The following is a 72089-nucleotide window of genomic DNA, read 5'->3' as shown; positions in this document are numbered from 1 at the left end:
TTATTTAATATTATAGTTATCTATAAATTTTTATAAAATTCAATATTCATTTATTACCATTTAAATAGTGTTATAACAGATAATTAACCTTCTCTATAAATGAATAAGAGACACAAGATACCTCTAAAAAACGGGAAACAATCCATTGATCGGTATTTCATGGTTTATAAAAAAAACAATCCACAATTACTTTATGTGGTATTAAAAAGGTGACTTTACTGCGGGTATAACCTTTTTTTTATGAAGCTATGTGATTCACGAAAGTTTTTTAAGAAGATTAAGACTTTTTTTGTAAAAGAAATGGCGCAGCCGATTTCTTCATTACGGAAATGAACAATTTTTAAAAAAGTTATAAAGTTGGAAAAGTCTTCAGGAAGAAGAGATAGTACCAGTTGATCACAATTTCTGGTAAAATGGTAAAGTCATGTTAATCAATGACAACTTTCATTAATTATTGAGTGATTAGAGAGATTAATTTATATTTTTTATTTTCTAAATTGAAGTCATGAGTGCTGTACAAGTTGTACAGAGTACCACTTCATATTTTACCAGTAATATTTCATCACTTCTAAGTTATAATAACACAACACAATAATCAATTACTTTTTTGACATAGCACATATTCCTTCTAATTTTATCCATACAACATATTGTTCATTATATTTATCCAAGTAGCATGATTTCGCACACAGATCAGAATTCGTTTTGGTCCATTTTCGCCGGATTATCTGCTAGAATTCGGTTTGTGGAAAACCAATCCTCGACTTGTTTTTTATATTTTTATATTTTTAAATTTCTTTAAAATTAATAATGAAAAAATAAAATAAAATTTCTTATAAGATAATGTAAAATACATTAAAATTAGTGTATGGTTAAATATTTTCTATGGTTTAATTTTTTTAATTTCTTTGATAGTGTAATAATTTTTTGTTTTGAGAACTAATAATAATTTAGGAGGATTAAAAACTTTTTAAAAGTGACCTTATGATTAAGTTCAACACAAAAAAATATTACAATATCAAAGATAATTATTATCTTAAATAATTTAATCACAAAATTATACATTTTTTATTCATTTTTTAAAAAATTACAACAATTACAACCATACTTTTACTTTATTTTATATGTTTCTATCTTATTTTTATTCTTTAAAATTAATATCCTATTTTTAATTAATTCGAAAAACAAAACAAAAAATTAAAAATTCCGTTGGATTAGTTTTTCGGCAGGATAAAAAAAAAGAAAAAAAGAAACAAAGGTTAGAGAATTCGGCTTCTCAAACATCGAATTCTGACCTATGTAGAAAACAATGATATTTGGATAAATATAAGAAAGAGTATGCTATATGAAAAAAAAAAAAAAAAAAGAAATTTGTGGTATGTCCGAGAAAAAATCGACAATAATAAAAAAAATGGTCATTGGTCAGCTCGACTTCATGATTATAAGTGTGGAGCTGGTACGAATTTTTGTTCCTTCCAAATCTAATATTTTCAAAAGTTACCCATTTCCATAATAATGAAATCGGATTGCACCATTCTCGTAAGAAAAAGGCGTAGATTACTTATAGTTGGACAATTATATGAATGCGAAATTATTATCTGATCTAGAAACATTAGGGGATGAACTGCTTCCAATTTAATTGCTGGCAATCTAAAACACTCTATTTTAAGGGGTAATCTGGTTGACCAGAACAGAGGTTTCTGACTGCCATAACCACTCTTCACTCAACAGCCCTAACTATACAGGCTATGGAATGATAGTTGCCTTAATAAAACTGAACCCCAAAGTTTTTCAAGGGTTTCAACAGTGGCAGGTCGCTTTATTTTCAAACGGAAGCTTCGATCGTCATCTCTTCAAAAATATGAACTGATGAATATTAAAACAGGTTGAAGAAAACATCTCTTGACTGTGTTTAATTCATATTATTTCTCTTGTTTCTGAGCAGGAACTCAGCCACTTCCATGGAACACCATGCTTAAAGTACTTATGGGTGCAGCTCGGGGATTAGCTTTCTTTCATGCCAACCAAAATAAAGTTATATTCAAATATTTCAAGGCCTCAAATATACTTCTCGACAAATTTAGAAAAGTAACTAGTTTATATGATGTTCAACTTTAATGATATTCGATGTGAGATTTAGCTTCGGACTCGAATTCCCAAGAGCGGCGTAACCACGGGTGCCATGATCCTGGTAGTTTCATAGGATTTATTTCCGTGAGGCAACAATTTAGCCGAGGTAAAATCTGATATTTTTGCATTGTAATTCTGTACGATGCAAAGCAATCGCTTATCAAAATTATATGAGGAATTTAACACTTAAATTTAAAAATATTATCCACTCATAACATCACCGGGTCTATAGAATTGAAAACACTAGAAAAAGACAATGAGAACCAAGATATTGCCTCTTTAAAGTTAAATGTTAACACATGGAGAAAATTTTTCAAAAAAGTTTAACTAATAAAACAAATGATGGGGTCGAAGTTAGAAACTCCCCATTCATCCCAACTTGATACTGTATTTGATTTGGATTCCAATACGACAAACAACATACGAACAAAAGCTAACTGACCCCGTCGAGAAGTACATTTGAGGCCTTGAAATATTTGAATATAACTTTATTTTGGTTGGCGTGCAAGACCCAACACGAATATATGGCAACAGGTAACTATATCTGCACATAATTGATAATTCTGTGTTTTTAATTTATTAATTGTATAACACTTAGCCAGTCCAACCAAATAATAATAATAATAAACAATCATCATATATATGCGGAACAAATAAAGTAACCGGGCTAAGCCGATCTAAGTCTAGCCAGCCTAAGTCGACAGAAGAATAATAGCGGCCTAAGCCGCTAAAAGAGTAGCCAGTCTAGATCGGTCACTCTGAAAAACTTAACGAAATCAAAGCACTTCTAAGATTCATCAAGCCCACAATAATCAAACTAAGGGCCTGAGCTAAGGCTCAGGCCCACCTACAGTCCAAACAAGGGTCCAACCCATGACATGGCCATACATAATTAATAATCTATAAATATTCATGGACCCCACGAATTAAAGGTATGCATTCATTACTTCCCTAATCACAGATTTGACTTTCTTAGAGATTTTGCCGATTTGAGCTTCGGAGGTCCTTCTGCAGGTAACCCCTCTTGGGTCCAAACCGACCATACTGAGATACCCATAAGCGATATGTATCAATCGGGAAGAAGCCTACTGAAAAGATGACGAACCAGGATAAGGTAATACTTATATCTAACATATCTTGTTTGTTCTCTGCAAGAACATTAATGTTTCGCAAAGCATAATATGAACCAAGATTTACATGCTATGCAAGAAGCAAACGGAAGAAAAATGTAGGGCTTTTTTGCAGGTTTATTGGGTTTGAGGAAGTATTATTTGTTTTTATTTCACATATCACATGGAAGACACTTAACAGAAAAAGAAAATTTAAAGCATTGTTTTGTGAAAGTGAGTCAAAGACAAGAAAACAGAAAGTTTCCTTAAAACAAGCAGCAATGAACGTTTTTCTGGAAGATGAAATTGGGAAGGTAGACTAAAAATAAGGAATAATGAAGTCTAATGCTTTGACCCAAACCGACCAAGAAGGCAGCGTAGCTTGGTTAAATGGACCAAGCCTTTTCTCTCTCCCAGAAAAAGTTGAAAACAGTTATGGATGCTAAGATAGAGGGTCAATTTACCCAAAGCTGCATTACAAGCAGCACAACTTACTCTAAAATACCTACAGCCATGATCCTAAACAACGTCCTTCAATGAAAGAAGTTCTTGAGGGATTGGAAGCTATTGAAACCATCCATGAAAAATCCAAGGAATCCAAAACCCGCAATTCTCACCACAAAACACTTCCAATTTAGTTGTTGGCTCCCAATAATACCAAATTTGAGGTACAAATAATCATCACTGTATACTTTGATCCTCTTAAAACTTTGAGAACCTATACTATAAAGAAAATAAGACCACTTGAGTTCATAATAAAGAATTTAGAAAAAAAAATTGATAAACACGATCAGTGTCATCATTAGAAAATTGTGTTGGTCTTAGAATAATATTTCATTGGATATCCTCATGTACAATAGGGATTGTAATATAGCTTTGTGCTTTTCAGATAGCTTTCTTTTCAACAGAAGTAAAAAAAGTCATGGCTTAGGCGTTTAGTTTGTGTTTGTATGAAATATTTTAAAAATCGAAATGCATTCTATTTGAATGATTTCAAGTTAATTTATTTTCATTTTCTAAATAACTTATTTAGATTAATTAAAATATTTTACATTTTAATTTTATATTTAGATAAAACAATTAAACTTCTTGTGTGATAAAGTTTCATTTTAAGAATATTTATTTTTGACTTAATTATATTTTGAGTACTTATTAAATTTGAAAACTTCCACTTAAGTGTCTAATAAATTTGTGCGCTTTAATGGTCCTTAACATTTTAAAACTTTTGGATCGAGACCCTACACTTAATTAAGTGTTGTTGTTAACTTTGTAATGTGACACTTACACGTTACTTTCTATAAATATTGTCACATAATATTTCGTTATAAGAGACTTCTGATTACGAGATCTTTTCCAAATATTTACTGCATATAAGGAAAATTGTTTTTAAATTTAATTAAAATTATAAATTATAACATTAAAAAAATAAAAAAAAATACAAATTTACAAAAATATAAAACTTGTAAAATTATGAAAACAAAATTATAACATTAAAAATTTAAAAATATTAAATTACAACAATTAACAAATTATAAAATTATAAAAATATATAATTTCATAATTACGAAATTATAAAAATATATAATTTTGTAATTTGTTATTTTTGGTAATTTTATATTTTTTAATTTTTAATTTTGATTTTATAATTTTTCAGTTACATGTTTTATATTTTTGTAATCTTTTATTTCTTTTAAATTTTTAAATTTTAATTAAATTTAAAAACTATTTAAATACAGTAAATAAATTTTAAAAGATCTCGTCATCACCATCTTTTTTAACAAGTGGCGACATTCATGGAAGGTGACAGTGCAAGATAATTGTCGTATCAGTCCTATACCAAAGTTAACACTCACACCGTAGGGACTTAATTGAAAAGTTTTAAAATTTTAAGGAAAGATCGACAAAAATTTATTAGAGACTCAATTGAAAGTTCCAAATTGATCAGAAAGGAACTTAAAACATAATCAAGCTTTTATTTTAAAATATAAATAATTTATACTGTTTAAGGTCTAGAGGGTCATAGTGTGAAGTCCTAAGTGAGAAGAATTTTAAATTCCACCTAGTTTGAGGGTATTTGAATTTCTACTAATATAGTTTATTAAAAAACTTTAAAAAGATGCTTGTATTTTGAATCTTTTTAATTTCTCTATCCAAACAAAGCATTTCATTACAAAAAAATAAATTAAATTCTTCAAAAAAATAAATTACTTAATTAAAATACTCTATCCAAACACACCATTGACTTTTGATTACCTAAACAGAAATAAAAAATGTTATAACAATCGGAAGGCACTCATTTAAAAGCTAAATATTTTAATGGTATAATTACTTATTTGGTCCCCTAATTTTTTTCGTTTAGTTCAATTTGATTCCCATATTTTTTGTTGGTTCAATTTAGTACCCAATTATTTAATAGGGTTCAATTTGATCATCTATGTTAAGTTGAAGTTAACATTGTATCTGTATAGGACATGTGTGAAGCCATGAAATTTTTTAATTTTTTTTAATTTTTTAATTTTTAATTTTTTTTCTAAAAAATTATAATCTGCCATGTGTCATGTTGTTGTCGTGCCACGTGACAGTTTACAGTCATGACACGTGATCATGATAATAGTTGTTTTCAATATAATCCTTTATTAAAATGTTTGGTTCAATTTAGTACTCCAATTCTTGAAAACGATCCAATTTTGCCTTTTCCAATTTGAGACCAAATTAGTAAATAAGTTTAATTACAATTTATATATATTTTACAATAATTATTTTGAATTTATGCATTAAATCATTTCACCTAAATATTCAAATTATTTTATTTTTACATCTTTACCTTTATAATTTTTTACACGTGAAATGTTTTACACTTCTAAAAAATAAAATAATTTGAATATTTGGGTGTAGTGATTTGATGTATAAATTCCAAAAAATTATTATAACATGTATATATAAGTTATAATTAAACTTATTTACTAATTTGGTCTCAAATTGAAAAAGACAAAATTGGATCATTTTAAACAATTGGAGTACTAAATTGAACCCAAAATTTTAATAGAGAATTAAATTGAAAACAATTATTACCACTACCACGTGTCATGACTGTAAACTGCCATGTGACACAACAGTAACATGACACGTGACAGATTATAAAATTTCAGAAAAAAAAATGTAAAAGAAATTAAAAAAAAATTAAAAATTTAAAAAATTAAAAAATTCTACGGCTTGACACGTGTTCTGTATGGACACAGTGTTAACTCAAACTTAACAGAAAAGACCAAATTGAACCCTTTTAAATAATTGGGGTACTAAACTGAACCAACAAAAAATATGGAGACCAAATTGAACTAAATCAAAAAATTAGGAGACCAAATCAATAATTATACCTATCTTAGCATCTCGAACAATAATGGTTTATGATAGATTTTTAAACAAACAATACAAAAATGAGGATCAAAAGGTATTTAGCCTACAAATTATACTATGGTGATATTTTAAATATTTTTTTAATATATTTTAAAATATCAAAATTAATGATAATAAGTATATTATAAAAACACGATAAAAACAAAAAAAGAAATCAATAAATAATCCAAATTGATCTCGTTTCTCCTTTCTATTTCACTGGCATAGACAAAAATATTTATTTCAAAAATTAATTTATAATGACACCTATGACAACTTGGAGTTAAAAAATGTTAGTCAACTTATCATTTTCCAATAATGATCTGATCTAAAACCAGTAGGGATGATCTGCTTTAAATTCAAGATTCAAGGGCTGGCAATCCAAAACACAATATGGTTAACCAAGTGACAACCAAAACCAGAGGTTCCTGACTGCCATAAGATGGGTCTCTGCTTCTCTGTTGCTCCATGGCTTCATTACTCCTCTCTCAACCGCCGTCACTCTCGAGGCAAGTTATCAAAATTTCCGCGCCATTTCTAAATTCATCCCAAAACAGGAAACGATTCGTTACTTTCCTCCGATTCGAATTTTCCCATTAGTGGTTCGGTTCCTCTGTTTTCAGGTTCATCAGACATTCACGGCAGCAACGTCGAGTCCTGCGGAACTATCACAACCACCAGGATAAGAAAGAGTCAGTTTTCCGTGAGAGAAAGCATTGAAAGCGAATGCTCTCCTCTTCCTTTTCCCGGTGGCCAAATTCTGAAATTGCCTGAGTTGAAGGTGTTCAGTTTTGAGGAGCTGAAATCTGCCACAGGGAATTTCAGGTCCGACAGATTTCTCGGTGAAGGTGGGTTTGGCAGCGTTTACAAGGGATGGTTGGATGAGAACAACCTCACCCCCGCCAAACCAGGCTCTGGAGTGGTAGTTGCCATCAAAATATTCGACCCGGAAGGTTGTCAAGGGTTTTCACAGTGGCAGGTCGCTTTGTTTTTAACTCTTTCATTTACATTTTTTAAACTTTGACTTTAAATTTTTAATGAACCGAAACACTTCCATCTTTATATTAAAGTTCTTGCTATCTTGTTATGCATGTTAGCAATTGAATACAAACTTTTCTTTACAATGTTGGTACAGTTAGATGAACTTGTCCTGTTCCATGTTCCGTGTTCCATGTTCCAGAGAACATGCCAAAACATGCCAAAACATAACTGGCTAAATGTTTATCATTCTATCATGTTGTAATTTTACTTGAGTTGTTATTTAAACGTGATTTTGTGTTGGTTGGAAAATGCAGTCTGAGGTAAACGTTTTAGGAAGGCTTTCTCACCCCAACGTGGTGAGGTTATTGGGGTACTGTTGGGATGAGGATCAGTTTCTTCTTGTGTATGAATTCATGCCAAAGGGAAGCTTAGAGAATCATCTATTCAGAAGTATGAATTGAAGACAATTAAAACAGGTTAAAGAAAACTTCTCTTGACAGAGTTTAATTCATATTACTTGTCTTGTTTCTGAGCAGGAAATCATAGCATGGAACCACTTTCTTGGAACACCCGGCTTAAAATAGTAATCGGTGCAGCTCGGGGATTAGCTTTCTTGCACGCCAACGAAAATTTAGTCATATTCAGAGATTTCAAGACCTCAAATGTACTTCTCGACGGGGTCAGTTGGTTTTTGTTCGTTGATGTTCGTATGTCATATGTTAACATATAACCTGAAAAAGGCAATATCTTGGATTCTCATTGTCCATTTCTTAGTGCTTTCAACACTATAGACCCGGAACAAGTTGAAGAATATTACATGATGTTATGAGGCATAATAGTTTTAATGTAAGTGCAAAATTCCTCATAATTTTGATAAGCAATTGCTTTTTATCGTACAGAATTACAATGCAAAATTATCAGATTTTGGGTTGGCTAAGGTGGGACTATCTGGGGGACAACCACAGGCAACTGCCAGGATCATGGGCACACATGGTTATGCCGCTCCAGAATATGTCGCAACAGGTAACTGTATCTGCACATAATTGACAATTCAAGCAGCTTTAAACTATGTTTTCAATTTATTAGTGTTTCGCAAAGCATAATATGAACAAGATTTGCATATGCAAGAAGGAAATGGAAACAAAATGTAGGGAGAATGAACGGTTTATTTGGTGTGAGGAAGTATTATTTGTTTTTATTTCACATGTAATTACTTAAACGACACCTGACTTCTTGATTTCAAAGACATTGTTTTGTGAAAATAAGCCAAAGACGAGAAAACAGAGAAAGTTTCCTTAAAAGGAACAGACCTTAATATTATAGTAGTAATGTAAAGCAATGAATGTATTTGTGGAAATGAAGTTAGGAAGGTAGTAAGGAATAATGGAGTCCAATGCTTTGACCCACCACAAACTAACATGTGTTTGAATTGTATGAATATTTGAACAGGGGAATTGTATGTGAATAGTGATGTGTATGGATTTGGTGTGGTGCTTCTTGAAATACTTACAGGCATGAGGGTAATTGACAAAAGAAGGCCAACAAAGCAGCAGAACCTGGTTGAATGGAGAAAACCATGTCTCTCTTCCAAAAAGAAGTTGAAAAGCATTATGGATGGTAGGATAGAGGGTCAATATTCAACCAAGGCTGCATTAGAAACAGCAAAACTTACTCTGAAATGCCTAAAGCCTGACCCTAGACAACGTCCTTCAATGAAACAAGTACTTGAGCGATTGGAAGCCATTGAAGATATCCATTGAAGATACCCAACTTTTATTTGTAATTTTTTCTTTCTTAATTTTTGCTTGATTGGTTTCAAGTTTAAAAGACAAAATAATCTTTATTTCTAAAATCAAATGACCTAAGGATTATATTCAAACAACCAAATTCAAAGAATTTTCATAATTCATTAGTTATCTTATAAAGAGTTTTACATGTGAAATAAATTGTCATCAATTCTTTCTAAATTTAATTTATAAGAGTAAGAGAATTTTGGATATCTGTTTAGATTTGTAATTAAATAATTTCGATATATACTTTTTAAACTTAAATCATTTTTTCCTTATCTGTGAATACAAAAACTATCCCATAACTATAGTCGAACTTTTAATTTTTTGGATGAACACATGTATGATGATGTATCTCTACCCGATTTATTTAAAAACTAGTTTCATTTACTTAATATATTTTTGTACTAAAATTAATTATCATACTATATTACCATTAATTAGTTTTATTGATTGTTTTAATGATTTACGTATTTGTTTTATCTTATTTTAACAATTAAAATTAATGTGTGTGTGAGTTCAGTAAAAAAATGGTACTATGGGTTGTTTAGTCATGGTCTGAATCATATTATGATAATGTTTGTCTTACACATTAATCTTCCTTTAAGAATCTAGATGTTTCTAGCGATCGATGGTGCGCTAATAGATTCTGATTCTTTTGCTAACATGTCTTTTGTAGAGGATGTCACTCCTATTTGTAATAATTTGTAGGGTTTACAACATTTCAATTTACCTTATAGTAATTTTGTGTTGAGAAAAAGAAGAAGATGAATATCTTTCTTCAATAAGGAGTTTTGATGATGATGATGATGATGACTTATGAACATATAAGGAAGACTTATGATGATCCATGAAAAAATGTTGAAGACTTTAAAGAATGTTTGGATTCAAAAGACACATTGAAGGCTTAAGAGTTTAGTTGTTTAGGTCTTGTAATCTATGTAAGTTATTTAAAATAGTTAAATTAGTATGTCAATAGTCAAATAGGCAAAACCCGAGCATTAGAGCACCAAGAAAATTTTACTTATTTGTAAAACTCACTTGAATAATCGATTATTCTTAGTGATAATTGATTATCTCAGTTAGAAGTGATTTTTAATAAAAGTCTTTATGATAATCGATTATCATCGGTTGATAATAGATTATTCCAATTGATAATAGATTATCACAGCGAGAAAAATATTGTTATAAAAGTTTTTATGATAATAGGTTATTACTTATGATAATTATTTGTGAGAGTTGTAATTTAACTTTTCATATTCTTAATCTAATTTCTAAATAGACTTCTATAAATAAAGTGGTACGCTTTCGTTTAGAAATACAGAAGTTAGAGAAGTCTGAGTACTTGAGAACTCTTTGTGGTAAGACTTTGAAAAATCTAATGTGGGTAGAACAATAATTTTCATCAAGCGAGATCTTGAGTAATTGAGTGATGTTATTGTTGCTAGGAGAAGCCGGTCATCCTTTTGTGTGATTCAAAGGAGATGTTCATTCCTTGTGTGATTCAAGGAAGGCGTCTTCATCTCTTATGTGATTCAAAAGAGATGTTTTCTAAATCTTAAACTTTCTTATCTAAGATTGTATTTGTGGTTTATTTTAATGATTGAGTTAATCTTGGTTTTTAGAGATTAACAACTGAATGTAGGGTCTTTTTGATCTGAACCAATATAAATACTTTGAAACAACCTAATTATTTGAAGTTTAAGAAAACTCATTTTGTGGAAGAATTGAAATTAGATTTTAAATTGATTAATATATTTGATGAAAGGGAATTTTAATACCAAAGAGGATGATGAGCTAGTTCAAATTATAAAAAACTTGATAAGGATAGGTAAAGTTGATATTAAACTTACCAAAGGACTTCTAAAAAGTAATAATGAATTTTAAAGATTTTATGAGATTTGATCTGTGAGTTATTAGGTGTTGCATTGCATTAGTTTCCTATTTTCCACCAACATATTTTTTGCCATAATAAATATTTTTGTATTTGTGTATAATGTAATTTTATTATGGATTTTGTATGGTTTTTACATGTTTTTCTTTTCTCTTTTTAATAAAATTTTCATAATAATGTCTAATATGAGTTTATTTAGAATTTAGAAAAAAAAATCTTAAAAATAATAAATATGATTTAAAATTGATGCAACTCTTACATCCCCTGACATTTCTTCCACACTTATTCAAACATAAGAACCCATATTGTAAACTAAATTTTACCCAAATTAATCAATTTTTCATAGTATTTGTTTCGGCAATCTTCCATTTCTAGAATATTTTTATAAACGTGTACATTTGCTTCTGAAGTCAAACAAAAATTTCTAACATTGCAAAACAATCTTCAAACTTCTTTTGCTCTACATAAATATCACTAAGAAAAGGGTTCAAAAAAGTTAACAAAAGACAGATGAAGAAAAGAAGTAAGAAAGGAATCAGTAACAGTGGAAAGAAGAGAAGTTCAAATTGAGAACTATAACCACTTAATAATGAATCTTTTTCGCATAAACTTTTTGCTTTGATTATTGATTGATTGATGCATATTAATTACAGTTCAAATTCAATATACATATATAGTACTTTGTATTTAAAGAATGTATAATTCAAGTACACCTCTTAGTCTAGTGTGAGTTCTAAATTAATATAAATAACAACATGGCATCTGTTTGAGACGTTGATTTTCTTATTAATTAACATAAAAAGTAAAGAAAATTAAGGTTGGACTGGGAGTACACTTTGACCCATTTTTTTATTTTATTTCTACCTTATCTTGAGAAGTTCACTTGGCATCATTTTGAGAAGTTCATTTTCTTATTAAATAACATAAAACGTGAAGATAATTAAGGTTTTTAACTTATTTCTACCTGAAAATCTGATTTGGATGAGGATGAAGGCTTAAATTTTAGTTTTTCAGTTATGCATGCTCATCTTTCTATATTTTTATGTATGCATGTACTGTGATGCGTGAACCATAGTTTTAAATATATATTTGGATGTATTGAGAATCATGTGGCACTGTTGCATTTATTTATCTGTGATGATTATTAAAGAATAAAATTTTTCTTGTGGTTGTAGAATGCAACCAAAGAGATAGTTGAACTCATTCACAGAACACACCTTCCACAAAGAGGCAGAAAACTCCACCTCTAACATAACAAACCCCTGCCTCAGCATTAGAGAGGCCTGAAGAGGATATACTCCAATATCTGGTTTTAGATAATATCTCACCCTAGGGTTCAAGTTCCTCACTAGGATTTACATAAATTTGATAATATCTGGGTTTATATATTGAGTTTGAAACCCATTTAGAACAAAAGACCCTGAATCCTTAAGCATTAGAGTGGAGAACATATAACTATCTCTATCTAAATAAAATAAACCTTTATGATATCATTGAGGGAGGGAGATACATTGAGTGTTCCTTACCAAGTCTATATACAGATCTACTTGAACAAAAAAAAAAAAAAAAATATATATATATATATATATATATATATATAATATTTTATATACTTAGTGTTTCTAAAATTTCTCTACGTTTATAAAAAATTTAATTTCTAAAACATTTTCTTATAAGATTTATTATAAAAGTTAAAAAAAAAAACTAGAAAAATAAGTGAAAATATCAATGTATTATGGTATGTGAATACTTTTTTAACTTGTGAACTTCTTGGAACGAATTTGTCGAGAACTATATGCAACTACATTTCTTTTATTAACAAAGAATATATAAAAATTAAATAAAATATTTAGGGGTACTCTAATCCTTCTATATAAAGATATATAATATTTACTTATAAATATAAAAGTTTCGCATCTGAACTTGACAAGACAAAAAACCAACAAAAGCAAATGATCCCAAACCTAAGCATCATAGATATATTACAAGAAACTCTGGTGTGATTCACTTGTTAAGGGAAATGCAACTACATTTACAAAAGACTATTCAAGCTTAAGGTAGCAAGAGTTAATAATAGTAAATAAATGAATAATAATTTAGTGAATAATTCTTTTTAAATGTATCTATAGATTTTTATGCCTTGATAATAAAGATAAATAGCGGAAAATATATCCACTTTATTCAATAATAATGGACTAGTGGTTTTGAGTTCTTGGTCTAGTACCTCTAAAGTTGAGCTATTAAGTAAGGAACAAATGTATTTAGTTTCAGTATTTGTAACAGTAAGAAACTATATAATAATAGAAAAAAAAAACAATAGGAGTAACTCTAACTATCTTGTATTTTGAATAAGTAGGTGAACAATTACTTCTTTGTTATAAACAAATTTTATGATTTTGATTCATTATGACCGTAAAGGTCACTTTTGTTTTTAAAATTTTTTGGCCCTTAGTTGATCCAAAGTCAGTCTACTTATTTTTTTCAGGACCAGTGGCTCACCTACTTTCCACTCTGTCTCTTCAACTCAAATGGTTCACTTTCTTTTTTCTCTTTCTAAAGCAGAAGCTGAGTTAGGACACTTGTGAAACCTTCCTCTGAGATATCCAAACACTCTTCCTCCACGTAAATTGAACTCTAAACTTTTGTTTTTCTCCTTTTTCTAACTCTATTGTGTTGGTTCAGTTTTAAGATCTTCCTTAGAGCCTCATTTCGTCAACCTGTGTTTCTGTTTTCGGCTCCAGGTCTTGATGCTTTTCCACTAAGGGCTTTCTCCTCCTCAAATTTAGCATCAGTCAAGGCAAGGGAAGCTAGGGTTTTTCACTTTTTGAAGTGTCATGCCTATTTTTGGTTCAGTTTCATGTTTAAAATGCTTGGATGATTCTTGTGTTTGTATGATAATGAATTATCTATGGCTTGATATGGATTTCTTGTTTGCATGCATGAGCGGAAATTTGTTGTTTTCTTCCAAGCGAGCAACCCTCACCTAAGCGAGAATAACAGAAAACCCACCCAGTTTATGCTTAAGTTGTCACTCAGGCGAGAAGCTCCAGTTTTGAGCAAAGAGCAATCTCACTCAAGTAAGATGGTCTCACTCAAGCAAGAGGACTTTTGTCACTTAAGCAAGACTGGTGCACGGACGTGTTTCATTACTTACTCTTTTCTACGATTGGTTGTTTTACTCCTTAAGGGTATGATGTATGATGTTGTGCATGTATGAGGTGGTATTTGAGATTGTATTTCATGTTTGGCATGAGATGATGAGGTTTTGAAATAATATGTGGATTATGTGTGGGAATTTCATGGAGAAATCCCTTTTGATGATAAAGTAATTTGTGTGATGATTTAAGAATTCAAGTAAGGCTACATCCTGATACTCTAATGAATTAGTCAGACTCACATAGAGTAGACCGGTTCATGTGGTGAGAATAATAAGAAGTCCTAGTCTTTTGCAGGATAATGACCTTAGATGATAATGGACTAATTAACCTTGTGTGTGGTAGGGCGAAATCCATTGACAATGGCTCTATAGAGTAATAGAGGCCACCACAAGTGGAAGCAACTAGTGAATTCGATCTTATTACATGTATCTGGATAATTGAGTTAGAGGGTTTTTGAATTGTTTGTCATCACATGTTGCTTGTGTTTAATAATTTGCTTGCTTATTTGTATGTTAAAATTATTTTCACTAGCTTATCCTTTTCCTGTTTGTGTTATGTTTCTTGTGGTGTTTTCCTTTTTGCAATGATCACCAATATTGGTCTGAGCAGATGTGGAGACTCCCGGTGATCGTGCGGATGGTAGAGATGCAGCTGTTTAGACTAGGCTTAATTGTTATCGCTCTTTAGTAGCACCTTTTGGAAACTATTTTCTTTGTAATTTTCTTGCTCTGTGAGCAATCATTGGCTAAACTGTTTTACATTATGAAATATGTTTATGACATTGTTATGTGTCATTGATCTCAGTATATTATATTTTGGATAACTATAATGGTTGATTGTTATATACTTTATGTCGCGTGCTCTATTATATTATGTTTTGTTTATTAAAGTTTTTCTATTAAATGGGATGCCACAATGATATTTTATCAAGAATTAATTTTTACCATCTTAATATCTACATGTAAATCTTAATTTATCCATGGATCCAGATATATGGATAATAATACGCATATAATTATCAAATCTCTTGTGGTATGTTAAGGTTGACCTTTAAAGGCTCAACTTCTTATGGCCATTTCAATGTTTGTCGTTCTGAATTTATGCATTTATATGTAATAATTGGATGTTATGCCTTTAATATTGTATTTATGAATAATCATTTGGATGAACGTGCCTTTAAAATTCATCGACGATGAGTTTTAAAACTTTTGAAATATCATGACATTCGAATGACAACTCTTTCTTTCACCCAACAAGTTATCCTTGGAAAGGTGTTTACAATGTAGTTTTGGTTAAAAATACATTTAAATCAATTATAAAAATCATGAGGTTTGATTTAAAGATAAAAAAAAAAATCTAAACCAAACTTTATGTCATTGATTGGAAGCCAAATCAATTTATATAGTTTGATTTGGATTGATTTTGCTATTTATCATATAGATTTTATATGGATATTGACTTTTTGTCCTAAATAAGGAGTAAAATGGGTGTTTTTATCCTCTCTCTCATCCTTTCTTCACACAATGGAGGAAACACTCGTTCCCTTCTCTGTTTTCAAGCTCCTCAACTCAAATCCTTACATCAATTCATGAATACTATTGATTCTTCTCTCACACACAATTCTTGATCCACAATACGTATATGATCCAATCGAAGTGTAAATGTGAAAGACTTACTCGTAAATAATCCTAGTAAAGAGAGTAACACATTTGAACAAGTACTTAAAAGGTAAGAAAATGTGTATTAATGTTAGTTGTGACTTCACATTACAATTTTCCCCTACTTGTCGGAAACTATTACAGCAGTTTCTAACTGTCATATCTTAGTAGATAAATCAACACAACACTAATATTTCTTAAAAACCCTGAGAAACCAATAACATATTTTACCCAAAATGTAAAAGAACAGGAGTAGAAAGAAAGCCTCTACCCATGACAGGGAAAATGCAAGGGGTGGATAGAACAGGGAAGTAAGATGAGAAAAAAGATACAAAAAGAAAATGCAAAAGAATTGAAAAGGAAAAGAAAAGAGGAATTGAAACCAGGGTCTCTTAAGAAGGAGATGCAATAGAAAGATAAAAGCTGCAACATAAAAGAACGGCACCCGATGACCCCCAACATCTGAGTTATCCAACTGGCTCACAGATATTCGTTCATAAAACCTTAAGCTGTCAAACAGAACGTGCAACTTAGGTTTTCCACTGTCTTGCCCCGTGCTCTTTTTAGAAAGCTTAAGATAATAAGTAGATCTCAGGCAAAGTAACCCATCAGGCAGAGTCTTAAATTGTTGATCAAGCATATCTGAGCATTCAAGATCCCTGAGAGAACCAATTGGTTCGTTCAATGACATCAATGCCAACGACAGTGTTTCCATTGCATGGTTTCCTAGCGTCGGTGTTACTGAAGATTTGTTCAGTCGAGAAGGATGTGAACAACCATCAATATAAAGGTACTCAACACATTTTATCTGAATCTCACACGCAACTTTCATTAGTTCTTTGCACCATGCAGATAAAAGCAACGGAAAGTGATGTTCTCCATACCATAAATTTCCATCCTGGTTTGGCGGCAGGAAAAGATTATCATGCAATGGGAGATAAAATTTCAGAAATCTCAGACGAGGCATCTTCTTAAAAGTTCCCAGTTTCAGAGGCAAATCTTTAATTCGAAACACATCTACTTGCATGGCCTCCACCTTATCGCTTCCCTGAAAAAAAATCAGCATATATAACACTAAGCCATAATTTGACACTGGTTGAAATTTGAAACACAAACACAAACACTTGTGAAGTATTAATATAGTTTATATATGTCTCTTACCAGCTTATACCTCAATACATTGTATACTTCCTCTTTATCCCTCAATCGGGTGCGTCTTCCTGGATGTATTATACATTCTTGACGAACTATTTCGCAACCCATTTGTCGTATCAGGTCATGCATTTGTATTATGTTGTCATTGGAAACTGTTATGAGAGCTTTTCGTTGGAGAACCTCCACTCCACTAGCTCCATGAAGTCCCCATGCATCTAGTTGCTTTATAACATACTCTTCGGTGTCTTCTCGGAAAAAGAATGCAATATCTAGGAAGGCCTTTTTCTCTACTTCATGCAGTCCATCATAACTGAATTTCAACACACTTTGAATTTTCTCATTGGGATACTTCTTGAATTTGCTTAATGCACACTTCCATGTGTTTATACTACTTCTGGAATGGAAATCTGCACCTAAAACTTTTAAGGCTAAGGGATTGCCCTGGGCGATTTTAAGCACCTCTTCAGTTAGTTTTTCATATCCCGTTTTGGGTTGGCTTTCATTGAAGGCATTCAAACAGAAGAGCTTGAGAGAATCAAGAGGGTCCATTTCCTTTACCTCATGAATTTGATGAAGTTCTCCACTTGTAAGCACGTTCTGATCTCTACTTGTTACTATCACTCTACTCCCCGCACCAAAGCAAACAGGTTTTGTGACCAGATACTGTAATTCTTCAGAAGTATTTACATCATCAATCACCACCATAACTTTTTTCCTACCCAGCATTCTTAGAGCAGAACTGAAGATTCTTGCTTTGCTTGTGCCGCTTCTATGGAGACCTTCTCCTTCAAGTAGTTCATAAATGAGCCTCTCCCGTAAATTGCTGAATCCATGCCGTTCCAATTCTTCTCTTACATTGAAGAAACAACAACCATCATACCGAAGAGAACATTTATCAAATATGGCACGGGCAATGGTTGTCTTACCTATGCCACCCATGCCCCAAATTCCAACAAAAACAACTTCATTTGATTCTACTCGCAGCAAGGACTGAATCTGTGTAATGTTTTGATCAATTCCAACAAGACCATTTGATTCACTTGGGTAAAACTCGCTCAACTTTACTGAAATGTCTTCCACAATTTTATCCACAAGATCAGATTCATTCCTAGCATATAGAAGAAAGTAAGAAATTATATAAAGAAACAACAATGATATTATGTTAACACCAATTGCATCTAGCATCAACTAAATTGTTATTGCACACAAATTTTGGTATACAAGTAAATGGTGAAAAAGATATACAGCAGTATATGTATGTAAAAGATAAAAGAAAAAAGAAAATGAACTTACTTATAATTTGTTGGATAATGAAATCCGGATGAACGACAAGCTTTTTTCAAAGCTGATCTCCAACTTTGTACCTTGAGCATGTTTTCCTTGAACTTTTCTTCATGTTGAGCTAAATCATCTCCATAATCTCCATGTTGGTGTCGCACGTGTGATGGATCTACATGGAAGAAAACAGGTAGAAGAATCTGGTTATTTGTTTCCATGCATTCAACCATTTTGGCAAGCTCTTCCAGGCACGACTGTGATGAAGCATAGTGTTTGGAGAATACGACCAAAAATATTTTTGACCCTTCAATTGCTCTGAGAAGCAAGGGTAATATTTCACCTCCTTTATCAAGTCTCTCATCCACATAGGCATCAATATGCTTGCGATGTAATTCTCTTTTCAAATGGCTAAGAAGACCACTGCGGACATCTGTGCCTCTAAAGCTGATGAACACATCATGTTTTATTTCACTAACACCACAAGAAGTTGACGATGCCATTTTGTATAATCAAGAGCAAAAATTTTCTTAATAAACTAAGGACAAAACAACACGCCCATCATATATATATTGAAAATATTGAAAGCTTTACTTTCCTATATATGCTTCAATGAGGCATGTTGGTTTGTTTGTGGTAATTTATGTTATTTCATTATGAACTGATCTGAGGAAATGTAAAGTAATGCGTACATCAGAATTGGATTCGCTTAAGATTTTTACGCGACAAAGTTATTCGGCATTTCCTGTTATGTGAATATGTTCCAAGTTTTATCCACTCAGTTCAAATAAATTGTACCAAATACATTTATAAGGAAAAATCTTAAAATTCATAATATAAGAATTGCAAAAAAAAATTAGATTTTACAGTAACTTATAGTTTGATATAAAATTTATTAAATACTTTTGTAAAATGAAAATGAATTATATATATTTTTTATTTATTTTTAACAGTAATTTGTTAAAGACTAATAATTATATACTATGTGTGAAAAATAGAATGAGATATAATATATTCTTTTATTCTTGACAAGGAAAATGAATTAGTTAATAATAAATAAATAAAATAAACATTACTACGATAAAACTATTTTATATTAGCTTCTATAATTGATTCTAAAATCGAAATAGAAAGAGTTGTCATTGAAATAAATTATTTTAATTTTAATTATGAACTGATGTACTTTCTACATTCGACATAACTTAGATTACATTTGATATTGAATACCTGCACATTCTATATTCAAGGACAAAACTGATGTTGAATTATTAATAACACTCACACTTTGAGTTACAAGATTGACCTAATAAAAGAAATGGGAAAGAAGGTTGAGAGAAATTGTGATTCAACTTCCTTACTAATAAAAGTAATAATTAAAATTTGTCAATAAAAAAAATACAATTGATAAATTTTATATTTGAATTACTCGATCAATAAAATGAGCCAATCTGGTTCACACGCATCACGAGTCGGGTTGGAAATGAGTAAATTGAATTTGGCTCACTTTATGATGAGCCAAACATTTTACAACTTGGCTCAACCCACCACGGGTTGGTAGGTTAAGTGAGTTGGCTCACCAACTCACATAAAAAAATTATTTATGTATTTATTTTTAAGTATTCAAATATTTAAATAATTTTTTAAGCAACCCATGACATGACAATCAAAGTAAAATCTAGAACCAATGTTTTCATCATGCTCACCACCAATATATGATGAATTCTTTCCAAAAAAGTGTCAACATAGTCCAAAAAAATATGGCTAATATTACACATTTTTTGTCATGCTATTCAACAAAATATAAATAAAAAAAACTACACATTTTTATCATGTTAATTTAGAAAAAAAAATGTTTATAAGATAGTTGCTTGAGTAATTTATATAAACATTATAGTTAAAAATTAAAGTATCAACATATATAACTTGACAATCAAATTAATTAAACATTCAAACTTTTCAAATATTATTGAACAACATTTTAGTATTTAAAAATATGAAATTGTGACCCTATATAATTGGGGTAGTAAATAATTATTAAAAAATTGTAAAAAATGTTGGTGGGTTAAGTGGGTCAACCTACCCTCAACCCAACTCGAACCCATTTAACCCCTGGATTAAGTTGATCGGGTTGAGTTCAACCCACTTTTGAAAAAATTGAATTTTTCTCAACCCAACCTAGCTCGAACCCGTGGTGAGCCAGGTTGGCTCACGAGTTGAAACTCATTTTGACATCTCTACAAATATATATTCTAAACAGGATAAATGAAAGCATAAAGTATATTTTTTAATGTGTTGTTACACTGCAAAAAAATTACTATTTAGTGGATGTTTTTCTTTTCAATCTGCGGGGCATTCACCCTCCGTAAATCAATTTGCGAGGGTTTTCTAAACCTCCACAATTAGAATCGCCACAAACTATTTGTGGAGGTTTTGAGTGACCCTTAGTATTGAAATTATATTGCAGAGGTTGTTTTATGGAGGGTTTTAACCTTTTCTATTGGTGACTATTATTTTGTGGAGATTTGAAATGTCCTTTATTTGTAATTATCTGTCTGCATTTATAATTTATTAATTTAATGAAATTATTTTCATAATAAAAAATAAACAAAATATCTAAATTCGTAAAGTACACAAAAATTAACCAAAATTGATTTTATTAATGATTTGATAAAGTATTAGCAATTACAATGTAAATATAAAAAAAATATAATGTTGAAAAAAGAAAATACATAATGTTCTAAATATAAAAAGCCTGAGTTTAGAGGTTAAAGCTACGCAGACAAATGTCACTGGTTCACAACCACATATGATGGAGTGTCAGAGTGCTGGAGAGGGCGTGACAAAGCTGAATTGTAGAGTCACTGATTTGCTACTCAGGCTACGACAAAGACAGCACGATAGAGAGGGTGCGACAAAAAGGGCTACGACGGAGACTACAACAAAGCTTAATCGCGGAAAGGAACTGATTTAAAGAAAAACTTAGGTTTTTTCATGTATGTCGCGACTAAGGAGGATAACTCACCTAGCTTTTCTGATTTGGGAGGGAACGCGTGAATTCACCAAGGGAAAAATGTATTGCAAAATGTATTGCAACCTGCAGATGTCATAAACCTCCTGGAAAAAATAAATAAAATAAAACTCGCTTTATTATCAACTTTTAGAGAATCCATCAAGATCAACCCATATGATATCTATGGAGGTTTTTTATAACCTCTATAAAATAACCCCGGTAAATATCTTTTTTTTAGTATTATGTGAGTGTTTCCTATTAAAACCCATGTAATATAATATTTATCGTTTAAAATAGGAATAAAAAATAAACATGTTTTTATGGGTAATGTTTAAATCCTATGTTTTCATGAGAATTCTCACATTAACTAATCTTCTTTTCGTTTTTGCTACACATTTGTATCATTTTCTTCTAATTGTTTGGCTTGTTCTGAATCCACAAAATTCACTTACATCTTCACATCCTATCACAACCTTGATTGTACACTTTTTTTCCTTTGTGCAATTATGTTAAAATGGTGTATTATCAATTTTCATAAATCAAATGATTTTTAGGTCTCACATGAGAATATTTAAACTTGTAATTCCAAGTGTTAATAGTGTAACTCTTCGTCTACTAAGTAATATATATATAAAAAAAAAACTAATCTTCTTTATCGTTTTTTTTTGTTTTATATCTTTATAATCCCTAAAGTTTCCAACAACATCTATAATATTTCATAGTGCAATTATATGATATTTTATATTGTAATTATATGATTCTTAAATCTATGTAAGTCCACATCCCAATTATACCTTATGTAAAGCCTTCTTATTTCAGCCTCAATCTTTAAGGGATGCCCCAAGGTCTAATGGGCCTAAGGGTTGGTCCACAGGGAGCTAAATGACCCAAGACCTGCCCTAACCCACTCATTCGTATCATTTTAGAAAAATAGTTCTCCCTTACTTCCTCTTTGAGCAGCTGTGAAGCTCTGCTAGGGTTCAGCCACTGTTTCTTATCAAGTGAACTCACACCAGTTCTCTACTCTTAGTAGGTCAGCTTCCAACTCATGTTCTTGCTCCATTCTGTTCATTCTTCGTAGTTCCAACTAGAGTTGTCTTAGTGAACTCGTTTTAAGCTCGTTCCACTGTTTTTCAGCCCTCGAAGCTATTGCTTGAGCTACTGTTAGTCACGCTTCGGGTGTCGAAGTCCTCTGCTAACCCCTTTCCAGGTAAGTGAAGCTAGGGTTTCACGTTATTTTTATTTTATGCGATTAATGTTTTGTGAAATATGAGAAAAGTTTGGGGAAAACGTTAGTTTTTGGTATATTTATAAGTTAAGGGTTCAAATATTCATGAAACTGTGATATTTGACGTTATTTCTCGTATTCTGATGCGTCGCGCAGTCGCTGGGCGAGTTGAATTGGTCGCTGGGCGACTGTGTATTTTTTCTGATATGCGCAATTTTAGTAAAATTGACTTTTTCGACTCATTAACCGTTGGATTGAGGTCAAATTTTGACATTTGGTTCATAACATGCTATTTTATGGTTTGACCGGTTGGATCGCCGATTAGATATCTGTAGCTTGAGAAATGTGTCACACATTACTGTAATGATTTTTGGTTTGGTGATAATAAATTTTCTTAGGAATTTTGGTGTAAGAATTATGGTTGTGGGTTGTGCTTGATTGTATGGAATTGCAGGTATTTAAATGTTGGCACTCATTTATTTGGGATGAATACTATTTTGTGATATATGTATGTCTTGGTATGCATTTATAAAGTATGAGATGAATGAATTTGTATGAGTGATGTGATTTATGGATTGTGAATGATGAATTTGGATAAATCTTGGCATGCGATTTCAATGAAATGGTTGGTATCAAAATGGCATGGTATTGGTATGAAGTACAATTCTATATTCATGGATTGGGAAGGATGAGTTGGAATGGATTCAACATGGAAAATGAATGTGGATTTGGTTATAAAGGTTGGCATGAGAGTTATGTGCATGATAAATAATACTTGATTGATTGAGTATGATTGGTCTGTGTCAGTGCGTAATTCCATGAGCCTCTAGGTGAGACCTCATAGTGGTGCTTTAGTGGTCGGGACGTAATTCCATGATCCCTGTTAGTGGAAGTTCATGGTGGTGCTCCATCTATATAATTTGGTAAGGATTCAAGGTAAGGTTGCATCCTGACACTCTAAGGAGTTAGTTAGTCTCACTTAGAGACTCTTGTGGTTGCATCCTGACTCATTAAGGGCTTAATCTTGTGTGGGGGATTGAGACATTGTACCACTTGTAACACTTAGCTCGGGGTGAGCAGAGATATCCACCACAAGTGCAAGCATCCGTTGAATCCGACTAGATTATATGTAATCCGGATTAGTCGAGTCTGAGTCTATTGTTTGGATTGTGTGATAACATGTGACTGCATGATAAACTGTTTCTACTCTAGCTTACCCTATTGTTTGTTTGGTTGTCTTGTATGTGGTTCTTCTCCTTTTGCGATGATCATCAATTTATTGATGTGAGCATATGCGAGAGGCACTCGAAGTCAACAAGGAAGCGATGATTCCACTGCGTAGTTCGCCTGGACTGGATTCTATTGCTTTGCGCTTAGTTATAGGGCTATGACCCATGTATTTGCTTGGCCTTTAATTTTAAATTGGAGTATTGTTGAACTTTGTATCTTATTTGGCTTTTGCCATCGTGGTGTGCCTTGTATTGTAAGAAGTTATACTTATATTTCCAAGACCGCGCTGTGTAACGTTTCTTTTAATTAGGGTTATCGATTAAATGGAACACTACACCTTATATAATTCTTAAATCTATGTAAGTCCACATCCCAATTATACCTGCATCCAACTCTCCATATCAATATACATACTTAAACGACAATTATTGTCACCTTAAATACCACTTCATTTTTCGTTAACATCTTGGAGGTAACAAACTTGGAGGACTGTTGTGACGTGATGACACAATAGAATTTTATCGTCAAAGAGATTTTGGCTATATCAATTATTATGCCTTTTACTAACATTTTGAAACATGTTAGTAAGCGAACAAAACTTGTGTTCCACGCTTTTTAACCTTATGAACTAAAAATAACATTTTACAAAAATAAATAAAAAAATAAGAATGAAAATTTGTAATTAAATGAGATAAAGAAAGTATTTCAATTTAGTAACTAAATTTAAGTTTTTAATAATTAAAAAAAAAACTAAAAGTAAAATCTCATAATGAAAATACTAGAAATAAATAATGCTTCTAATTTAAAAGTCTAAAAACATATATCTTTTAAGAAAAAAAAAAAACTATGCATCACATACAAGAGTTAATAGTTCTATGTAAATAAATTTCTCATAAAATTTCATCAATTTAAATATTAATTTTAAATATGAATTAATTAAATGTTATATGGTTTATAGTATATTCTATTGGTTATTCTACTTTTCTTCATTAACTATTATTTCTTCCCTTACGTTGAACTTTGTCTCTTGTTGGTAGCGGGCGGAGTTTCTTCTCTGTTCTGGCTTACGCACCAGTCTTCCATGTTCTAGGGTTAGGGCTCGTTTTTCCCTTTCGCTTCAATTCAATCACTGCGAGATTGTCCGAGTGACGCGCCTCCCCGAAAGGCGTCATGGGAGGTGACAGTGCCGTTGAGGAATCCGAAGGGGTCAGCGTCAACATCAATGTTCGCTGCTCTAACGGCTCGAAGTTTTCCGTTCAGACTTCCGTTGATTCCATCGTTAGTTCCTTCAAGGATCTCGTTGCTCGCAATTGCGATGTACCCGTCGAACAACAACGCCTCATTTACAAGGGTCGCATTTTGAAGGATGATCAAACCCTCCGAAGCTACGGTATTTCCATAATCCATACGCCGGTGTTTTTTCTCTATGCATATGTTTTTTTTTTTTTTTATGAATTGATGTGTTTGAGTCGGTATTATAGATTCTATTTGGTTTACGAAGGTGTTTATGCGATTCTGATTGTATTTACGTGGCTGATTAGTCAAATATAGTGCCCAAAGTCGAAGTGGATATGTGTTACGTTATGATGGATAGGATTTCAAAGGGAATATGACATGGGCGTGTTTGAGATGGAAGTGAAGGGTGTTATTTTCTCGGCGTGAGAGAGATTGAGGGTCTATTTTTTTGTCCTTGTTTACTAAAGAGAATGGAGGTTCGATGGGAAGCATAAAAGGAAAACGGGTTCAGTTAGTCGCAGGTTTCAATTATCGTGGTGTTTTGTCCAGCTCTTTTTTATTTGCTTTTTCCTTGAGAAGGTTGTCGTGAGTGATCCATGTTCGGCGTGAGGGACCTAATACAATTCTCTACATTTTCCTGGGCTTGAGATTAGCTATGAAAATGAAAGCATAGGCAGTTGTGATAAGAGCTCAAATCAAATCCCTTTAAGTGCTCACTAGAATTCCATTACCAACGAAGTGGACTCAGGCCAAATTCCTTGGAATTGGGTCCTAACAAGCTATGGGTGTGGCACTGAAAAGATAGTTTAAGGTGGTTTGGATATTTCTAAGAGGTACCAATGAGGAGAGTTGATGCATGATTTTAAGTCTCATGAAAAAGGGGAGAGATAAACCAAGGGGGAGATGGAGACCTTGAAAGAGACTGGAGGAAGTTGATAGGAAGGACTCATAGTAATAACATCTCCTGAAGATGGTCTTTATCTAAGCTAAATAATGTCACGTGATCTGTGTGGTGAGTCACGTATTGGGACAAAGCTTTGTTGTTGTTGTTATTCTTTTTGTTCCTTAAAATAGTTTAGTCAAAGACATTGTTTGAGAGGCACATATGCAACTTAATTTTTTTTTTTTTAAAATAAAAGAGAAATAACTAACATTTAAAAAGCAGCTGGCTCTATCTCTCTGTTCTCTCATTCTCTCCTTTCTCTCTTCCTGCTCTTTCTTTTTTCTTGCTGCTCACCCTCAAGTCCTATCTTCTAAATTAAAACAAATGAAAATTGTTAAACAACCTATACTTTACTTTTAAAGATTTCATTTAAATTATAAAGTAGATATGAAGCCAAAATAGTCTTGGACCAATAATTGCCTATGTTGGGATTACATATTTGAATAAATGAAATAATCTTTTGTATTTTATGCCTTACCAAAATATAGGAGATTGATTTCTTTTTTGACAGTTATAAAGTAATGTGTTAAAGGTAATATCAGGTGATACTTCTGGACAAACAACCTAGCCTTTGATTTGTTTTATTCTTCTTCCATACTATAGTCTGGTGCTGAGTTGTTTTGTTCTGCATCTCAGTATTATATTACTTTTCTCAGATTGTGCATTTTCTCATGATCTCATTGTTAATGAAGAATGCAGGGGGTGGATTTTGTAATTTAGTTAGGTCTGTTTAAGGCTTAAACAAAACAATTGTGTAAGAAAATCAGTGGGCTATGAAGTATCCTTACTTGTTTAGTGAAATTGACATGTCCAAATGTTTGATTATTTATCTAGGTTAAGCTAGCAGGACTTCGTGTCCTGTCATATGATAATGCACTGATACTTCAATTTGTGTCACATCCATATCCATATTTGTATCTGATCCATATCCATATTTGTATCTGATCCATATCCATATGCGGTATTGTAGGATACTTTACTGATACTTATTGCTGAAGTATCCAATTTATGAAGCACTAATACTTTTACATTGGCAATAATTTATAATTTTTTATTTTGACAATGTCTAAGAAATGCGATTTTTAATTTGGATTTGCACAATTGCAATTATATGTTTATTTTGTTTTGAGAATTTGTATACATTTTTAAATGCATATTTATCTTTTACCATATCACGTTATTTTCAAAAGAAAAACATAATTCCGTATAGGATACACATCATATGTGATTCACATTGTATCTGCACATCATAATACTTATTGTTATCACTTATAAATTATAATTATGCATGTTCAGTGTTGGTCAGTGGTGTTGCCATGGCTGCTATTATGTGATGGACGTTTGCCAGCAGGTGTTTATATGATGGGATTTTGGCTTTCCTGTATATTCCACTATCCACCATTGATAACTCTGGCGTTATTTGATTAAATGTTTTTTCTTTGAAGGCTTGGGATTTGAATGTTTAAATTTGTGTTTGATGGAGTATTTTAATGTTTATTTATAAGGGAGATATAGGTAAAATGGAAGTAGGATAATGATACATGCGTATCATCAAGGAGAATGCTAATGAGGTCCCTTTGGACATTGGCTATGGAATCAAAGTGGGATGCCTTTATGAAAAGTGTCACTCTGAATTTTGATAAAAACATTTCAATTTTTGTTGTTTATTTAACCAGTTCTCTAAGGTTACACATGAAAGCATCCTTAAATAATACTATCAAACATAATTTTGTTGAAAACTGCTAATATTTTTTAATCATATCTCTTCTTTGCATATGTGTGGTGTAGATGTAGGATTAATTTGTTGACAGTTGACAGAATGTTTGGCTGGCATGGCTTGTATTGGGCAGAAAGATAGTTTTATGTTGTGCTCTTAATAAAAACAGCCCACATCTGTTCACACACTGAATTAAGGTTCTTAAGAATGCATTCTCAAATGAATGAACATAACTCTGATTTCTATTTGTCCTTATAGGATTGGAGGCAGATCACACTGTCCATTTGGTTCGTGGTTTTGTACGTACTAATCCAACTGGTGGAACCAGTACTACCAGCACCGATACCAATACTGCAACAAATAATGCCACAGGTGCTGGTGCGAATGAAGGTGGGAGTTTAGGAGGGCTTGGCTTTGGAGCTTCACTGTTCCCTGGACTAGGTATCAATGGGACTGGGGGAAATGGTTTATTTGGTGACGGATTTCCTGATCTAGAGCAGATGCAGCAACCATTTCTTTCAAATCCCAATTTAGTGAGAGAATTAATGAATTCGCCTGCCATGCAGAATCTAATGAATAATCCTGAGATAGTGCGGAATCTTATAATGAATAATCCACAGATGCAAGAGCTCATGGATCGAAACCCTGAGTTAGCACACATACTTAATGATCCTAGTACTCTTCGTCAGACCCTTGAAGCTACAAGGAACCCTGAGATCATGCGTGAAATGATGAGAAATACAGACAGAGCAATGAGCAACATTGAATCTTCTCCTGAGGGATTCAACATGCTGAGGCGCATGTATGAAAATATTCAAGAACCATTTTTGAATGCCACTACAATGGCTGGTAATACCGCAAATAGTAATGCAGCAATTTCAGGGACTCATGGTGACCATGCAAGGGACCAATCAACTAATCCCTCAACTACTAGTTCTGAAGCAACTGCTGGTTCTGCCTTACCTAATACTAACCCGCTTCCAAATCCTTGGTCCTCTACTGGTAGTATGTTTGGATACTAAATTATTCCTTTGCTGATATATTTTGTCTGTGTTAAGGATACTGACTACAATGTTTTGTTGCTTGTGACCTATCAGACACCTTTTATTTTCATATATCTATAATGAATACTGGTTCTCTTAGTCACTTCATTAATACATATTGAAGCATAAAAATCTTCAAAATCTTTTTACCAAAATCCAATACGAGACATAATCATGAATATGTAGGAATATATAATTATTTGCTCGTGAACCAAAGAGGAAAATTATCTTTTTTATGGATGGTTTCAAAGAGAGGTATAAGGTTGATGTAAGTACTGTCCTTATTTATAAAAAAGTAGTAAGCAGTTTTCTATTTTCTGGTCTAGTAATGTCTAAGAAGTATGTTCTAAATTTGGATTTACGGAATTGCAATTATATATTTATTATGCTTACTATTTTTGTTACATATCTAAATATGTTAGACGTATCATATCCTACATAAGTTTGAAAAAAATGTATTGCCATATTGGATATGTATTGTATATGATACATGCATCATATTTGTGCCTCAGCTTGCGACTAATATGAATCATTGTCATTATTGACGGCAACCATTGTATATGTAGCTGGAGGTGCTCAAAATAACACCAGAAGGTCGTCGACCACTGGTGTGGATGCCAGGCAGCAAGGACCTACTGGCTTAGGAGGGCTTAGCCTGCCAGACCTTGAAAACATGCTGGGTGGCAATGCCGTGCCAGATGCTTCTTTACTGACCCAGTTAATGCAAAATCCAGCTATCTCACAAATGATGCAAAGTATGCTTTCCAACCCACAAACTTTGAATCAGGTATTTACAAACCATACCTAGTACAAATGCTATGTACATATGTTGAATTTATCCTTCTGATATTTAATTTACATTTTAGATTCTGGGTGCTAATACTGAGCAGCGTGGCATGCCTGATTTAAATTCTCTCAGAGACGTAATGCAAAATCCGGAATTCCTTCGCTTGTTTTCTTCACCTGAGACATTGCAGGTAGACATATTTAAAGTTCTATGTCTGTTAGTGGGTTTCAAGAATATCTTTTGCCACAGATGTTTGGTTGCAGTCCCTCTTTGATGAATTCTAGTGAATCTTAGTATGAAAGAAATCATAAGAATCAAGGCATAATTGGTCCAAGGGCAGCATAAGTCAAAATGGTTGTGAATGAAAACCTTTAGGACCTAAGCATTTGGAAATTGTTTTTTTTTTTAATTATTTATTTGCAGGCTGGCAGTAGAATAATTTATTCTATAAATTGTGATCAATATATAGAGGTTATATTGCCAGCTATTTTCTATATTTCCTTGCTTTAGATGATATTCTAATAGTTTTGCCTTACACAATGACAGCAACTCTTGTCATTCCAGCAAGCTCTTCTGTCTCAGCTTGGTCAGCAGCAACCAACACGGTAAGTACTGTTGCTATACTGACCTTTCCATGTTTCTTTTCAATTTAATGAAATGAAAAGAAATAAACTTTGAATGTGTTGAAGTCTATCCTTTAGCTTACCAATTTAATTGTTTGCTCAGCCTGAGTGATAAAATTCCTAGTAACTAGCACAACCATTGCTGCTGATCGTTTTGGCTAAGTTACGTCATTTAACATCCCATAAACAAGTGGTTGCATGAGCATTTTGGCATTGTCTTTATGATTACTTTTCTAAAAACTATTCATCTATGACTTCTTTTTTCTGGTCATGCTTATGTAATACTATGCTTGAAAACCAAGATTTCGTAACATAATATAAAAATAATTGAAGGAGAGATATAAATATTTGAAGGTTTATGGGTCATTTATAATATGAAATCTGTATGTCCATCATTATGTGTCACATCATAGGTTTATGGAAGTAAAATATTTGAAGGTTTATATTTCTAATAAATTATTAAAAATGAAGTTGCTTTGTGAGCTTGGAAATTGGAAAACCTTCTTATTTGACCATATGGTTGTTGCACTACTAGAATCTAACAAAATCTTCATTCAACACTGCCACTTGAATGTCACTTTTCCCTTTGACTTAATAATAACCTGATTTGGTGTGGAGGATGACATGGTTAATGTTTGGGTGTCATCAATTGGACTGGTTTGGTGATCGCTTGTGATTGGTCTGGCATAATTTGTTAAAATACAACCTCCATGTATGTCCTTGTTGTGTTTATTTTCCCATCATTTTTTTCTTGTTTGATTTTCTACTAACCCGCTAAGCTTCAGCAGGGAATCTGGTGAAACCGGCGGAGGCACTGGTATGCAAGACCTCCCTCTATTCTATTGGTTTTTGTTGATATAAACTATTTGCTGCTATGGTATTTCATTGTCTATTAAAATTGCTGAATCAAGTCTGAAGATGACCTATCATGCTTTAGTTATGAATTATAATATAGTGAAGTGGTTAAACATCTAACAAGGTAATTGAGGTGGTAAGTAGGTTAGCTGGGTCTTTTTTTTTTTTTTTCTGTTCTTAAAATAAGAATGTGAATTTGGTCTTCGGTTGCAGTTTAATAATGACCACCTCTGCTAAGTTTTTTAGGTGGTTCATAAATCACAAAATTAGGTTTGGGTGGCAGAGGTTACTGCTTAAAATCCTTTGATAACAAGATTACCTTTCTGTTAAAGTCCTATGACCCTTTAGTTAACGAGCGACCATTCGAAGGACCAGATGCATTAAAAATATTTTGGCCTGATTGTATCTCCAGTAAGAAAAAAGGAGGCAGTCAAATTAGGTGGTGGCTGTTTTGGATTATGCAACTGCCATTTCATTACAGACATACATTCTACTATTTAATTGAAATTTCTATGGAATGATTTTATTGGTAGGACCAGTGAACAACTTGGGATTGGAGATGTTGTCGAGTATGTTTGGTGGACTTGGAACTGGTAGCCTAGCTGTTCCAAATAGATCGAATGGTAAGCATTCTTGTCCTATATTTTCTCTAAATAACTGTTTTGGTTAACATATTTTGGAGAATTCTCTTTTTCTTCTTTCTATTTTTTGTTCGGCATCCTAGAGCTTCCGAAAAAAAAAATCCCTAGAAAACTAGTCCCAAACTTGGGCTAGATTATATTGATTTGTAGCTCCCTGTACTATTTGGGGATTTTTAATTAGGCTCCCTAGAAGTTCCAATTTCCAATTAAGTTCCTGCCACTGGAGGAGCAATTTGAAGTTCTACAGTAAGCTGAACGGAAGGATTTTATTAAATATTTATGATATGGAGTCTCAAATATTGTTATTTAATCCAATTGAACAGTAAGGATCGAATTTGAAATTTTTTAAACAGTACTGCTTTATAAACATTCAAAATATAAGGTAGTACTAAAAATGCCCCAAAATTACAGGGACATAGGTATTATTACCTATATTTTATACTACTCAGCCTTTAACTTTGTTGTCTTGTCAGAGCCACCAGAACAATTGTATGCCTCCCAACTTTCACAGCTTCAAGAAATGGGATTCTTTGACACACAAGAGAACATAAGAGCTCTTGTTGCTACTTCGGGTAATGTTCATGCAGCAGTTGAACGACTATTGGGGAACTCTGGTCAGTAACAATATTGTTTGCAAGTTTTCTTCTGTCTTTTTCCGAGATAAGTTTTCAAGCGCCTTGTTGGGTATTCAAATAAAATCAGAAGTCTGTCCAAATTATAGGGTCAGAGCTGAAACGGTGTAGGTTTATACATTGGACTGCCATTGTTCCTTCTAATGGTCCAATTCCCTTCATGTACATACTTATATTGAAACTAGTTTTAGACGCAGCTGGAGATCTTAAAGATTTCAAATGAATTGATATTTATACTTGCTTGTTAATGCTTAATAACTCCATAACTACTGATTGGGCCATCTTAGTTTGAACCAAGCAGTTGAAAATCTCTGTCTAGAGGCTGTTGTCTAGGTTAGCTTAATGTTATATTTATAACTTTATTCTCCATTCACTCAACAAAAAAGCTACGGCCTTTATTACTGTGAATGCAAATGTTTCATGATCATTCGAGGCAAGCTTCTGAGAATGAGGGAACAGACCCTTTTGTTCCAAAGAAGGCTGGGTTATTCATATTAATTACCTTGTGCAGAGATTGGGCTTCTGAGATTATGCTTTTTTGAAATTTTCTATCAGTGCGTATATACTATCTTTCAGGGTTAGTCTAACCTTGACCTGTAACAAATCAAAGAAAACGAGAGGTACTGGTATTGAGAGATCTAATTCACTGTACTCGAGTTTCACTGATAAGTTGATAACCATAAGGAATTAGGGATATGCTCGGTTGTAAGAAGGAAAAAACAAAAAATGATAAAAGGAAAGATGAAATAAAGGGGAAAATGTATTTACTGGTTTAATAATAAAGTACTCTGAATATAAATGAAAATTGAAATTTCTAAGAATAATAAATTAATTAATTAATTGTAAACTTAGAAAGTTATACACATTATGTTTTATGAATGAAATAGTTTTCAAGTTAGGAATTTTTGTCCGATATTTGATATAACAATTTGCAAAATATCTTATTATAATTTTTAAAAAATTATTGGAATTATTAAGATAATATACTTTGAAACTTTATCTCAATCTCAGTGACATAAGGGAGGGTTAACTTTAGTAAATGTTGGTTTTCGTTATATTTGTTATTCTTAACTAGAAATGAGATAAGAATAATTGTAGAAAATAAAATGTTAATTTCTTTACATTTTTCATTTGATTTCTTTTCGTATTTGCGTTGAAAACAAAATACGTGAAAGCCAATTAGAAAATGATATCTTTCCTTAAATAAGGAAAATGTTTTTTTCTTTTTCAATTTTTGTTCTACTAGTCATTTTTCTCCAAATAAATAGATTTAAAATATTTATTTTTATTTTTGTTTAGAAATAAATTATCTGGACCTACTTGGATAAATACAAGTATATATAATTAATAATTCATTAAATTTTAGTATTGGAAGTTGGCTTTAGGATAAATGTGTACAATGTGGAGTATATATAAGTTAACATTATCAAAATAAGGTTGTCATTAATGATTGACATTATTTTGGGAATAGAACAATATATTATCCCCTAGACTCAGCTTTATTAGAACTGAGAGTATGAGAGATAAAAGAAAATGTTGATCATCTTAACATTGCCTATAGATTATCCCTTGTGCTTAAGGAATCTCTGACGATGAGGAGTCCAAGAAAAATGGAAAGATTAAGTTCAACTTTATGGCATTTGTATATGATGTACATGAAGAACGGGGAGTGACTAACAATTGTTATGATTATATTATCAAAGATATAACAAATGATAATTGCCCATGGTTGGGTTGCTCAAGCTTTTCTTTTTTCACAGTGATCATTTATCCATGTAAGATTTGGAGAGGTGACATGTGGTACAGTTGTTAGTATCTTAGTATCATATCATGTTAGTGACGTTTTCAACTTCTAGTTTTGAGTGTCTTTGGTTGGGTGGTTGACCAAGGAAGGACACTCTTTTGTATAAGGTTGGTTTACGCAGTGTTTCCACGAAGAAGACATTGCCATCTCATAATGGTGATGATAATGTTGTTGATTGGATTTGGATGTTTGGTTTAGAACAAGTTCAAAATAATTTTTTGTTATGATCAATTTATGAGTGGGTTGATCCTTGTGTGCAAGAATGTTTATCCAAATATTGGTGTTCGTCCATTTTTCATTCTTTTATTAATAATGTTGGCATGTTAGAGGCGATGGTCAAAACTAACATTACATTTATTGACCAAGTTCGTGCTATTGACAATATCTATCATAGCTGAAAGCGATTCTCAAGTGAATTCATGTGTGATTTCCTAGTTCACCATGATGACTGTTGGTGTTTACTAAATTTCATCTTAATAGTGACACCGACACTGACACTGGATTGACATATAACACTGACACTATCATATGTTATATTGTTAAATTAATATGCGGACAATCTTTTTAAAATTAAAAAATCATGAAGTAACACGTGATTGTTAGTATTCACTTTCTGTTAACAATTTAAAAGACATTTAAAAAAATATCAAATTGAACACAATTTACAAAAATTAGAATCCTTTTGAACATTTCAGAAAAAATAAGACCAAAGTGAACCAAGTTTATGAAAATCGGGACCGATATATTTAAGACTTTCACATATAATAAACATCTACCTTTTATTTGTTGAACCAACTTTTCTATTTAAAAGATTTTTAATATTTTGAATTATCTAACTTAATTGAAGTAAGAAAAATCTCTACAATGAACGATTTGAAGTAATATTTCTGTAATATTTGTAAATGTTTGAATTTAAAAACATAATTATTATACTTCAATGAACGATTTGATCTTCAATTAATATTATAAACAATATATATATATATATATATATATATACTTTTTAGTAAATAAATTTTTTCACTTTATCTAATAAACTAACAAAATTTTATGGTAATATAATCAATAAAAATAAGTAATAATGAACATAAAATGTTATTGAAAATTAAAAAATAATATTAAGTAAAGATAGAGAAAAGATAGATAATTGAAGGGATATATTGTACGGTAGGTTATTTTATTGATCATTATTATGTAGGGGACTTTTATATAGGAAAAATTTTACAATTTTATCCTTAAATATAAAAATGTCACAGTTAACACTAAAAGAAAAATAAAATCTTTTGTAATTTTCACTTCATGTTAATGTTCCTTAAGACTCACCCACATGCGTAACGATTATATTTAATAGACAATGTCTTAAAAACCATTATTTGATTTACTTCATTTAATAACTAATTCATCGTTATCTTATTTACTATAATATAAAAATTTAATTAATTGTCATGAATTTTTTTTTTATAATCTAACAAATATTAAAATTTAAAAGATACAATATCTATGTTAAAATTTTATTATTATTAGTTAATCTTTGTTCTTTGCATCATTTTTATCAAGTGATATATTATAATTTTTATTAGTGTAAAAAAAAATTCATTATAATTTAAAAAATTGAAATAAACAAACCTTTAGAATACATTATAATTTAAATATTTGTTTTCCTTTTATATTTCTTTAAAAATATTTTAAATTTTATTAACTAGGTTTCATTAATGTTTGCAAATTTAATAAATATTTTGTTTTCCATGAGATTTTATTTGGTATTCTAATTTGAAATGTATACAATTATAATTTCTTTCAAAATATTTGATATCGAAGAAACAACCCTCATCTTAATATTGAATATTTGATAATATTATATTTTCTTTATCGTAATTTTGTGTTATTTTATAAAAAACAATTGATTAATATTGTAACAATCAGAAAGCAGGTATGTGTATAGGTACGAATATATACCCATTACTCGGTAGGATGGGGATGAGATACACTACAAAAAAATTGAAATTACCGATGGAATTTTACCAACGGATATGTTTTAGTTGGTAAAATGTGAATCACTGACGAATTTTACCGACTAATTTTACTGACGAATTTTGATATTTTTTATCTCGCCCAAAGCTCACCTTAAAAAAGAAGAAGAATGTTTTGTTTTCCATGAGATTTTATTTGGTATTCTAATTTGAAATGTATACAATTATAATTTCTTTCCAAATATTTGAAATCACACGATAATTGTGACGGCGGCGGGACTACAACGACGAAGAAGAAGACGAAAAAAATGAAAGAGGGAGAAGGAAGAAGATGAACTGTGCACGTTATTTATCAACAGATATTTTGGTAATTATCGACGAATTTTTCGGTTGGATTTTACCGACAGATTTTTCCGTCGGTAATTATCGACAAAATTGTCGAAGGATTTTTCTATCAGTAATTACCGATGAAACACAATTTTCGTCGATAAAATTTTACCGACAAGAGTTTTTTAATAGATTTTTTACCGACAGATTTTTCCATCAATAATTACCGACGAACATGATTTTCGTCGATAAAATTTTACCAACAAGTGTTTTACTCACATATATTTGACCATCGATAATCCGTTGGTAATTCTGATTTAGCGATGGATTTTGATCATTACCGACGAATTTTGACTGTCAGTAATATCAGTTTTTGTTGTAATGACAAAAGTCTGATACCCGTTGGGTTTGGATATGAGGATGATGATGAATTTTTCGATATGAATAAATATAGAATAGTGAAACTCGTTCTCGTTCCATCCTGTTACCATCTCTAAGTGTGAGTTACTTATAACAAAAGTAAATCTACACTTATAAGAGTTATTATTAATACTTATTATACATATTAGTAAAAATATGTGTGTGTATTTTTTTATGACAATAAAAATAATAAAATTATTATTATTTATTATTTTAATTATAAAATTAAATATAAATTATTTTATAATTTTATTGTAAATTTTTTTATTTATTTTATAGGTAGTTTTATAATTAAAAATCAATTAATGTTAAAAGAATCGTCAAATAAAAAAAATTAAAGAAATGATTACTTAAAAGAGAAAAATGGATAAAATAAATTGTTTCGGTATACTTAGAGATGTCAACATGGGTTGGAACCCGCGAGTCAACCCAGCTCACCACGGGTTCGGGCCGGGTTGGGTTGAAATTTGTTTACAAATTTTAATACAGGTTGATTTTTAACCCGACTCATTTAGAACCCGGCTCATTCGGGTTGAACCCGTGGTGAGTCGGGTTGGCTCACCAACCTGTAGATAAAAGGATCACATAAGTGTTTTTATTTATTTATTTTTATTAAGTTGAGCTTTACATTTGGGTCATGTTAGGTTATTTTTTTATCGAACACATAAATAATTTGTAATTTTTTTTATTTTGGTTTGTATTTGGATTATATTAAACTTCATTTAGATTTTAATTAGAATTAAATTTAGTTTAGACTAAAAAAGAAAATAAAAAAATAATATTTTTTTAATTAAATGAACCCATGAGCCAACCCGTTTAACCTGCCAACCCGTGGTGGGTCGAGCCGGGTTCAAATTTTTTTGGCTCGCTAAAAGGTGAGTCGGGTTGGGTTGGGTCACTAAATCATCAACCCGTGGTGGGTCGAGCCAGGTTGGGCGGGGTTACCCATTTTGACAACTCTAGGTACACTCAATAAGTCCCACATCGCTTAGGAGTCGAGGTCAAGTGAAGTTTATATACTCCTACCTCCCTCCACCCTCCGAGACGCCTTTTAAGCACAAAACCGTGATAGAGCTAAAATGCTCCAAAGCGGACAATATCTCTGAAATTTGGTGGTTGTTCCTAACGATGACTGTTGAATGAACTTAGGTCGGAATCGAAACATAAATTATTTTAATTTGAAAAAAATTAAATTTAAAAAGTAAAAAAAAATATGAACACACAAAAAAAAAACCTAAGTATATATAACATGTTTCAAATGTTAATATTATTTATTTATTATGATGAAAAATAATAATGCATTAGAATAAGTTTAGGATTGATATTGAAAAGATCAACAATTGAGATTAAATCACGCTTAAAACAAACATATAAAATGATTGTTTATAAAAATAACAAAAATATAATTATTAACATCTATCATACTCATCAAAGCTTTCCAAGAATCATGCTCATAAAAGGAAAACGAGTCTAAACTAGAACAAGGTGGTGGATATATGATCAAATTTTAAATTTAAATTGACTACGTCATAGGGTTCTCCAAAGTGGTAGCCTTGTACCTCTCACAGACCTGTAGTTTCGTTCCACGCGTCTCAAATTGCAATCATTCGGCACCATTATAGCAGGGCCAATCGAAGTTTCCGCTTCAGTGCCGCAAGCGCGTTTGGACATTACGAATACAAACCTTTAGCATGGCCATCTTTTTCTCGCTAACTTGTGGTGATTGGCAAAGCTTCCAAACATGCCCTTAGTTTCAAAAAATACGAAGCACACTACTCCCTCCTCGTAACTCTTCGTCGCATTATAATTATTAAGACCTCGTTAATTTGCATTCTTAATCTTCACTATTCAACCAGGTGAACATTTTCTTTTCCTCTTTCTGCGTTTCATAAAGTGCGACAAATTTCTGAAACTTTACTTTCAATTCAATTTTTCGCGGGAACATTGTTCTTCGATTCGATTGAACTAGTTTGAGTAATTTTGATTGGATTGTTGCCTCTGTATATCTGTAAAACTCCAGAAACGTATTTGAATTTGAAATTGACGTTACATTATTCTAGTTTCTTGGTTTTTGAACAATTGTGTTTGTGTTGTGTTCAGTGTGGTGGAAATGTCAATGGAGAAAGCAGAGTCTGGACAGAAGCTATATACGCGAATGCGGCTTTGGGAATTTCCGAATCAGTATGTGATTGAACCAACAGATGGATCTTCTTCTGGTTCCTATTTGTCAATTAGTCGAAAAGATGGCTCCATCAAGCTCATTGGTTCGTTCTTACTCTGTTTTCGTTGATATTTTGCTCCCGTTTTTTTTGTCATGTGCTCTCAGTGTAACTGAGTGTTCGCTTTATGTGTTTTTTTCTTTCTACAGACGAGATTACTGAAAGCAGCACCGTTCGAGTTCCTAAGGTTTTCACAGTTTATGGGGTGGCTGGGATGTTGCGCCTTTTGGAGGGTAAGTGAACATTAGCCTTAGCAATAGCAGAGCCAAGGTGAATTGTGCATTTTTCTCTCTTTTTTTTTTTTTTTTTCTTTTCTAGTATTGTCTTAAATAAATAGTATACATTAGTGGAGTGGATGATCGAGTGTGATTAGTTGCTTTTGGTTCATTTACTACTAGAGTTATGCTCAAAGTCTCTGGTTTTTCATCTTTGCCAGTGCTTTTGATTTTGATCATGATATTTCTTTCTTGCATGGATGTATTCCTTTTGAATAGTAGATATCCATTGACCATTTACTTTGGGTTCAACTTTAAATGCCTTAGGATCGTATTTGCTGGCTATAACTGAGCGTGAATGTGTTGGATCCTACTTGGGACATCCAATTTTCAAAGTTTCATCTCTAAAGGTTTTTCCATGTGATTGTTCCCACCGTAATATCCCTTCTGAACAACAGGTAACTGCCAGAGTTCCACTTGTTTCGTTGATTTTATGTTAATAAGCAATTTGAAACTCATAATTGTTGTGTAATGTGTCAGAAGAAGACAGAGATCGATTTTGCTGGGATATTAAAAGTTGCTGAGAAGACTACGGGTCTGTTCTTCTCGTACGATGCCAATTTAACTCTCAGGTGAACCTTTTTTTTATATTTTTAGCAAGCATCCAAATTTTCAGCGAATCAGACATGAATCTTATTTATTCATAGGGAAATAATCTTCCGATTAACAAGCGGGTGCAATGCAACCATGCAATACGTATTGAAATTTAAGAAAACATACCGTTATTTTCTGTAACACTAATTAGTATATTACAATTTTTTTTTTATCACGGAATTAAGGATAATCACATCAGGCTTTGTTTTTTAATGGCTAAAGTGTGTATTCGTGCATGCTTGAGGACATTCACGCTAAGTTTGCAATGACTAATGAGAAGGAATTGAAGTAAGTGTAATTTTAAAATGTCTCTTTTAATAAACTTGTATTTTGCTTCGACTGATAGTGTCTATATTTAAACGTAATCAATCGAAACCTCAAACATATCATTGGTAATCTTCACTAATATATATATATATATATATATATATATATATATATATATATATATATATATATATATATATATATATATATATATATATATATATATATATATAGTTGTAAATTACACCATTCTTAATTAGAAGTATATTGCTAGTGCTTTCAATTTAAATTGAAGGTTGTGGACTGGTTCGTATAAGAAAAGAAAGTATGATGGTTAATGTTCCCTATTATTATCACCTTAGAAGCCATAACCATAATTTATGATTAGTTTGTCATTCTCATCCTACCCAAAATTCATTTTATTGATACAAATGTACCCACAAATATTACATTAAATTATCAATAAATGCATTCAAACTTAAGTGGGAAAGATATATTTATTAATTGAACTTATTAATATTTAAATTACTTTTATTAATTTATTGACTATGATATTCACTATTTTTAATTATCTAATGCTACATTTTAATATAAAGTATTTATATTAAAATATTGACACTTTTATTTCAATTTTTTAGCCTGAGGGGAAATACTTAATACTATAATACATATAAACATTTGTATATATAACGTACATATCAAATTTCATCATATGAAATTAATGAAAATTGAAATCTCAAAGTACAGAAATCAGATTTAATTTCTTATAAGTGAATAACTATCGGGTGAAATCATAGACATCGAATGCATTAAAAGTAAATTGACTTTGATAGATCTTGAAGGTGAGAAATATTTACAATATAATCAGATGCATGATTAAAATACGACAAAAAGAGCAGCTTCATTGCAGGTTCATGAGACCTTAATTTTAATTTAATTTTTGTGGGTATCAATATGATTTTTTTTTTTTGTAATTTTTACTCTGCAAGAATGTCACACTTTTATTTATCTTTTATTTGGAAGTTGCAATATAAAAGAAATTTAAAATTTTTATGACTCATTCTTATTTTTTATGTTACATTACCATACTTTATACTTTATTGGGGAGATCTTATAAGACTAATATCTTATTTTTGTGATTTGGTGTATAAATCCTGGGAGATGCTCTTATATTGGTTTCAAAGGAAATATAGTAATTCTCTTAAACTTAAATAACCCCTCAAGTCTGAATTTAGTGAATTAAAAAAATATATAACTGGAAGTGAAGATCCTAAAAAAGTGGTTAATTAAGTTTTTCTATATAGATTAATCATTTACAAAATCAATATACATTTGTGGTAAAAAAAATACATTATTAGAAAAACTTGTTATGTTTGTGATTGCAAGAAAAAAGAATTGCAAAATTGTATTTATGATATGACTTTAATATTATGCGCTGCAGTACCCAAAGGCTAAATGACCTTGGTGAAGACTCTAAGTCGCTTCCCCTTTGGAGACAGGTAATATATTGCCTTTGTCTAGTAATTTGAGTAATTTGTTACAGAAGAATTTTACTACCGGAGCGTGAATCCCAAAATTGTAAAGTTACTCTCCTAAATTTTGCTCTCATCACTACCCTCAGGTCTTTCAATGTTATACGCATACAATGTCACTGTGGTGATTCAATCTGATTTTCTATTTTTTGCTTATGTTACCAATATGCTTTAACACAGGCAGAGCCTCGATTTCTATGGAATAATTATCTGTTGGAAGGGCTCATAGAGAACAAGGTAGGCTGTTTTAAACTTGTTTATACTTTTTTGGTTCCTTCATTGCTTATGCATTCTATATTGCTAAGTAATTAATGTTTTAATTCTATGCATGCAGCTTGACCCATACTTACTCCCTATCGTCCAAGGCAGTATCCTTTTCCCATCGTTGTATATGTATTCCTTTACTCATTTTTTGACAAGTAATATTTGTTTGAGTAATTTGCTTAATTTTGACCAATTATAGTGTCAATTAATTATTTTTTTTTAGGATTATCCTTAACAAATCATTAGGTTTTCATCACTTTGAATCTGCTATCGGGAAAGATATCATTGAAATCACTTTAATTGCTAGGAGATGCACGAGAAGAAATGGTATTTAATATGTTTTAATAAAAATTTGTGTTTGTTTCTTCATTATCTATGCTCTTACGAAGTTTTTGCTTATGCTTTGTTTACCATTGGAAAATCACCTTTTGTCCCATTAAATTAATGAAGTCGTTAATTTGATGGTGATAACAAAAAGTTATGCGAAAGATTGTTAGGATGGTTTGCACTTTGCATTACATTATATAGATGTTTTATAGGGCATATGAACCTACAAGTTGTAAAATGTCAGAATTGGTATTAGTTCTTTCTAGAAAATAGGATACGCGGTGTAAATGATTTGATTGTACATGTAATAATGTTTCCCTTTGATTCACTAGATTTGATCATATTTCTAATAAACTTTGCTTATTCTTAGCAATAATATTCCTTTTCACATGTCCACTAATTACTTTCTTTCCCTTGCACCTAATGCTGAACCTTTTATTGATGTGGTCATCCCTATAGCCATCTCGGATCCCTCATATGCCCCCGTTTGAAAAGTGGAAAAGGATTTACCACTTTGAATATGGTAATTTATTGATAAGAAACAAGGGTGATTATCACACCCAAGACTGTGTTCTCTTACCAACCGTACACTAGCAAAAAATTTATATTTGTGTCCAAACCATAGTCCTTATAAATCTTTCATCAACAAGATCTTTTGTACCCAAGAGCCTTTTTTCATCAAGCTGTATCTTTTGAAAAATGTGTCCTGAGTAATGAAATTAAGGCACCATACTTGGTCTCTTGGTAACTTGGCCTCCTGGGAGACATTGTATAAGCAATAGGGTGGGTTTAAAAATTGGAACACAAACCTGATAGATACATAGATAAATATAAAATTGATTTGGTGGCCAAGGGATACATAGACATTGATTTTTTTAAATCTTTTTCCCAGTTATAAAGCTCACATCAATTTGAATCCTCCTTGCAGCAGCAGCAACCAAAAATTGACACCTTGTTCAAATAGATGTCAACAATGGTTTTTTGTTTTCTTTTCATAATTGAGATTCATTTGAGGAAGTCTATACAAAGTCTCCGTAGGGAAATCATACTAATGAAAACTTGGTTTACAAGCTTACATCTTTGTATGGTTTGCGATAAGCCTTGGTAGTGGTTCTCCAGACTTTCTTCAACCTTAATTGCTCTTGGATTCATTCAGTCAAAGAATGACTAGTGTATGTTCACTTTTGGTTCTAGTTCCTCCTTGGTCATACTTCTTGTGTATGTTGATGATGTCCCAACTTGGCCAATATCATCACGGCTCAAAACTTGCTTCAACATACACAAGGACTGCACAAATGATGACATTCATGTGAGTAATGATTTGTTACATGAGAGATTGTGAATTGGAAATGCTGATAATATCATCAACATATACTAAAGTAGATAATACTAGCAGAGGCATGCCTGTGTATAAACAACGAATGATCACATTTGTTGTTAGTAAATCCGAACTGAAGAAGAGTAGTTTTCAGCCTTTCAAACCAAGCTCTAAGAGCTTGTTTGAGATCATACATTGCTGTATTCAACTTGCAGACCATAGATTATCTTCAGCTTCAACATAGAGAAATTTTATTTACACCAAGGTGAAATATAGGCCTTTTGTGACTAAGTGCAAGAGTGAGAATAATGTGAATTATGACAGGTCTAATAATAGGAGATAATGTTCTGAAAAATCATATTCAAACCTTTAAAGAAATCTTTATGCCACCAATCTAGTCTCCTAATTGTTTATTGAGCCATCTCCATTTTCCGACTCAAAAACCCATTTTACTTCCAACGCGAATCCTGTTTGGAGATAAAGGAACAACAGTCCAATTATTATTTTTCTATAAAGCAGCAAACCATTTTAGGTCCTGTAGAGCTTGTTTTATAATTTTGTGCTCAGCATGACAGAGAAGAGTAGGTTGAATTCTTGATTAAAGAATCCTACTTTTAGATTGGTGATCATGGGATGAATATTGACAAGTCGAATGTCAGAACTAAAGGAGTTATTTTGATAGAAGACTCAGCTAAATGTTCAATATTATGGGAGGAAAAAGCTCCTAAATTTGAGATAACGAACTCAGCTGAAGAATAAGAGATGGACGGTGTAATTATATATTCAGTGACTTGTGAAGCTGCACGAATAGTAGAATTAATATGAAATATATCCAAAATATAAGCAAACACAGGTTGAATTATAAGATGAGGGTATATAAGTAGATGAAAAAAAATGAGGGTATATAAGTAGATGAAAAAAAGATGAGGGTAAGGAAATCTATGGTCATTAAAAATGAAGACACACTCAGTTGATCTAAATTCAAGCTTGTAAGCATTGTGTGGTTTAAGAAAAGGAAAGTGAACACACCCAAAAAAACCTTGAGAAAAAATTAATCTAGGAAAGTCTGAAATAAAAGTAGTATAGGGAGTAGCAAAGTGAAGAAGAACATAGGATAACCTATTATTTATAGGTAAACAACAATGGTGAGAGCATGATAAGGTTTAGGGAAGAGAGGTTTGACTAAGAAGAGAAAGACTCATTTCAACTATGTGACAATGTTTTCTCTCCACATTACCACTTTGGTGATGAGTAACAAATGATGAATAATGCCTATCCTATTAAGTTTAAATACATGAAATTCCAACCCCCAGCCCCTTCCCTGCAATAATGTGTTTATTCTTTTGAACTGTTTAAAAACTTCTAAGGCATTAGATTTATTTTTAAGAAGATATATCCATGTGAAACATGAGTGGGCATCAAAAAGGATATGTAGTAACGAAAATTACCAGGATAATTAATGGGAGCATGTCTCCATCAGGTCACTATATATCAATTCCAAAGGAGACACATACTTAGTTTGAGACAATCGGTAAACTATTAGATTTTCCCATGTAACATGCAGACAGAAAGGAAACTCAACCTTATTAAGAAAGTTGATATTATATTGTTGAAAGACAAGACAAAGGACATTTGAACTAGGATGTCCTAATCTAAGATGCCACTATATGGAAAAGTTGTTTATACAAGGAAAATGTTAAGAACTGGACAAATTTTAGCCGAGGGAAGAGACAGATTGGAAAATTGATAGAGCCCATAAGGACCGACATCGACATGACCTTGAAGAAGAATTTCATTTGAATCCTTTAACAAAACACTTGTTAGAATAAAACTCAAAAAAGTACAGATTGTCAAGCAAATTTGCTTTCACTGATAAGATTTTTTTCTTATTCGAGGGACATATAATATACTATGTAACTAGACACGATTGTTATATGGTGTGGACAATTTTGAGAAACCCAATGAAAATATTTTCAGACCTTGACCATAACCAAAAAAATATCTTATCAAGACTTTTAAAAGGAGAATTTTGCTGAATGTTTTGAGCGTTAATTGTTACATGATAGAAAGCCCCTAACTCAGAAAACCTGGTTGAGTTTGGTGTTGGATCAAAATCTACAATCATAGCCTGAGGTTGTTTTCCATTGAATAGTGCTTTTGCCACCAGTTCCTCCTCGGCCTAGCCAAAGCTAGCACCGTATTGGCCCTGGTTTCGAGATTTAGAATTAGACTTTTGATAGTTAACATTTGATTCTAAGTTCTGATTATCAGCATCAGTTTGGGAACCTGATTTATCAATTTAGCTTATATTCACAAAAGACGAATCGTAAAGGATGAGAGTACCTTGTACTTTTTGATTTCTAAGTTCATAAGCAAGAATTAAATCTACTGCTTCCTCAATTGAAATTTCATGAATACGACTTTCAACTAAAGAATAATATAATGAAATTCTTTTGGTGAGCCTTCTAAAATAGAACCAAGTGTTCACGATGATAAGTTGGATCTTCAACAGCAGAAACAGCAGAAAGTATCAATAAGTGCTTCTGATGCAAAGTAAGTACTCTTCAACTGTGGTATTTTCCAGTAATGAATGATGAAGTTCAAATTCATGTTATCTTGCCCTAGTGTGAGTTTGATGACAGAAATATGTATGTATTTTGTCCCATATCTCATGAGAGTAAAGTGGTCCAAGAACACGATCAAGCATTGAGCTCGATAATGGCGATTGAAGCCATGCAAGAAGCAATTGGTTTTGCTTTCCCAGCCAGGTACTATTGATTGATGAAACTCTGATAAAGATCACTTTTAGAAAGAATAAGCATCGGTATAGAAGGAGAAACAACAAACCAATAAAGGTTATAGGCTTTGATAATAGGTTCGATTTGTTGTCAACACAGCAAAAAATTCTTCTTATCAAGCTTTTTAGTGATTCGATTGGAAAATGTGGCTGGAGCAGTGACCGGGATCGAAGAAGAAACCTCGTCAAGAATTGTGGCGAAAGCCATGAAAAAGGATCATTGAGCTCTAAACACTGACACACTAATTTTATTATGTAAAGGTAAAAGTATACGAAAGAGCAGCGAGACTCTGTTTACAGAAAAGAATACATACCGAGCACAGTTACAAGTTAGTTATACCCATCTAACTAAAACGGTTAGACTAATACCCTGGCTAACTAACAACTAAGGTAATTTCCTCACAAACAACAGAAACCATAATTGCAACAGAGTGAACATTAGTTTGACATTGCAAGCCAAGAAGGATAACAGTGAAAGAGAGAAGGAAGAAACCTGTGACAGTGCAAGCCACGAGACTACACAGGCTCCCAAGGATTTCGGAACTTGGATACAGCGTCAAGAGCAGTTTTTTATAATTAGAAAAGAAATTTCTCTTAAATAGAATGCCAAAGATCTAATTAAGGGATTTCCTGAACTATTGAATACATAGTTAACTTCAATGTTTTTTAGGGTTATATAAAATGAGACAACTAGCCTATTCTCATAATTAAAGCATTTAGTTTTGTCCGTATTCAGAACTAACAAAATGTCTTAGGGTTAATATCTTATAATGGTGTATTCTTAGGGATTCTAACAAGAAATTTAGGCATGGAAAGTTGACTTCAGCAAAGATTAGCACAACTCCATGGAACAATATGAAACGTGTGGAATGGATTGGAAAGAAAAGGAAAAGGATTAAAATAAGCTACCTTATTCCTTTTGCAGCTTAATAAGTATTTCAGAAATTTAATATCAAGTAATCTATTGAAATATTTCATGTGGAAGAGTGTATACAGATCAGCTTCAAAGCTGAATCAGACTGAGCCACAGATGTGTTTTGAAGGATATAGATGATGCATACAAACGATAAGTTGTAGACAATATGTATCGGTCTATGCGTATCATACACAAACCCAGAAAAAACAAAAATGTATAACATAATTACTTTGAATATTTTAGTATTGTAACATTTACGTAGTGGTACAATGAGAGCAAATATAGGTATTGTAGCAACCCTTTACCAAAATCCATAAACAATCCCAAAGTTGTCAAACATTTAATGCTAAAGATAAAATTAAAAATAGACAATCTCTGTAGTCTAACATAATCTATAAACTTCAAAAATTGTGTGAGAAAACTTCGTTGTCATCTGTGGCTGCGTAATGAAGCGTGTATCGTTGATAGTGATTAGCAGGCTACAGTATTAAAGATAACAGTTAATCTGTTATTTGATCGCCTACAAAAAATTCCCAATAGATTATGCTGAATTAGTGTCATTGATTGATTGGCTAATGACACAAACACAATCATTTCCCGAAAGGAACCCGAATGTGGAGAAGAGGAGCTGATCCTGATGGTTATGTGGCTAATTTTGTGGAAACAGAGCAAATTATGAAGATCAATGGGTATACAGGATCAATTGTTCAGGTAATGCTTTGTACTATCATGCTGCAATGCAATATAATGGTTTTCTACATTTTATTTAATTTATTGATTCTATTTCAAATCATTAGGAGCTATAGCTATATTGAAATAACTCTTTCATTAACATTAGCTTAATTAATAAATTGAACTTTTCTCACAAATTGTTACTTTACCTTGTATTAGATAACAACATTACCATTTTTTAAGTCCTATACCATATGTTTAGAAAATTATTCATTCCTTTCTGTTTTTTGGTCGAACTGCATTCCCTATATGAATTAGTTCTTGATGTTTCATTTCAAGTTATTGATAGTAAACTACATAGGAAGTTAGCTATCCTCTCTAGTAGCAAATAAACGATTGTTATCTGAAAAAAGCAAATTAACTGTCAAATTTTGAAAAGTAAGCTTTGGTAACTGCAGAAAATCATAATAACTTGTATGCCTGATAGCGAGTCATAATCCATGGTGATATTTTAACTTGCTAAAATGACCTCTTATCATGCTTTTCGTTTACATAATATCATTTTTGTTTATAATTTGCAGGTTCGTGGTTCAATTCCACTGCCTTGGCAGCAAATTGTTGACTTAACATATAAACCGAAGTATGAATTACTGAATCATGAGGAAGGGGTAAGTTGTTATTTATTTTTCTGTATTTCTTGAAGTTTTCATGTAATAAACTAAATGTATTTGACTATTGTTTCATTGGTTATTATGCAGCCCCGAGTCTTGGAGAGGCATTTCTTAGATTTAAGAAAAAAGTATGGGTCTGTGTTAGCTATTGACCTAGTTAACGAGGTGAATATTATTCCATTGCAAAAAACTTAAAAGGCTTATCTGATGAAGGACAATTGCCTCAGATGATTCTTGGGTCTATAATTGGTTACTGAACCTTAAAAGTAACTATAGAAATTGCATACTGTCAATAATATGGTACCAACCAAATATTATCATTCTATAATGTATAATGCTGTGCATGTCCTAAGAATATATCGTGTTAATAAGGATGGATTTATGTATCACCATGCATCTATTTGAGTGTATTTTCTTCTCTACGTGGTTTCTTAATAGCACGGAGGAGAAGGTCGGCTATGTGAAAAATATGGAAAGGCAATGCAAATTGTATCTGGTAATGATGTCAGGTAAGAGTCTCTTTCACTTATATATATATATATAGAGAGAGAGAGACACTTACAAATATATCTGTTATTTGGAATTGGTGCAAACCCTTTTTATTTTTTTCTAGATATCTGCATTTCGATTTCCATCACGTCTGCGGGCACATCCATTTTGATCGTCTTTCAATCCTTTATGATCAAATATCTGATTTTCTTGAGAGAAATGGGTATGGTATTTTATTATTTAAGTTTTTAACCATTTAGATATAAAATTTTCTCATATTCAATGATTTGATTAGCATTCATTACCTGCTATTGCCCAAGTTGGCTTCAACATTTATAGTTTTACTATGTTGCATATTGCGGGGCTGTTTGTTATAAGATTTTGGATAATTGTCAACCATAATATAATTTGTTGTCTAGCTGCACAACGTTCTTTCCTTTCTGTGTTTGTAATCAAATTTCATTTTTACTCGGCATTATAGTTAAAGGGTTCCAGAATTTTGATCCCTTTCTGTTTTGAAATTGTAGATACCTTTTATTGACTGAAAAGGGAGAGAAAATGAAGGAGCAACTTGGTATTGTTAGAACCAATTGTATTGATTGCCTCGACCGTACAAATGTTACTCAGGTTGGTTGGTGTATACAATGCAAGTTTTTTAAACGCTTCATCATTCCCTCTTTTTTGAACGCTTCATTCCTTCTGTATGGACTTGGTGCTGAGTATGAAAATAAAAGCTCAACATTATCTATTTTTTGGTATGTGTGCATTTGTTGCATCATTTTCCTACTCAATAATGTTCTTACTGATATGCAGAGCATGATAGGCCGAACTATGCTAGAATTCCAGCTTAGAAGAATTGGAATCTTTGGTGCTGAGGAAACCATTAGTTCACATCCAAATCTAGATGACAAGTATAAGATCTGTACGTGTATTGCTAATTTTCAAGTTACACATCTTTGCAGTATTGTTAGCTATTTTCATTTCAAAAATTTTCTCCTGTTTAGATTGTTTCATAGAATTTCTAACCTAGATTCTCTTCTGACTGGCTCTATTATCAGTGTGGGCTAATCACGGGGATGATATAAGTACTCAATATACAGGCACTCCTGCTCTCAAAGGAGACTTTGTCCGGTATTTTCCCATCAATTTTTCCATCACTTTCCTTGTTCATCACATATAGAAAAACTTAAACAGAACTTATGCATCCATAAAATGTTATTTTATGTTGAAATTACATTAGCATAGGGATAATTTCAATAACGACGTAACAATTTCTTGTAATTTTCAATTATGACCCTCCCAAGTTTAAAATTTAACTTTGTGCCACCTCCTCATTAAGTTTTGTTTGGATTCAGATTTGGGCATCGCACAATGCAGGGGATAGTAAATGATGGTGTGAATGCTCTTATGCGCTATTATTTGAATAACTTCTGCGATGGAACAAGACAGGTCTCTATCTCATCTCATTGTATGCCTGGGTAGAATTCATATGTGCATGCTGTCATTACTTATTGTCTGGTCCTTCAAATGTTTGATTTTGCTCTTACATCCTCATTTAGAAATTCAAGTATGAGTTAAAAGTGTCATATTTAATAGAAATAATGAAAAAGTTGAGTAATCCATAAATGTATAGTGTTTAAGATTTTTTTGTTGAAAATAGTATCATGATGTAGGTTCATATATCTCCCCATGGTAGACAATTCTTATTTTGCACGTAGTTGTGATCATATCAAGAAACTTTGTCCATCAGTTATTGATCCTGTTCATGACTTCTTTTTTTAATGTAAAAGGATTCAATTGATCTCTTACAAGGGCATTTCATAGTTTCTGCCAACCGAGAACATAATCCTTCTCAGAATCAAGGCATTGAAGCTATTGCTGTAAGTTCAATTTGTAGACTAAATCTTTTTGATTTTAGAAAAGTTATCAGAAATTTAATATAAATAAATATTAACTTGTCTTTTAAATATGGCGAAACTCATTCCTATTTACTCAATTCTTCAACATTTTACAGAAGTTCTTTTTCTTTTTGGGTTTAGGGTGGATTTTTATACGGCCGATTTTTGTCTCTCCACCTTATACCGTTAATCACTAATAATATCTTATTGCTGCCTTAACTTCATGTTATTACTTATATTCATTGTTTGAAGAATGTGCTTTTCATATTAAAATTTGAACATCTCTTTGTTTATGATTGCAGTCATTTCCTCTGGCTTTGGGTCTGGTTTTGACTGGCTTCTTTTTCACACTCATGTCCTTGACGCAAGGTGAGTTAACTGCATACTGTTGAGAAACCTATGCCTTCTAGTTGCATATGTCTAACATGGCTTTTCAAGTGACAATCATAAATTAATTTCTGCAGTTAGATATGATTTTAAGCACTTGTTCTTCTCACTTGTGTGGGCAAGCATTAGTCTTGGTATAGCAGCATTTGTGAAGGCCAATGGTCGCGTTTTCTGCAACAGACCTCGCCTACACAAGCCCCGGTCTTGACTTCCATATCCAGATCACTGTTTGCAATTAACAATCCTCAACTGCAGGAATCTTTGCACTTCGATGTCCCTTCCACACTTCTTATGATACTTATTCTATTATTATACTAATTTTGTAGTTATTATAGCTTCCAAAATTATTTCATATCCCACTACAGTGGTTGATGCTTTTTCGCCAGTTCTTGCTCTGGTTTCCTCTTTGTATATGCATGTTTTATTTGTGTCTTGTATAAGATTGAAGCACCTCAAGTTATTGGAAATTCATATTCAGTTTATTCTTTTTGTATGCTTTCAAGAGAATTTATTCTTTTCAAACTGCTTTGTTTCATTACTGTATCTTCTGCAGACCCTTTGTTAAGAACCGAGAAGTGGAAAGAAAATAAATGAGAAAACTGTCTTTCAAGATTTCTTTCACAAGATTTCTCGTTTCAAAAGAGTCGATCCTCAATTTACAATCACAAAATATGAATATCTTCTATCAATCTTTTTCCAACCATTTATATCTAACTACCCACCTAACTAACTAATTAATATTCTAATTATCATGCTGACCAAAAAAAAAAATATCCTAAATATCATAAACAATCCATAGAAGTTGGTATATGTGAATGAGAGAGAATGGTTATTTTTTCCTTTTCTTTTCAAAACATATTTCAAATATTTATCTCATATCAGCAAAGGAGGAAAGGTAGTGTTGGAAGTCAGTAATTCTGTTATGGGTCAAGAACATGTGTCAAATTTTCCAAATGGTATGGGAAATAGGAGGAGCACAAGGAAAAAAAAAACCATTCATACCTTAGGACTACGCGTGATCTAATAGACTCTCCTCATGCTGCTTGTTTTCAAACTTTAGAATCTTGATTGCCCCCCTAAGCACAGTGGGAACTACCTCACAGTCACTGAAACCGCCGGTGTCAAATGCTTCTATTCCTCTGTTTTAAATCTGTAATGTTAAACTCGATTTTTAGAGCCAACTTCTGGTGGGTTCAAAGTACTTGTGGGTAAATAAAATGCAATAACATTAAAGTTGTTTAAATGGCAGATTTATTACTCTGTATGGTGCCTTTTTGCTCTGATGATTACTGGATGCAATTCCAGAGGATTTAGAACCAGATTTGGCTATTTTGTTACATACCTATAAGGATGTGTTTGCTATTCCTTAAGACTTACCTTATAATAGGTCACATGACCATCATATTCCCTTGCTTCCTAATGCCAAACCAGTGCAACTACAACCTTACAGGTATCTTCACAGCCAAAAAGAACAAAATGAGAAAATGGTACATGTTGCAGGAAGGTCGCATTACCTCTAGGAATAGTCCTTTTTCATCTCCAGTTGGTTGTCCTTGTGAAAAAAAAGATGGAACATGGAGGTTTTGTATAGACTATAGAGTCTTGAATGTTATTATTATTGACAGTTTTCCTGTGCTCACAGTAGATGAATTGATTAATGAATTATATCATGCCAAAAATATTTTCAAGTTAGATTTACAGTCTGGATACCCTGGATACCGCCAAACTTTTATTAAACAAAGAGGATTGTTACAAGACCATTTTTAGAACACATCATGGCCCTTATGAGTGGATAGTCATGCCATTTAGTTTGATTAATTCTATAATTACATTTCATTCCTTCATGAATGAGGTTATGAGATTTTCACTGGTTTACTGAGAAAATGTGATCTTGTCATCGTTGTTGATGAGATTCTAGTATATAGTTCTTCGTGGAATGGTCATTTACACCACTTGGAAGTTGTGTTCCAACTTCTAGGGTTGCACACCAACTATTTGCAAAATTCTCAAAATGCTCTTTTGATCTTTCTCAAATTGAATACGAATACGTTGACCATATAGTCTCGGGTGAAGGAGTATCAATGAATGATCAATCTGAGACTGTCAATTGTTGTTTAGAAATGTACTCGTGTTGTTTCACTTATGTAAATCTGAGGAGTTGGATCAAGTTCTTGCCATGGACTCATATCAGCTTAACATAGACATGACAACTTTTAAGATGGTATACAGAATGACTCTCTAGAATTGATAGGTATGTCTTGGATAATATTGATCGTACATATTTACAAGAGATGCTGCTGCAATAGAGGGACACTACTGTCTTGACTCAATTGAAGGTAAATATTTTAAAGTTCAGCAGAACACGAACAGAAATACAGACCAAAAAAGGTGATAGACTAAATTCAAGGAAAAAGACATGGTGTAGTTAAGTTGCAACCTTATAGATGGAACTCATTAGCCCTAAGAACAAAACCAGAAACTAGGCTTTGGGCCTATTCCAATTATGTATGCAGAAAATACATTCTTTAGCATAAAAATTGCTTTTGCCAGGCCATGCCAAAATACAGAGGATTATGATATAGGTCAACAACAGGTGTCAAATGTTTCGGATGGTGTAAGAAACAAAAAAAAAAAAAAATCCAACTTATACCTTAAGGATTACACATGGAAAATCAATTAAATATCAAGATACATGAGCGTGGTAGAGAGAGACATTTATTTTATCTCTCTCTTTAGTACTTTTCTCTTCTATATTCTCTTTAAAATTGCTATTGTGGACTCCTCCAATCTCATTCTTGTTTAGTGGCCATCACACTGTAATGCATTTTGTCATCTTTAATTTTCTTAATTTTACCTTTCATTGGACACTAAAAGAAATATAACTTTACTAATCATTTTTAGCTTAAAAGGAGGTTTTCAGCTTAAGAAAAACTAACAAACATCTTTCACTCCAGCTTTTATTCTTAACTTTAACTTAAAAACAAAACAAGAAGATTGATTATTAACCAGTTGAAGCAGCATCTTAAGAATGAATACATCACAGATCAGTGAGTGCATGGAAGTAATACATGCAATCTACCTCATGATCATGAGGATGGAGTTGCATAAGGAGGCCAGTAAAGATGAAATTGAATCTTGTAGGTAACAGTGAGACCCGTAAGATCAACAGGAGAAGAAGTAACATAGCCTTGCACAAACAAGAAATCTTCAGTGCCTCCTACCACTGGAAGATTCGAGGATTTCACGTTATCAGTGACACCAACAACAGAAAGGGACCCTTTATGGTGCTTCAAACGAAGAGTTAGCTTCGCAATTGAAATGCTTCGAAGGCCATCAAGACTAGATGTCACTGTAGTTCCTTCTGAGATCCCAACCAGTTTGGAGGATCTGTTGGCTGCAACTGTCAAAGGGTCCTGAAAGGCAAATAAGGTGCCAAAAGGGGTTGTGGTTTGACTCACTCCTGCTCCTCCTTTTATACCTTCCACTATGATATACCCTGTTTTGTTTATGGTTTCATGTTGGAACAGTGAGAAGTGAAGGGATTTGAGGTGTTGAAGGTGGTCATGGGAACCTGCAATGGCTTTGAATTGGATTGTGGCCAAAACTAACACAGCAAGAACATAGTTGTGTGAGGAAGCCATAACTATGTTGGTGGGTTGTTGTGATTAGAATGGAAAATAAGGTTGATATCTCAGTTCATTATATACAAGAAAAATGTTTTTGTTTTCTTTTTTTTTTTTTGCACAAAACAATCGTAAAATCAGTGAAGTCAATGCAAACAATAACCAAGTCATTGGGGATTGTCATTTATTGTATATAGTCATCTGGTTTTGACTGGAAAATTGTCTGCATTTCAAGAATTAATACACAGTCCACACATGGTGGAAGTAAATAGGACTCTGCATTTACTCTCATTATGATGTTAGGAATTAGAATGTGAAAGCTCCGTAATATATTTAATGTTTTAATAATTTGTTACATGATTACTGATCAACAATTAATTTTCTTATTAAATCCTTTGAGGAGTGAATTTTGGTTTCATATGAACTTAAAATTCACTCTTTTTATTCTTGAAAAAAAAAATGTATGTCCCAATATGGATTTAACTTATTGTCAATTTAAATTTTTATATTATATTAATAGATTATTTTGTATACTTTTTTAATTAATAATATCAAACAAATTTTAAATAATGATCAAATGACTAAAAATAGATATCAATTTATAAGTTAAAATTCACTTGTAACTAAAATAATTTATATTATAAATAAAGAATTATACGAGTATAATCACTATGATAATTTCTCGTATCCTAGTTTATTTGAGAGCAAAATAACTAATAAGTTTAACATATTTAGACTTCTATGAAAATCAAAAATTAATTAGAAGTAATTAAAAATTAGGTTAAATATGTTTTTGGTCTTTTCACTTCTAGTGAAAATTGAAATTAGTCTCTTTTTAAAACTTTAACCAATTTAGTCTCTTATCTTTAAAAATTGGGTGAATTTAATATTTTTAATCAAATTTGCTAAATTTATTTTACTTTTAAACGCATTTTTCAACTAACCTTGAAACAAAAATAAGTTAAACGATGAATTTAACGTAAATATCATCATGAAATGAGTTTGAAACGACAACTAAACTTAACAAAAATTGGTTAAAAAGATCAAGTACACACATTTCTAAAGTTACGAGACTAAATTATTTCAAAATTTTGAAGAGGAAATTTTCAATTTTCACTTAAAATTAAGGACCAAAAACATATTTAACTTTCAAAATTTATAAATTTTTTAGTTGGACATTTATTTTGGAGATCATATCGACTAAATATTAATGAATGATCCAATAACGAGTGGAATAATAAATCCAATAAATAATAAATTATCTTTAGGATAGGTTCTAACTCATAACTTTAATATCATGTTAAAAAATTTAAGTTTAACTTAACCTTACAAATTGATTTGTAACGTAAGATCTACGTCCATTTATATATTATGAATTGACCTTATTTCTAGTCGATATAAGATTTACAACAATTTACAATTGAAAAATTATTAATATTTTTATTTTTACGACTTAGTTGATTGAAAATATTTAATTTAATATGTTCATAGTTAAATATGAATTAGTATATTTATGCATTTGTTTATATCTCGTGGATGAAAACATTTGGTGCTGTGTTTGATGGTTACGGTTTCACATATGACCAATTCAGACATTTGAAAGAGCTATAATGCGAATGAAATTCCCACATGAGGAGAAAAGTTGTTGAGTACAAAAGTGAAAATAAATTTTCACATTAGAAGAAATTAAGTTATATATTTTATAAAAACAATAAAAAGTAAAGCTACTCACTCACCTAAAGATAACATAAAAAAATAGTTATAGAAAATGATTTGACTTGTACATATAATGTTAAAATTAGTGTAGTTGGTATGGTGAGAAATACCTTCCACTTAGGTAAGCAAAAGTTAAGTTGAATTGTGTATCTGGGGAAGAAGAAAAGAGGTAATAATGATGAACAACCACAATAAATCATGCATTAAAAACCTGTCCACATCAACTTTTTGAAATTGCCCACTCCTAACGCTGATAATATGAATAGAACCAAAAGTTTGTTTGTTTAGAATACTTTTCTTTCCAATCAAATGCAAACCCATCTTACACTCTTTTCTCTCATACTCACAATTCAAAACAAACTCCCTACGATACAACCTTTTCATTTCTATACTTTTAAATTAATCACAGGTTATGTAAAGATAAATATGATTTTAAAAGTGATTATTTTGAAAATTAATAAATTCATTTTATTAGTAGACTATAGTATAAAAAGGAAAAAAATACAAATAAGTGTCCCTTATTGTCTTCTGTTCCAGGTCCAACTGTATCAAGTATGAATTGTGCATGATTTTTGAAATAATTTAAAAAGTCATAGTTTGTTATAGTACCTTAAAAGAAAAATTATAAAGTATAATCGGTATATTTATTTAATAATATAAAGTATAATATTTGTCAATGACATATCATTTCACCCACGTGTCAGCATTATATTTTACTCTATTGCATGGTATTCAAAGCTTTTCTTTTTATCATCTTTTATTTACTTAATCTCTTGTAATTTAAATCTTAAAAAATATATAATTAAAATAAAATATTTGGTTAAGTTAGATGTGAATATTACAATTATTACAAAATATTGTAAGATTTTAATTTTAGTGATCTAGTTATCACTATTTCTGAATATATCTATTTATAGATATTAATGTCTTATTTTATTCATTTAATTTAATAAAAAAAATTCTTTCATACATTTGAGTCCGCTTTAAGTTGATGATATCACAGTTCTTATTTTTTAATTTCTGATTTTGATTTTGATTGTGGTTTTTGTTTTAGAGTTGGTTCAAGTTATTTTATTTATTTATTAGATTTTTTGAAGTATATTTAGTTAGTCTTTAACAATTTTTTTTTAGTTTTTGTTGTTACCGTTATCATGATTGGAACCACCAACTTGAATGACTATCACATCAGATAATCTATTTCTGAATATCTTTTATAGGGTATGATAAATCTAAAGAAACTAATGAGCTAAGCACCTGATAAAAAAACAATATGAGTTCACATGTGGTTGGGACATGTAGTTTAGTTTTAAGTATTTTATTCTGTATTTGAAAAATAATTTGTATGTTTATAAATTTTCTAAGAATTTGATTTCATTTTCAAGATTAGCACCTTTGAAAAAATCCTTTAATTTTTCGGATTTTGATTTTACATTGTGAAATAAATCTAAAATTGTTGATTTTGGAAAACTATGTGATAGTACTTTTTTTTTCAACATAATAATCATAAGCATGTTACAAATGAATTAAAACTTCTGAACGAAGGAAGAATCCTTTATAGTATGGCACTCAAAATTAGGACACATATCCATGGAGAGAATTAAGTGATAAGTAAATGAAAGATTACTTAATACTTTCAACTTTACTATGTATATTTATTAAGGGTAAACAAACAAATAGTTTGATGGTACTATTTTTAATTTGGTCTCCATTTTTAAAAGAAAATGTTAATTATATCTCAATTTTTTAAAAAAATATCTCAATTAGGCACTTTTCAGCAAAAAAAATTTATCAACGTCATCAACGGTCTGCCACATGTCATCACTAAGGGTCATTGTTTTTATTTCAATCTAGTCCCAATTTTTTTTTTAAAATAGAGAAATATTGTCTCTCTCTTAATACGAAATTTTTTATTTATATAAATGTTATATTGATATTTATTATTAAAAATGACTAACAAAATTAAGTATTAATATTTATATTAAAATTTAGTTATAAAAGTCATGAATAAAAAAACATGGGTTAATAATTAAGAAAAATATAATATGTTATAACGTCATTTTCAAAATATAGCAATATTTTCTCTTTCTTAAATTTGAAATTTGAGACCAAACTTATTATTTATATAAATGTTATACTCATTTTTTTTTCAAAATAGTGCAATATTGTTTCTTTCTTAAATTTGAGACCAAACTTATTACTTATGTAAATGTTATACTTATAAGAGAGAGACAATATTTCTGTATTTTGGAAAAAAATATGAATAAATTGAATCAAAAGGATATATGTGGAGATTATATTGAAACAAATAGACATACGTGGGGACTGTTGGGTTTATATTTTATACGTTATAGTTATTTAGATATTGTGGTTTTAGATATTGTGGTTCTATATATTTATATCATATGAGTCTTACACATATTAGACATTTCACACTACTTTAAACCCAAAACCTAAAACAATAGTGTTATGGGCTTTATTCTTATATAGTGTTTAACTTTGTCTATTATATCCAATGTGGAACTTTGATTCACACTTGGATTGTTTCCAATCGGGACTAAATTAACAAACAGACATATGTGAGGATTAAATTGAAATCAAGACAATAACATTTGATAATGACACTACTGACATGTGTCGGTACTTTGTCACGTGCAGGAACCTGACACGTGGCAAAAAAAAAATAAAAAAAATCAGAGACTGACACGTGATACTTTTTTTTTTTCTGAAAGGAACCTAATTGAGATACTTTTTTAAAAGTTGAGACGCAATTGACATTTTTTTAAAAACAGAAACCAAATTGAAACATTCAAACCAAAATGTGTACCATTTAACTAATTAAGTCTAAATCTAATTATGATATGAAGAAAATTTTAAACTTTTTGAAGATCATATATATATATATATATATATATATATATATATATATATATATATATATATATATATATATTACTCTCGATATGAGCATCTCTACTTCATTCTAAGGATGAAGTCATGGAAGTCTTTAAATGGGTGTGTCTTAATCTCTTGTACCACGATTCTTCATTCACAATACATCCTTTTAACCCAGTTGTAATGTTCATAGATAGAATTATTATTTTGCAAATAAGAAAAGAAAAAAGAGAAGAATAATGAATGACGATCATTACATAGTTCACCAAAAGCAATAATTTTTTATGTATTTGACAATGTAAAACCAAAATTTGAAAAATTAAAGAAAAACCCAAAGAAATTAATCTTAAAATGAAAATCAAATTCTTATAAAAGTTAGGAACACAAAAAGTCTTTTCTAGATGCAGAATAAGACCACTACTTTGCATGTTTAAATAACTTCCACGTGTGAACTTAACTTTCATCCTAAATAAATGTATAACTCATTTTCCACAAGACTCTTTTAATTTCTCATACCCTACAAGGTATTGAAAATATAAATTATATAATAAAAATCAATCAACAACATGTTATGACTAAAATCAACTGTATTATATTTATAACAACTCTTTTTTTTTAAGTCTTTTTTCATGTGTCTGTTCTTTTATAAAAATAAATATTTTGACTTTCTCTGTAATTGGTTGAGGTAGTTCTTTTTAAACAAATATATATATATTTGGACTCTTTCTTTATAATTGATTGAGCTAGAATCCTTACCTTGTGATTATCATGTCTCTTGTTAGTTTCATTTTCAAGAAAGACAATCGAATTACCTTTCTCCCTTTATTCAATTAATAATCTTTCTTTCTATTCAACATATCAATAATTCATTAGTACGGCACTTGTCTTTTATGTATATTTTAAGAAATTTTGAAAGAAACATATTAATGAAACAAAGTACACAAAAATAATGTCATGAAAGAATCAAATTTGAAAACTTCCAAAGGTTTTAACTGAACCACAATATCTCTATGAACATGATACGATCCCGAACTTTCTAAGGTTGTGTTCACTTGAAAGAGAGGAGTTGAGAGAGAGAGGGAGTGAATGAGTTTCAACAGATTTAAAAGTAAATTATGTGTTATTTTTTTAAGGAATTTAGAGGTAATTATAAGTAGATTTGGATGTAAATTTTGTGAAAGTTTGTGAAGAATTTGATTGATATGATAGATTAAAAAATATGTTTTGATATAAGTATTAGTTAAATTACCATTTTACCCTTTTATGTAATAAGTAATGTAATTTGATATTTGCATGAATAAATTTATTTTGTTAATTTTTTTAACCACTAAAATAGAAGAAAAAGAAATACCAAGTGATGTGGGATTGGATCCAAATAATGTGGTAACGGATCCAAGTGATGTGGGATCGGATCCAATGATGTGGGATTGGATCCAAGTGATATGGGATCAGATTGAAGCTATATGGGATCAAATCCCTTCTTTCAAGCCATGCCTAGATCGATTCCAACTATAGCAGGATCAAATCCCTTCTTCAATGAACCAGTATTTGCTTAATATTTTACAAAGGGTAAACATGTATTTTCACAATTAATCATCTCAATTCACCTCCCATTATGCGAGATGATAAAAGTGATATATCCTACTATCACTCTCTCTTAATTAACTACAAACAAACATAAAACTCACCTCTCATAATCCGTCTTTCCAATTTCTTTTTCCCTCAAACGAACATAGCATAAATCTAAGTAAACTTTAAAGATAATAATTATATTTTAAAGGCGCTAGAAAAAATATTTATCATATATGTAAAATATTTAAAGATAATAAATTTATTAAAATTTCATTGACTTAAATTTTACTGTTTTCTCTTTAACATCTTTTCGTCTAACTGAATCTTCTTTTTATTTTTTTTTTCGACTCTTGGGAATTAAACGAAGGGAATGAAATTTAGATTGTTATGTATTTCAAATATCATACTTATTTGATAAAAGTGTTTTAAAAGAATCAATACTTTTATAAAAAACCATTTTCCTAGATATATAAAGTTAATATATTTAAATTGTAAACTGGACTAAATTATAAATTTAAACACAAAGAACTAAAAATAAAATCTAGTTTGTTTTTCTATTGAAATAACAATTTTTTACTGTCAAATTTTATTGAAAACAAATACCCAGAGGTTTCTCATATGCATCTCCTCCTATTCGTCATGAGTCAAGCATCTACAAGTGGAACATCCATACCCCGAAAGCAAGTCCATGTTTATGGAGAATAAAAATATATGGGGAAAGATCATACCTTGATTTGATAGTTTTCAACGAAACGAATCTTCTGGTTCCACACAAGGAATAGTCACATTTATGTGACTACCCATCATACCATGCAATACAATCGAAACCTATTTTCTCGCTTCTTTGAGTTTCTTATGATTTATACATGTGGAGTGTGGTATAGCATATAGGGTGTCTACAAAATAACATAAGTTAATTAATATGTTCACAAAAAAGGATAACCCCTTTTCAACAAATTATAATAACATTAAAAATCTAGTGAAATTAAATTGAAGGACATTGTTTAGGGTCATGTACTAAGCTGCTCTAATTTCCAATTGTGTGCAGATATAATTTACCTGTTGCCACATATTCTGGATTATGGCCGGTAAGGATACACTTAAGACTGTTTCTTTTTCTTTTCCAAATAAAAGTAGTGTCTCTGAAAGTTCAATACTGCCCAGATCAAGTGTCTGAGACCAATTTCAGGCCAAAGGGCAGTTGGTGCATATAAAGGGCATGTACTTGTCTGCCAAAGTAGAAAATTACTGAGGCGAGCTTCTCCAGAAGATCGGATCAAGATGTCTGGGTCAGGTGCAACTGCCATGTACATGTTCTTCTCAATATCCGCAAGTTTTATAAAAGGAACCTCATCCTGTATATCCTTTCTCTCTTCAGTCAATTCAACCAGCCCATTGCATGATCTCGTTTCAGCTTCAGTATAGTTACCGATATGATTCTCGATATTATTCTCAAACAAACCCTCTTTCCTTGCAGCAGTTTCTACTTCAGCACTACAAGCTTTGGTTGCATTTGGATATTCTTTACATGAATCTTGAGAAAGCAAATCAAAATCATTTCCTTTCAGGACCTGATCAATTCTTGAAAACGCACCATTTGTAACTTTCACTTTTTTTCTCGTTTGAACTTCATTCAATTTTTCCTTGCAACATTCTTGAACAGCATGCACAATCTCGTGACGAGAAGTATACGCTACACAAATCAAAAGAACTCTCTGGTTGTTGTGGGCAGTAACTCTCGTTGCCTTCTCCACAGCAGCCCTGACAGACTCTGTCAATAGTTGCATGTCTCCAATGAAATGTAATCTAACACCATACTCATTAATGAGACTTTCTTGTTCAAGCAATTCCTCAATCTTTTTCTGCATCAGTTCCATCAAGGACTGAACTTCTGTAGACTTCCTTTTGAAGTTATCAATGCTGAATGCATAGACAGTTACATACCTCACTCCTAACTCATAGCAGTATCTAAGAAGGGACGTGAGAACACTAAATCCAGCCTTGTGGCCATCACCTTCTTCCATGTTTTTCTTCTTTGCATACCTTCGATTTCCATCCATGATGAAAGCAATATGACTTGGCACAGGACCCACAGATAAAATGGCAAACATACATCTTCTTAGATAACAATTTAAACCACCTAAGAATTGGCCTACAATATTTCCAGTAGTTTTCTGCATTGAACTGTTCAGTTGTGAAACTTGAATAGTCCAAGATAAACCTGTTTAAAAGGAATTTCATTATAATTTAGAAATAAGAGTTAAAGCAACAACAGTCGAACATCAACGTTCAGTTCTACTTGTAAGAAGAAAGTATGACTACATTGTGAATTTTAAAAACAGACTCAAAATGTTATAAATATAAAAAAATCAAAAATGGGGTAGTTTTGAAACCAAATAAAATGGGTGCTTCGCTGCTGCTGCTTATGTATAAAACACAACTTTCCAGACAACAAATGATATCATATTCTATTCACGATTTGAGTATCACTACTCTAAAAGTTGATGGAACTATGAGAGCTGGGACTCCTGTATGTTTGTTGCAGCAATGAACCTAGAACAAAATCTACGATTTTAAACCCTGATTAAAAGGATAAAATTTTACTACAAATAATACCAAAAAGAAAATACAATTTAAACTATATCAACAAAAGAATATATGTGTAAACAATCAATATTCAAAAACTCTGTAATGTTGCAACAGTTGAATCTGATCACAAATCAATTATGGGGAACAAGTGCCATTTTTGTCAAAAACTGATGCAGCTGAGTCTAAAGGAAAAGTAAATCTAAAATTAGTGTGGAATGCAAAGTTCAATGCACAATTTCTGAACCACAATTACTTAAAGTCACTTAATAGTGCATCAAAAGTCAATTGTCATCAATCATTCGTTCTAGATATAATCAATTTACAATATAACTTACATTTCATAGTCACTTTCCCAAACAATAATTATAATAACATAGGAAAAAGACACACCCTTTACACAAATAAGATTAAAATCAATCCCCAATCTCCAACCATGCTTTACCTGAAATGCAGCAACAGATGGAGTGGAAGTCCAGGGACGATCTTCAAATATGGAACATGTTCAAGGTTTATTATATCATCTCCAAAAATTAAATCAACAGAAAAATAAAATGCCCCTTGACGATAAACATTTGAGAGACCAAAAGATAAAGTAAGAAAAACTTTGGTGGAAAAGTTAAGGATCAGTTTCCTTAGAGATTATCCAACTAGATGACATTGTGTGTCTTGAGGGGAAGAGTATCGATGATAGGATACCTAAAGTAGCTTGGGTAGATAAGAAGACATGATGAATCACAATGTAGGGGGTCATGACCAAGACAGAAAATTTAAGGTTATGCCCTGTGTGACTAATAGTTTTGTTGGCAGATAGAGGAGAGTGAAGCGTTTCTGTTTTAAAGGATATAAACATGATTTTAAATTGTAGTTCGCAATCGCAATTGTGACCACAATAATGATGTTGTAGAACAGCCTACAAAGGCAACAGTCCACAAAATGATATATAATAATATAATGCATTCATAACATAACTACAATGGAACTGCAATGGAACCGCAAGGGAACCTCAGTACCATTCAATTTCACATTTTTGTCAAATAAAAAAAAAAAGGAAACAAAGATTCAAATTTCAATCTTATAATGTAATTCCTTAAGTGTCAATGGTTAAATGGACGGGATGTTTGGGGAGTGCAAGAGGCACTCCATGGTGGTGCACTGGAAGGTTGCATGATGTACTGATGAATAATTGTAAAAAATATATCAATAGTTAAAATAATTGAATAATTTATGTTCAGTTTAAACATAGCAATTATAATGACCACAATCCACATCACAATAAATGCAACGGCTTTAACTACAAGAACAATCTCAACTGCAATTCAGAACCATGGGTATAAGGTTAGGGAGTGATACGATAAAATTTCTAAAGGCTTGTACAATACAATAATCTGATAAGAGTAAATCCCATTCTCCCTCCAAGGTGCAATAAAAAATCAAGTTTTTCATTCTGGAGGATGATAAAGCTGCGGTCTGCTTTGATTCTAATACAGTTCAATAAAGTTGCAGGTATTCTGATCCAGCGTGATTAACATTTGAATTATAACGGTCACAGAAATCAGGTGTTCATCCTACTTTGGTTTCATTTTTTTCCTTTGGAGTTGAAGGAAAGCACCACTAAAATGGGGCTAAAATTCATGCCAAAAAGCACATTTAAAGCCTGAATCAAATAGACATACAACCATCACATTTAATGGGGGAAAACCAGTTTCCTATGTACGTTGTTAAACTTGAAATAAAATGCATGAAACTCTACTATGACAGGACTACAATATTTAGAAACTTAAATGCAGAATTTTGACATTTTACTCCACTTTAATGCTTCAACTCTATAATATCAACCCAAACAACAAAGATGCAAAATTTTAATAATAGAAAATTCATTTTTAACTGGATAAATACATATAAATCATATAGAAGAAAAATGGTCAAACTCTGATGCCAGTACCTGATAACAGAGCCTTCTTGAAACCCTATGATTTCATCAACAAAATGTGCTTCGTTGGTTTCTTGAACGTCCCTAATTCTGAAAGAAAATATCACAAATAGCTCAGTTCAAAAGCACAAAGTGCACGAAAAACCAGAATGTGCAAAATGTTCATAACTTGTTCAATTCCTAGTTACAGTTCAACCTATAAGTCAGGGGAGTTGGGACTTTCTCACTTCCTAAATGAAAGGCCTGGAATATATACTAGCTGTGACTACAGATCTATGATGACTTTAAAAGATAATATTTCCCATTGGTACATAAATTGTTTAAAATACGAAAAAGAAAAAGAAAAAAATCCTCAGATGCAACACATAATGATCATACATAGTCTTCATAACCCTCCTAGTGTTTGCTCCTACTGCTCCTCGTACAGACATATGCAAGTATGATGGTTTCCATTGTATTTAAAGAGATGGGTTGAAAATTTAGTATAAAATCAGTCATCATAGCACAGAGTGTAGACTACAAAATGAATACGATGACTACTCCTTTCAGCAACATCCATCAGCTTTGATCTTGCAAGAAAATGTTATTGCCACGATAGATGCAGGAAAGCAACAAAATATACAAAACGATTTAATCAGAAGCAAGAATTTCCAATATTATCTTTCAAAACCAAATGAAACAGGTATTCGCTACTAGAATAAGTTATGTTCAGAATATCAGAGCAAGAGCTTTACTTAATTAATTAGATCGGATAAGGTTAAAATACTTAGTTAGCCAACAAAAAATGTGAACATATGTCCAGAAGTGGTAAACTAGGCTGCGTATGAAAACAAATTCCACATGTTACAGCGACACAGACAATAAAAAGAGCATGCTACAACTACATTAACAAACTGACATGTTTAGGTTTGCGAAAAGGCAATCCTGGTCATTAAAATGAAAAACTAACAATCACTTTCCTTTCAACACTGATGGGTTGATAACCAGAAGCTGATAAATATATAGTAAAACCATGTTAAACCTGTACTAGTGCACTAGTAAGGACCCATAAAACAGTATTGAAAGAAAGATATGCAGTCAACGAGACTATTGAAAAAAAATTCAACTATTAAATTCATTCATGCATTCCTTCAAACACTTGGCAGGTGCAGGAAAATTAACACCCAGTCGTTCCAAAGACAAAAATCATTTTAAAAAGCTCTTGAAATCTATCTTACAGCAACTTCCGGGGACCAATAATTAGTACTGAACATTGAAACAAAAACAGCAAAAGTACGAATAATTAAGGAAACAAGTCATACTTCAAAGGAAGAAAACACTTTTTTATAAGTAAGGGGCAAAATGAAAACACTGTAAGAAAGAAATCATCTCATACAGTATAGAAACAAGAAGAACCAGCGGAAAAACCCTCACCTAAAATTAAAATAATAATAATAGTAAAAATAAAAATAGTCGCCGTAGTCACCTTGGAGGAGGGAAAATTTACATGTGGTCTGAATTGAAGCAAAAGCCCAAATAATTGAGAGCGTCTACTAAACACGTTTTCATTCCCAAAGCCAAGTGAATAATTCTCATAACTGACGTGGCAAAGTGTTTATGTTAGTCTTATTTGATGACAAGAAACAACGTAGATTCGTTGAATCTGCAATTAATTGTTTGATAAATAATGAATATCATAGGCTAAATATGACAGTAGAAGTAGCAGATGCACTTGCATGCAATTAATCACTTACCCAGAAGAAAAATCAAACTTATGTCATCCAGGAAAAAGACAGAACAAATAGAACCCAAATGAATGACAAATTTCAATTAAGCATATGTAAGTCACTATTGTTATGATCATAGACTAACACCAATAATTTAAAATATCTAAAACGAAGAAAATCTACCATCGTTTTTAGTAAAGTTAAAATAAAATCGATAAAAGAAAAAATGAGCAGGGAGATGGAGCAAAAAGGTTGAGCTTGTAGTTAAAAAAAAAAAAAAAAAACCTTAGGAATCAAGATTTAGGGTTTATTTTGCAGCTTTTTAAAAAATAAAAGAATAAATAAATAATATATCAACTTTATGCTTTTAGTTTAATGATAAAGTATTATGTAAGATAAGTTTATTGATTTTTATCATATAATGATTCTTAATTTTGCACTACAAATATTTCCAGGACAATAGAAATCTAGAACCTTTAGAAATCTAATTCCAGTATTACCCATTCTTAGATAAATATAAATTCTTATCTCGAGTTAACTCTTAGACTTTAAGATCTTAGATATGGAAAATGAATTAACTCAACATGGAACCTTTTTTATGTAAACTATTTAAACTCAGATAAACTTTCACAGACTCTCTTTGAGTTAAAAAAAAAAGTTAAGTGAATGTAATTAATATTAAAACAATATGGTTATTAGTTTTTATTTTAAGAAATACTCGGTCAATAAAAGTTGCTTTTACATAAATCTAATAGAAAAGATGTATTCATTTAAAAGGCTTTTAAATAAATCTAACAGAAATAGATATTCATTAAAAAGGCTGAAACAAAATTTGACTATTATAATGAGTTAGTTTTCGAATTCACAGACAACTAAGGTTAACTTGGTTTAATTTTGAGAAAGAAAGATCAGAATCATTTAATTACAATCTTGAATTGATACAAAATAGTTTTCTTATTTTTAAAAATTAATTGATGAAAATTTGTGTAAAATCTAAGAATCTATATACGGTAAACAGTAAATATGAAATATTGTTCTATTTACAATATTGAAACTAATCCTTATATATATATATATATATATATATATATATATATATATATATATATATATATATATATATATATATATATATATATATATATATATATATTTATTTTTTTTTCTTTTAAATAAAGGTTCCTTTGCATATTAATTTAGTTTTAGATATTTTTTTAATTTAAAATAAGTCAAGTAATAAATAAGGAAGAAGAAAAATTTACACTTTACTTTCAAATCCAATTACAATCCACATTGGTATTTTAACTACAAGAATACACAATATTAGAGATGTAATTTTTATCTATAAGTTAAACCGGTTCATCATATATTCGAATCAGATTATATTAAAAAAATTTCAGTCTATTTTTTAATGTGAGTTGAAGTGAATCTAATTTCACTTAATTCACATATTAAACTAGGACTGGACATAATTTACTAAACTATACTAAATTATAGTTAATTGTACTATATTAAACTAAAATATACTAAATTATTCATAATAATAATTGATTTGTACTATAAAATAGTTTAGTTTTAAGAAACTAAACTTATGTTAAGTTAACTAAGTTAACTAAGTTAACTATTGAACTATAGTAGATTGAAAGAACAAAATACCTCAAATAAAATATTGGTATTAGGATAAAAATTGGACTTATGTGTTTTATGTCTTACGTTCTATTCTTTCTCTTCCATATTGAAATATTTATTTTATTTTGTCTTAATTTTGTTCTTTACTCTTTCTTTGAGAAAAATATAAAATATTTATAATTAATTTATTAAAAAAATTATAAATTAATTCAATATCTTATTTTATTTTGAATGAATTTTGCTATGTAATGTTATTTTTATGTTATGATTTTACAGAAATTATTTTTAAAAATTAAATTTTGTGACAGCTAACATTTTTATAATTTTTTATTTATATTCAAGTTTTTTTAACATAAATATTGAAATTAGTATAATAAATATAAATATTGGTACTAACGTATTATTTATTTTAAAATTTTATGTAATATTATTTTTTAGTTTTAAAATATTTATTATGTGGCATCAACTTTTTTAAAGAGAATTTATTTTAAAAAATTCTTAAAATATTAATTTTAGAACTTCATAAAATTTCTATAACATTTTTCACACAAATATTAATGAATACAAATGTTAAAAAAAATATTAATTTTGAGAATTTTCTAAAATAAATTCTTTTAAAAAATTTTATGCAACATAATAAACATTGTAAAAGTAGAAAAAAATATTACATAATATTTTAAAATATAAAAAATAATTTAATACCGATATTTATATTTATTATATTAATTTTAATATTTTAATTACATTTTAAGTTAAGGAAAACTTTAATATAAATAAAAAAAATTATAAAAATGTTAATTGGTGTATTGAAGTATGATGCATATTTCAAGCATTATTTTCTAAGCACTTTCAAATTATAAACTTTAAATTATTATTGTGTAGTACAATCATATGTAATCAGTACAATTTGATTCAAAATAGTGTAATTCAGTTAAAAAATAGTGTAATTCAATTCAAAATCAATGCAATCCGGTTCAAAAATAGTACAATTTAGTTCAAAAAGAGTGAAGTTTATTCAAAATTAGTGCAATTCGGTTCAAAAACGGTTCAAAAACAGTGTAGTTAAGTTAAAAATAAGTGCAGTTTAGTTCTGACGTAATGCAGTTCATAAAACAATTCAGTTTATAACAGTTCAGTTCAGTTTATATTATAGTGTAGTTCAGTGCAGTTCAATCCAGTTTATTTTTAAGAATAACAGTTCAGTTCATCTGAATTGTTTTTCAGTTCAGTGCAGTTCATGCGAATAGTTTTGTAGTTCAGTGCAGTTTTTGGTAGTGCAGTGCAGTTTGATTTATTTTGCTCAGCGTTAGGTTAAACAGGTTTAAGTTAAGTTAAAAATGGATTAACTTATAATCTATCATAATAATATTGTATTAGTATTTTTATCATTTTTATAATATTTTTATTAAAATATTTATTATTTTTAATTATATAAATCCACAAAATGATATTTTCAAATAATAGAATATTATTCATAAGATTTGAATTATTTAAATGATTAACTTATTTATTTACCAAATTATATAAATATAAAACATAAATTACAAAATCAAAATAACCAACCGGATGGTACAAGTTACTAAAAAAAGGTTATTCAGGTTGAATTGAACATTTTTTCAGCTACACCCTGACAAAATTAATAACGGAACATTGAAACTCTAATGAGATCCAATCTTTCAACGTGGAAATTTCGAGAATCTTACTACAAAACAAAAAGAAAATGTAACAATCTCAATAAAAATTTGTCCTGAATACTTACTCGTTACTATTTCAGAAATTATTTAATGTATTAATTCAAATGTACTTATAAAAGATACTAACCATAGATGAGTTAGTTCGACTATCTTGTGAATTAAAATATTATTTACAATAAATTTTATCAAAATCTAATATATGTAAGACACGCTTAATCTATTATATATTCGTAACTTAGCAAATAATTATTAAAAAATAGTTAGATTTTAATTTCATATATCACACACGTAGTTAACAAAATATAATCGAATTAAGTGAGAACTTAAACAATATAGTACAAACACAACATGCTACCACAATGAATAATAGGCAGAACCACGTTTGCTGTCAAAAACATCTTTAAACATAGATGTTATAGAATAACAACCATGGTCTCTTCTCACGAAGAGTATACCCCCAAAAAATTACATTGACCTCTTCATATATAATCCAATATACACAGAAATTTAAATGGTGGTCAAGTCCAACTAGCATGGTAATGTTGTCACATACCAAGATGCACCAAAAGAATACATTGACCTCATTGATAAGAAAACCAATATGCGTCAAAAAGTTACTGCAGAAATAATCATATAGTGTTCCCAAAGGCTCACACAACTTTGGATGTTGATCAAGAAATGAAGATATGCAAACAGTGGAGTGTGGTAAAGCATATAGGGGTCTCTACAAAATAACACAACTTAATTAATATCTTAACAAAAAAGGGATAACCCCTTTTTAAACAAATCTAGTGGCACTAAATTAAAATGCAGGACATTGTTTAGGGTCATGTACTAAGCATTTTAGAGTAATTTGTGCTGCTTGTATCGCTTTCTTTCGCGAATATTGACCCTCTATCTCACCATCCATTATGGTTTTCAACTTTTCTTTGGAAGAGAAACAAGGCTTGGTTCTTCTGCTCTCTGGACGTTGAATCAACTCACGCCTGTCAGGCATTTCAAGATGCACTACACAAACCCACACACACCACTCTACACATACAAGTGGCCTGTTTAAATATTTATACAGTTCATAGGCAAATGTTCAAGCATTATACACACTAGAT

At 31.0% G+C, this 72089-nt stretch overlaps 6 protein-coding genes across 14 annotated transcripts; 3 read left to right on the top strand and 3 right to left on the bottom strand.

The window, feature by feature from the left end:
• Positions 1–6958: 6958 nt before the first annotated feature.
• Positions 6959–9522, top strand: LOC114176285 (putative serine/threonine-protein kinase PIX13). Of its 2 annotated transcripts, none has more exons than XM_028061268.2 (6): positions 6959–7141; positions 7256–7611; positions 7928–8063; positions 8150–8292; positions 8513–8636; positions 9126–9522. In XM_028061268.2, exons 1-6 carry the CDS (start codon positions 7075–7077, stop codon positions 9371–9373), a joined length of 1074 nt encoding a protein of 357 aa, XP_027917069.1. In that variant the 5' UTR covers positions 6959–7074; the 3' UTR covers positions 9374–9522. The 2 variants fall into 2 exon arrangements, with proteins under 2 accessions (XP_027917069.1, XP_027917068.1); XM_028061267.2 differs by having other exon boundaries at positions 9063–9522.
• Positions 9523–16173: 6651 nt separating this feature from the next.
• Positions 16174–19170, bottom strand: LOC114177217 (disease resistance protein RUN1-like). Its single transcript, XM_028062484.2, has 3 exons — positions 18559–19170; positions 17272–18373; positions 16174–17158 (listed from the first exon to the last, which is right to left on the bottom strand). The coding sequence occupies exons 1-3, from the start codon at positions 19041–19043 to the stop codon at positions 16298–16300; spliced, it is 2448 nt and encodes an 815-aa protein (XP_027918285.2). The 5' UTR covers positions 19044–19170; the 3' UTR covers positions 16174–16297.
• Positions 19171–25007: 5837 nt separating this feature from the next.
• On the top strand, positions 25008–32733 carry LOC114177832 (ubiquitin domain-containing protein DSK2a-like). 3 transcript variants are annotated; one of them, XM_028063404.2, is made up of 8 exons: positions 25008–25398; positions 28163–28906; positions 29514–29734; positions 29814–29924; positions 30281–30339; positions 31143–31174; positions 31746–31835; positions 32327–32733. In XM_028063404.2, exons 1-8 carry the CDS (start codon positions 25179–25181, stop codon positions 32473–32475), a joined length of 1626 nt encoding a protein of 541 aa, XP_027919205.2. In that variant the 5' UTR covers positions 25008–25178; the 3' UTR covers positions 32476–32733. The 3 variants fall into 3 exon arrangements, with proteins under 3 accessions (XP_027919205.2, XP_027919202.2, XP_027919203.2); XM_028063401.2 differs by having other exon boundaries at positions 28163–28909; XM_028063402.2 differs by having other exon boundaries at positions 25009–25398; positions 28163–28909; positions 31146–31174.
• A 5971-nt stretch (positions 32734–38704) lies between these two features.
• LOC114177261 (phosphoinositide phosphatase SAC6-like) lies at positions 38705–52125 on the top strand. Its single transcript, XM_028062535.2, has 21 exons — positions 38705–38862; positions 39107–39270; positions 39375–39458; positions 39768–39898; positions 39981–40072; positions 41803–41860; positions 42074–42130; positions 42228–42261; positions 42404–42484; positions 48120–48226; positions 48769–48855; positions 48946–49023; positions 49297–49367; positions 49472–49570; positions 49875–49974; positions 50161–50269; positions 50406–50478; positions 50703–50796; positions 51138–51227; positions 51548–51614; positions 51710–52125. The coding sequence occupies exons 2-21, from the start codon at positions 39117–39119 to the stop codon at positions 51838–51840; spliced, it is 1797 nt and encodes a 598-aa protein (XP_027918336.2). The 5' UTR covers positions 38705–38862; positions 39107–39116; the 3' UTR covers positions 51841–52125.
• A 2428-nt stretch (positions 52126–54553) lies between these two features.
• Positions 54554–55317, bottom strand: LOC114176187 (pterocarpan synthase 1-like). The gene has a single exon (XM_028061139.2). It carries the CDS (start codon positions 55271–55273, stop codon positions 54719–54721), a length of 555 nt encoding a protein of 184 aa, XP_027916940.1. The 5' UTR covers positions 55274–55317; the 3' UTR covers positions 54554–54718.
• Positions 55318–62147: 6830 nt separating this feature from the next.
• Positions 62148–67849, bottom strand: CPT1 (Undecaprenyl pyrophosphate synthetase family protein). 6 transcript variants are annotated; one of them, XM_028063840.2, is made up of 4 exons: positions 67688–67849; positions 67420–67531; positions 65967–66044; positions 62148–63656 (listed from the first exon to the last, which is right to left on the bottom strand). In XM_028063840.2, the coding sequence occupies exon 4, from the start codon at positions 63613–63615 to the stop codon at positions 62536–62538; it is 1080 nt and encodes a 359-aa protein (XP_027919641.2). In that variant the 5' UTR covers positions 63616–63656; positions 65967–66044; positions 67420–67531; positions 67688–67849; the 3' UTR covers positions 62148–62535. The 6 variants fall into 6 exon arrangements, with proteins under 6 accessions (XP_027919641.2, XP_027919645.2, XP_085527607.1 ...); XM_028063844.2 differs by lacking the exon at positions 67688–67849 and having other exon boundaries at positions 62148–62331; positions 62495–63656; positions 67420–67640; XM_085671481.1 differs by lacking the exon at positions 67420–67531 and having other exon boundaries at positions 67688–67706.
• Between the last annotated feature and the right edge of the window lie 4240 nt (positions 67850–72089).

This window comes from Vigna unguiculata, chromosome 3 (assembly GCF_037176805.1).
Source record: "Vigna unguiculata cultivar grain cowpea cultivar isolate G323 ecotype 2 chromosome 3, ASM3717680v1, whole genome shotgun sequence".
In the NCBI taxonomy this organism is placed as follows: domain Eukaryota; kingdom Viridiplantae; phylum Streptophyta; class Magnoliopsida; order Fabales; family Fabaceae; genus Vigna; species Vigna unguiculata.
The sequence above is the reverse complement of the archived record's forward strand: the minus strand, read 5'-3'. Positions and strand labels throughout refer to the sequence as shown.

Coding starts and splice junctions, on each gene's coding strand:
- LOC114176285 (XM_028061267.2), top strand. CDS start 7,075: ATGGGTCTCTGCTTCTCTGTTGCTCCATGGCTTCATTACTCCTCTCTC. Junction 8,064..8,149: donor AGAGAATCATCTATTCAGAA/GTATGAATTGAA, acceptor GTTTCTGAGCAG/GAAATCATAGCATGGAACCA. Junction 8,637..9,062: donor TCCAGAATATGTCGCAACAG/GTAACTGTATCT, acceptor ATATTTGAACAG/GGGAATTGTATGTGAATAGT.
- LOC114177217 (XM_028062484.2), bottom strand. CDS start 19,043: ATGGCATCGTCAACTTCTTGTGGTGTTAGTGAAATAAAACATGATGTG. Junction 18,374..18,558: donor CATTATCCAACAAATTATAA/GTAAGTTCATTT, acceptor TCTATATGCTAG/GAATGAATCTGATCTTGTGG. Junction 17,159..17,271: donor ATGTATTGAGGTATAAGCTG/GTAAGAGACATA, acceptor ATTTTTTTTCAG/GGAAGCGATAAGGTGGAGGC.
- LOC114177832 (XM_028063401.2), top strand. CDS start 25,179: ATGGGAGGTGACAGTGCCGTTGAGGAATCCGAAGGGGTCAGCGTCAAC. Junction 30,340..31,142: donor GGTCAGCAGCAACCAACACG/GTAAGTACTGTT, acceptor GCTAAGCTTCAG/CAGGGAATCTGGTGAAACCG. Junction 31,175..31,745: donor TGAAACCGGCGGAGGCACTG/GTATGCAAGACC, acceptor TTTTATTGGTAG/GACCAGTGAACAACTTGGGA.
- LOC114177261 (XM_028062535.2), top strand. CDS start 39,117: ATGTCAATGGAGAAAGCAGAGTCTGGACAGAAGCTATATACGCGAATG. Junction 48,856..48,945: donor TACTGAATCATGAGGAAGGG/GTAAGTTGTTAT, acceptor GTTATTATGCAG/CCCCGAGTCTTGGAGAGGCA. Junction 50,270..50,405: donor AGATGACAAGTATAAGATCT/GTACGTGTATTG, acceptor CTCTATTATCAG/TGTGGGCTAATCACGGGGAT.
- LOC114176187 (XM_028061139.2), bottom strand. CDS start 55,273: ATGGCTTCCTCACACAACTATGTTCTTGCTGTGTTAGTTTTGGCCACA.
- CPT1 (XM_028063840.2), bottom strand. CDS start 63,615: ATGCAGAAAACTACTGGAAATATTGTAGGCCAATTCTTAGGTGGTTTA.